At 37.4% G+C, this 72,089-nt stretch overlaps 1 protein-coding gene across 1 annotated transcript; it reads left to right on the forward strand.

The window, feature by feature from the left end:
• The first annotated feature begins 8,135 nt into the window (after positions 1-8,135).
• On the forward strand, positions 8,136-42,403 carry LOC147391118 (uncharacterized). Its single transcript, XM_086459006.1, has 5 exons — positions 8,136-10,707; positions 11,043-11,289; positions 11,736-13,807; positions 16,896-16,982; positions 42,329-42,403. The coding sequence occupies exons 1-5, from the start codon at positions 9,268-9,270 to the stop codon at positions 42,401-42,403; spliced, it is 3,921 nt and encodes a 1,306-aa protein (XP_086315132.1). The 5' UTR covers positions 8,136-9,267.
• Positions 42,404-72,089: the final 29,686 nt, after the last annotated feature.

Below are 72,089 nucleotides of genomic sequence, written 5' to 3' on the forward strand. Positions count from 1 at the left end.
GCTGATGATCTTTGTTGCCTTCGAGATGGCTATGATGTCATTGAGGCACAGGCAGTGAGGGCCGTAGAGATGGAGAATAGGTGGAAGGCCTCTCGGTTCGAGGTGGAGAAATAGGCGGCTTGTATTGAGGAGCAGGCGACTCGCATAAAGGGGCAAGTAGCCAGTATCTAGGAGTTAGAGTTGGAGATGACTTTGCGGGAGTCCCATTTTCAGGCTGAGATGGTAGGTTGTCTTTTCTTTATCCTTGTATAAATTGTAGCATAGTTCTTCCCTATTTTTGATTGGTTTTCTTATGATTTTTTTTTCAGGACTATCATCGATGTCAAGATGGAGCGAGCACCTCTGCCCGTCCTCCGACACCTCCTAGGGAATTTGCATTTTAGTTGTTCATTTCCATGTCTTGCATATATATCTGCATGTTCTCAACTTGCTTTATTTTTCTTTTCACCCTTCCCCTTGTACTGGATCCTTTATCCCGGGTGTTGATCTCATAATGACTACGGAGTAGGTGCTGCCCTAGACGCAAAGCTTTTCTTCAAGAATTTCGAAGGATGACTGTGGATGCACGGTCTACCTTTTTCTGGGGTGTCTGGTTCTGGTGCAGTGGCTGGATCTCCTTCTAGAGCGATCCTAGAGACTCAGAGTGCCCAGGATGATGCTGGACCCCTTTCGATATGATTTTTGATGTACCTTGTAAAATGTTTAAACACCCTGTATTAGTTTCAGTTGCACTATGTAAACATTTTGTATATATATACATGCATGTTTATCATTTATCGCATTTTTGTTTCATTATGATCATGCATGTGAATGATATAGACCTCAATAGGTCTCTAGGGGGTGATATCAATCGTCAGGGACTCTATAGGCCTTATGGGTGTATACGAGCTTGTAAGTGGGTAAAGGGTGCGATCGGGGTCCCAATGACCCCTTGTGAGTATTCTAGAGTGGCATGAGTTGTTTGTGGGCCCAGTGGCCCGGTGGTGAGTGAATCGTATAGGTAGATGATTGTAAGTCTCAAAAGCTCTACGGGTTGCGATGTGAGTGCCCGAGTTTTGAAAAGCCTCACCATGATCAAAGTAGGTTTCAAAAGATGTAGTTATCACCGGCCTGATATAAATTTCACATTTCGAGAAGAGTGCCCTAGTTATTTTCCCATATGATTGTGAGATGATCGTTACTGGGCCTTGGGTTCCCAAGGGGTTAGATAATTTAGGGCCCCCAGACTTAAAAGTTGTTTTGGTCCATGCTCCAAGCACGGACAGATTTGTTGAAATTGTATCTGTGTTCTCAGAATGGATAAATCATTTGGATTGTTGTCCATGTTTAAAGCACGGATAGTTCAATTTTGACTTTATCCGTGCTTTGAGCACGGATCTATCAACTTTTGCTTTATCTATGTTTGGATCACGGACTAGTACGATACCTTTTCTTCAAAGCCTGTTCTACTATTGTTAAGCCCTAACGTTCAAAATTTTCTTGATTTTTTACTTCCCTATATGCAGATTTTTGCTCTCATTCACCCCCAAGGTTTCTCCCCAAGCTCTATGGAGGTACTTTCCATTCTTCCCAATATGAAAAGGTATGACATTGTTGATCTTTTCTTGTCTAGATAGAGGGTATAGATAGTAATGAGAGGGTTCAATGATGTTTGAATAAGTTGGGGTTTACACTTTCCTTGCCAAAGGTCCCATTACAATAGAGCTTGATTGAGGCTATATTGGGTTGTTGGGTTCTTGAACTCAATCTTTTTTATTTGATGAACATGAGATGACTCCTACCATCGAGGAGCTTAAAATGTTATTGGGTCTCAAGATGTCGGGTGCGGTGGTTGTTCCGCCTTTGTGTGATGGTTATCAATGCGAGGCTTCTGACTTCTTAGGGATAAATCGCAAGTTTTTGAAGATCCCGAACGGTGGATTGATTTTAAAGACAATGTCTAGATCCTTCTTAATCGAGCATCTTACGGATCCTTCGAGGTCGTTGATTCACTTTAATACCTTCACTCTGATGGTGGTGAGTCAACTGTTGTTTTCGGGTGGCGAAGATATTATATAAAGCTCTCCCTCATTCATGTGATTCAACAAGTCCAAAAGGGACATCGGTTGACCCCCATGCTTTTGAGTGAGATGTTCCAATCCCACACGACTTGTTCATCTAGCTATTATCGAATTTTTCGAGGATGTACTCCACTCCTGCAGGTAAGTTCCAAACTTAGCATAGATTTACAATTTAATCTTTTTAGTTTTCAAAAGTTTACAATGCTCCTATTTTTGTAGCTTTGGTTTATGGATCACATCACGTACTAATGATGTCGAGACGAGTTGCTTCTTTAGTCTCTAGTGGTAAAGAGGAATGGTATGCCTTCATTTGTAACCTTGATGATGAGGAGGTGAGATGGGTTGGTGTTCCAACCTCAGGTATCTCCCATGATTGCATTTGATGGGTCCCGTTTCCTTGTTTTTGTTGGTCTCCATGAGATGACTCACTATGTACCACTTCGGATTCTTCGATAATTTGGCTATGATCAAGGTGTGCTTATCCTTGAGAATTTTGGCGAGCTGGTTGGTCCTTTATTAATAGTATTTCTGAATCGACTTGTGAGAATGGAATCGAGTTGAGGTTTTGAGTCGACCCGTCTTTGCAGCACTCCTATTCCCATCATGGTTACATTGGATTCGAGAACTCATCTCTAGAAGGCAATCATTGTCTAGAATATCTCGAGCACATCCTAGTGCCTCATCCTTTTTTGATTATCGAGATCGAGTGGAGGAGTCTCAAACTGATCATCATCAAATTCAAGCTATTTGGCTCAAATCCGAGAAGAAGATGTAGAAAGAGATTGCTCAACTAGCATTTGAACTTGCACGGTCAGGATTTAGTGATAACGGTGAAGTGGCTAGGCTTCGACCCGAAATTGCTGAGTTGAGGGACAGGCTTGCCTAGAGTCCTCATTTTGATGATTTTACAACATATTTGATGAGTCATGATGCTTCAGATACTGAAAGAGTGATAGTTGGCCAAGCTATCCGGATCCGTGCCTTGGAGGACTGCCTCGACTCTTTTTTCATTTATTACCATGACATTTGACGGGTTGTGTGTTGTATTCTTGCTTTTTGTCATTATCTGAATGTATACAAAATATTGAAAAATCTGATTTAAAGAAAATAGGTTTTGTACATACTTGGCCTCAGATATATTTATTGTTCTTGGAAACACGAAGTTTTGTTGAATGAGTCATAGATTTGTTGTCATTGGCCAAAATAGTAGTTTTTTTTTTTAATTTTATGAAATATTTTTATCAAATGAGTATGATAAATTCAGAGTTTGTAAAATCTTTGGTTGTGATGGTCTTGGGATTTTTGCCAGTCATAGAAGATATAAACCTCAATTACTCTTTTGGTTCCTGATGAATGTCTCGAAACACTGAATTATACGCACGTTTCCCGGACATTTATCTTGATTTTTATCCCTATTTCTCCGTATTAAAGTAATAATCATGATAAGTCTCGAAAAATAGTGTTGCGTGTTAATTAGGCTTAATTATACATAAATAAACTCATTTACTAGATAAATCTAATTATGTGTGTTTCTTGTGAAGAAAATCAACATTTTCGAATCAAAATCTCAAGGCAAAAGCATTTGGGCCTACTTTTGAATGGCCTAATCCTTTGGAATGCCAAATTCCTTAACTCATGTTCTCATTTTTTATCTTTTTATGCAAAGAAAAGTGGAGGCTATTTTTAGACTCTTCTATACATTTTTATTTATAAATAGAGCTTCAATCTTTAGAGAAACCCTCCCTCACTTTTGGCTCTCTTATCCAAGACTCCTTTAATCTAGCTTTTAGCCTCTTCTCTTATACTTTTGTATTTTTATCTTCTAGTTATTTTCTTTTTGGTTAAATAGTCTTGTAAGAAGTAGAAGAAGAAGAATTTGTAAGTTTCTCCATGAAATTAAAAAATGTTCTTTCATCTCTTATCTTCCCTCTCTTTCAATGACATTAAGCTAAGCTCCCCTCTATTAGAGAGTGGAAAAGTCTAGAGCAAGTTCTTGTGTTGTTTCTAGTTTCATGCATTTCTTTTATCGAAAATGCTTATGAGTTCTCTTTAAGATTTCTTGCACCTTTTATTCTTAATATAGATACTTTATGCTTAGATTAGATCAAGATAAAGTACACTTAAACTAGATAATTGGTAGTAGGAAGTTCATGGAATTCTACTTTGTTTATGTTATCTCATTTGATTTCATCTGCTAAACTTTTCGATTTAAAGAACTAACACCAAACCCTTACGATTGAGTTATGAAAAGGCTAGAGACTAAGAATTGCTCATCAACATGTTTTAGGTAGATCCATCTCCAATGGTGCTTTAATTCATAAGTTTACTTGCTTTTAATTTCATTTACTTTGATTAATTTTCTAACAACTTTAAATCTTTTTGATAAGTTCAAAAATAAAAGAAAAACAATTTTAATCCCATTTGGTTGAAACGAATTTTATCCTCTTAGCTTAACTCTACTCCCCCTTTCTCTTGGATTCGATCCCCTACTTGCCCCACAAGTAAGGTAAAAGAAAGATCAATATTAACTCCAATGGGAAGAACAACAATAGTCCCACTAGAATTTTGGCACCGCTACCGGGGAAAGGTAAAGGTAATAGTGGTAAGTTTTGATTTAAAATTTATTTATTTTATTTTTATTTTTTTATTTATTTCTTTTGGTTTCTTTTTGTAAGTTCAAGTGTTCTTGAGGATTTAAGAGAGAAGAAAGAAGAAAGAAAATTTTAAAAAAAGTAATTCCCATTTTTTTTTTCACCCCAGACAGCAGAACATAACTTGATTGTAACTTTCTGTTCCAATCTCCTATTTACTATTATAGTATATCGATTTGGGGTAGAATGAAATTTTCTATAAAATGTAATGAAGTCAGTAAGATTTTGATAAGTCAGAATCTATTTTTAAGTTTGTTTACTATCATTTCTACTAATATTTATATTTTGCTACTTGTAGGTGTATATATTTTTTTTCAATTTCCTTTAATATTTAGTTAGGTTCATTTTTCTATTTTAGAAACTCTTGTATAGAATTCCTTATAATTTTTTTTAATTATCCAAAAAGACTTGGATTGTAATAGACTAAGGAAGGACGACGGGTGGACAATACCGTCACGGTTCCTTAGGTTCGCACATCAAAATTAGAATTGGTAAGTCGACTCAAATTGTCTTCAACTTGTCTAGCAGTGGGGTAATCCCGAATACCCATGCCTTTTTATGCTAGTGGGTTACTCCTTGCCTTTGTGTGTTATTTTTTCAATTTGCACACATGTGAAATAGTTAATTAAGTAGTAAAGAGCACCCCTCTCCTAGAGATGGCATGATAAGATAAGGATTGGAAGTCATTACCAATTCTTTGCTCTAATTAGAATAATCAACTCACTAGTCATTCAATCAAATTAAATAAAATTAATCAAAAGTTGATGATGATTGAATTAGAATCTTAAAGAAACTATGTCCTTAAAACCCCAATCTTGATGTTGATCGAATTACAACCTTAAGAAAATTAAGTACTTGAAACCCCAATTTTGAGATGCCACAAAGGTTGATCACTCCTTTGATAAGTCGAAGATTCATGCACTCGATCAAGAACTCATAACGAACTCTTAAGGAACTCATAAAAAAGAACACATGAAAACTTAAGATATTTCTTCAATAAACTCATAAGAAAAACTCATAAAATGTAAATTGTTAATTATGTTCAAAATACAACATAAGGTGCCATTTTATAGACAGATTAGATCAAGATGGGGTTTAATTAGTCCTTTGAAAATAAAAGACCAAAACTAAGGACAATTAGAATATCAAACTCCCAATTAACCCTTGCATCTAATTTGTTCTTACAAATCACTCCCTTGCACAAAAAGATAGTTGACCATCCTTGTTGAAGCTTTAACATCTCCAAATTTGATCTTAGAATCTTCTAGAACAGTCTCCTTGTATTGTACTTCCACAATCAAGCCTTGTAATGCCTCTTCCATCCTCTTTGTCCTTGCCCTAGCCAATTCCTTGCAATAGTATTTTAGAAGACTTGGGAACATCAACCCGATCTCCATTATTCTCCCCCTCTTCGAAAAGATTCGTCCTCGAATCACCTACATCAAACAAAGATAAATTAGTTACATTAAAAATTGTACTAACATTACCATAGTCGGGTAGCAAATCTAGTTTGTAGGTGTTATCATTGATTCGCTCCAAAACTTGAAATGGTCCATCTTCTCTAGGTTGCAATGTTGGCTTCCTTTGTGTAAGAACCCTCTCATTATGCAAATGCACCCAAATCCAATCTCCAGGTAGGAAGACAACTTTCAAACGCCTCTTTTTGGGTTGTTTAACATATGGCTCATTCCTCTTGTGGCGCCCCGTCGAACACTAACACAAATCCCCATGTCAGATCTCGAGGTACTAGGTGGCACCTCGAAATTTCGGCATGGTCTCCTTTGTTTGTGTTAGCATTCCAAGGCGTATAACCTGCACCTGATAAACGACATACAATCCTGCATATATACACATAAAATAGAATACTAGCGGAAGCCTATATACGTCTACTAACGTACAAAATATTAGAGTGCGGAAGAATAACCAGAATATATGATTATATAATTATTTCTCACTCTAACAAAAGTCTTAACGCTCAGCACAAAATCTATAATACTTTTGGACAATTCGATACCACTAGGGGTATAACCCCAATACTCACCAAGTGACGGACTCTGGCTAATGGAGATCGAGTTGCTGTTTCCAAGTCTTCTCAAGAACCATTGCAAGGAATTGGCGGTCCGATGACTAGGGCAAGGACAAGGAAGATGGAAGAGGCATTGCAAGGCTTGATTGTGGAAGTCCAACACAAAGAGGCTATTCTAGAAGATTCTAAGGCTAATTTTGGAGATATCAAAGTTTCATCAAGGATGATCAACTATCTTTTTATGCAAGAGATCAATTTGGAAGTCAATTTGAATGCTAGGGTTAATTGGGAATTGTTATGTTCTAATTGTCCTTAGTTTTGAATTCTTTATTTCCTAAGGACTAATTAGACTTTCTTTATTTTTCCAAGGACTAATTAGAATTAATCTTGATCTAATTTGTCTATAAAAGGGCACCTCATTTTGTAATTAAGACACAATTGATAATTTACATCTTATGAGATTTTGAAGTTTATTCAAAGAAACTTTAGTTTTGTTTCATGTTTTCTTTATGGGTTCTTTATGAGTTCTTTATGAGTTTTCATTCGAGTTCTTGAAGAAAAGACATGACTCTTCGACTTATCAAGGAAGTGATCAATCCTTGTGGTGTCATTAGATTGAGGTTTCAAGGACTTAGTTTCCTTGGGGTTTTAGTCCGATCAACATTTTGAATTTGTTTTAAAACAATCTAGAACGTTCGAAGCCTTCGAATAAAAGGGTTCTTAGAAGAGATCATCAAGAGAAGGTCTTAATCCAAGAAGGTTCACATCATTTGGTATCAGAGCATCAAGATTGCTGGAAAATACATCAAGATTGAAGTAATCCTTCGAAGATTTGGTTCGGGTGACATTCGAATTGGAGATCAAACTTGGTATATCTTGCTTCCCAACAAAATTCATAGCAATTCAAAGCCAATGATGGCTAGAAACCAGGTTTTTTTTTTATTATTTTAAAACATCTTGATCGGTTCTTGTTGGAAATCATGAACATTCATTGAATTTCGTAGTTGTTCTTACATAGTTTGTTGTAAATTTTGCATTTTTTTCTTTGCGGTATTTTTCTTTGTGAGTTCTGAAATTTTTCTTGCTGAAATTATAAATTGTGATCGATCATCAACAATCAATCGAAGATATATAATCTACATGATCATCTTTGTTTCTAAAAGAATTCAAATTTTAATTTCGTGTGCAAGTTGAATTTTAATTTCGTGTGCAAATTGGACTGTTCTTGCTGGAAAAAAAAAAAAAAAAAGAAAAAAAAAATCTTTCATTCTTGTCTTTAATGTTCTTTCGTTGAACAACAAATAGTTAATGTTCTTCATGCTGATTGGTATTTGCTATTGATGTTATTTCTATCCACGCCAATCGCAGAAACCACAACAGCCTTGCTGAATCTTGTTTGAAATTTGTTTGAACGTTGTTGATAACCATCTGCTCTCATTTGTTGTTGTTCTTTAATGGTCTTACGACAAAACACCTCCAACGAACAACTACTGTTGCTGTTCTTTAAGATCTTCATAGTTTTACAACATTATCTTGCTGAAATTACAGCAAGTGTGTTACAGCCATTCCGCCATTAAAGAAGAACCAAGAATCATTAATGTTGCTGTAACTAACTCTTACAAACCAAAAAAAAAAAACGATGTGTTGGAATTCAGCAACACATTACATGATATAAATCATAAGTCTGTTCTTGCTGAATTCATCGTCAACCTTGACCATTTGCTGAATTCATCGTCAACCTTGACCATTTGCTGAATTCATCGTCAACCTTGACCATTACAGAACGTTCTTTAATTTGGGTGATAGATCTGTTCTTGCTGAATTCATCGTCATAAATCTGTTCTTACTGAATTCATCGTCATAAATCTGTTCTTGTTGAATTCATCGTCAACTTTGACCATTACAGAACGTTCTTTCAAAGAATTGATCTCTTACATGTTCACGAACAAGCATTTATTACTGTTCCTTAATGTTCTTTAATGTTCTTTAGCTGCATTTTTGATTTCATCGAATTTTGACGATTGATGTAGGAAATAACCTGCTGGAATTTTGATGTTTAGGCAGTAACTTGTTGTTGCTGTATGTGTTGTTCATCAGACTTTTATGATTAAAAAAAAAAAAAAAACACCAAAGAACGTGGTAGTTGATTGGATCACGGATTCCATCGTCAAGTTACTGTTTTGAGGACTGTCATTGTTAGTTTTTGAGCTTATTATTTGCTGTTGATTCAGATTTAAAAAAAAAAAAAAAAAAAAAAAGGAAATGGCTATTCGCTGTTTGTAGTTGCAGAAAATTGATAAATTGGAGCTGTTAACTTCAAACGGCCATAACTTTTGATCCGGATATCGGAACGACTATTAGTGCATATCAAATCGAAGCTCTTTTCGAGATCTATAAGTTGAACAAGGCATAGCCTTGTTCCACACCGTTTCGACCTTCAATTCCATCATTTTCATCACTTTCCGGGACTTACAAGATTGTTGCATATTTTTTTTTTTTTTCGTTTATTTTAACTTACAGGGTTTCAACCATGAGTAAGGAAGGGGGAGAACCACATGAGACCGACTTAAAATTATTCATCAAGGCCGTTCATGATCAATTTAAATTGTTGAATTCAAGGTTGGACAATATGGAATCCTCTAATGAATCTAAACCATATCGAAGACATGAGTTCGACGGAGAAGACGATATTCATTCCGAAGCGGAGAGAGTACATTATCGACGGGATAAGAAAGTAGATTTCAAAGAAGATAATAATTTGGGTAGCATAAAGATGACGATTCCGACCTTTCACGGAAAGAATGATCCTGAATTATATTTGGAGTGGGAAAGAAAAGTTGAACACGTTTTTGATTGTCATAATTATTCCGAGGATAAAAAAATAAAGCTAGCCGCAGTGGAATTTACAAACTATGCCAGTATATGGTGGGATCAATTGGTGATCAATAGGCGTAGAAATGGTGAGAGACCTATTCGATCATGGGATGAGATGAAGTCAGTGATGCGTAAAAGATTTATTCCTAGCCATTACTATCGAGATTTGTATATTAAATTGCAAGGGTTGGTTCAAGGTTCCATGAGTGTAGAGGATTATTATAAAGAAATGGAGATTGCCATGATTAGAGCAAGCATAGAGGAAGATAGAGAAGCAACCATGGCTAGATTCATTGCCGGATTGAACAAAGAGATTGCTGATGTGGTTGAGTTGCACCATTATGTGGAGATGGAAGAGTTACTGCACAAAGCCATTAAAGTGGAAAAGCAAATCAAGTCTAGAAGGTTCAGATCTGGATCATCTTCTAATAATCCGTGGAGACCAAATTGGAAGGACAACAAAATTCCTTTCAAACCAAAAGAAGACACAAAGTCAAAGCCTTTGGTTTCTATTCCTAAAGATAGACCTGAAACAAAACCTCTTATTAAGTCACGTCAGATTAAGTGTTTTAGGTGCCAAGGGTTTGGACATATTGCTTCTGAATGCCCAAACAAAAGGGTTATGGTTGTATTGGCAAACGGAGACATTGAAAGTGCTAGTTCAAGTGACAACGAGATGCCTCCATTAGAGGATTGTTCTGATGTTGAAGTAGAAGAGCCTGTGCATGGTGATTTACTTGTCACCAGGAGAGCTTTGAGTATACAGCCTAAGGATGAAGGAGATGAGGAGCAACGTGAGCATATTTTTCACACACGATGCCACGTGAAGGATAAAGTCTGTACATTGATTATTGATAGTGGGAGTTGTACCAATGTTGCTAGTACCTTGTTGGTAGAGAAGTTGAATTTGAAATGGCAGAAACATCCTAAACCGTATAAGCTTCAATGGTTGAATGATTGTGGAGAAGTGAAGGTCAACAAGCAAGTTCGGGTTCCTTTCTCAATAGGCAAGTATGTGGATGAGGTTATTTGTGATGTGGCACCGATGCATGCCGGTCATATATTACTCGGTCGACCGTGGCAATTTGATAGGAGAGTGTTGCATGATGGGTATAAAAATCGTTATTCTTTTGTAATGAACAATCGAAAAATTGTATTGGCCCCTCTCAAACCTTTACAAGCTTATGAAGACCAGGTTAGGATAGCAAGTGAGTGCAAAAAGAGAGAGAAACAAAAGTGTGAGCAAAAAGGAGAGCAAAGTGAGCAACCTGGAGAGAAGAATAAAGTACTGAGTGTACTTGCTGACAAATATGATGTTAAAAGTGTAATGATAGCAAGGCCACAAGTTCTAGTTCTTATGTACAAAGATGTTTATTTTCTACTGACGATCTTAACTCCTCTTTGCCTAGTGTTGTCTTGTCTTTATTACAGGATTTTGAGGATCTTTTCCCCGAGGAGATTCCACATGGTTTACCTCCTTTAAGAGGAATTGAGCACCAAATAGACTTCATACCTGGTTCTGCTATACCAAATAGACCTGCTTATAGAGCTAATCCCGAGGAAACAAAGGAGATACAGAGGCAAGTGGATGAACTGTTGCAGAAGGGATTTGTAAGGGAAAGTCTCAGCCCATGTTCGGTTCCTGTTCTCTTAGTACCAAAGAAAGATGGAACATGGCGCATGTGTGTGGATTGTCGAGCTATTAATAAGATAACGGTAAAATATAGGCATCCTATCCCTAGGTTAGATGATATGTTTGATGAATTGCATGGCTCTCATTTATTTTCTAAAATTGATCTAAAGAATGGGTATTATCAGATTCGCATGAAAGAGGGAGATGAATGGAAAACTGCATTTAAAACTAGATATGGGTTGTATGAATGGTTAGTAATGCCTTCGGTTTAACTAACGCACCTAGTACATTCATGAGATTAATGAACCATGTCTTGCGTGCTTTCATGGGAAAATTTGTGGTAGTTTACTTTGATGATATTTTAGTCTATAGCAAAAATGTTGATGACCATGTGAAGCATTTGCATGCTGTATTTAGTGTGTTAAGAGAACACCAATTATATGTTAATCTTAAGAAATGCACATTTTGTATGGAATCTGTTGTGTTTCTTGGATTTGTTGTTAGTTCGCAGGGAATTAGTGTTGATGAGGAAAAGGTAAGGGCAATAAAGGATTGGCCTACACCTAAGAATGCGAACGAGGTAAGAAGTTTCCATGGTTTAGCAAGTTTTTATCGAAGGTTTGTTAAGGATTTTAGTTCTATTGCTGCACCTTTGAATGAACTTGTTAAAAAGAATGTTGTTTTTAATTGGGTTAATGTGCATGATCAGGCTTTCCAAACTTTGAAAGATAAGTTAACTAATGCACCTTTGTTGTGTTTGCCAAACTTTGATAAAGCTTTTGAAATAGAGTGTGATGCATCCGGGATTGGAGTAGGAGCTGTTTTGATGCAGGATTCTAAGCCAATAGCTTATTTTAGTGAAAAGCTAAGTGGGGCAGCATTGAATTATCCTACTTATGACAAAGAGCTTTATGCACTAGTGAGAACTCTTCGAACATGGCAACATTATTTATGGCCAAGGGAATTTATCATTCATTCTGATCATGAGAGCTTGAAATTCCTGAAGACCCAAGGTAAGCTTAATAAAAGACATGCTAAATGGTTGGAGTTTATAGAAACATTTCCTTATGTAATTAAATATAAACGTGGGAAGGAAAATGTTGTGGCCGATGCATTATCAAGAAGGTACGTATTACTTACTTCATTGCAAACTAAACTACTTGGTTTTGAATTAATTAAAGATTTGTATGCCAATGATTCTGATTTCAGCCAAGTATGGAATGCATGTGCTAAGTGTGCATTCGGTGACTTTTATAGGCATGAAGGATTTCTTTTCAAGAAAGATAAATTGTGCGTGCCAAATTGTTCTGTTCGTGAATTACTTGTAAGGGAAAGTCACGGGGGAGGTTTAATGGGTCACTTTGGTGTCCTAAAAACTTTAGATATCTTACGTGAGCATTTTTATTGGCCCCATATAAAGCATGATGTTCAATCTGTTTGTGACAAGTGCATTACATGTAGGCAAGCAAAATCTAAAATTCGACCGCATGGCTTGTATACCCCTTTGCCTGTACCTAATCAGCCTTGGACTGATATTTCTATGGATTTTGTTTTAGGATTGCCAAGGACTCAAAATGGTAAAGATAGTATATTTGTTGTTGTTGATAGGTTTAGTAAGATGGCCCATTTTATTGCATGTACTAAAACCAATGACGCAACACATATTGCTGAATTGTTTTTTAAGGAGGTAGTTCGATTGCATGGGCTACCTAAATCAATTGTTAGTGACAGAGATGTTAAGTTCCTTAGTTATTTTTGGCGTACTTTATGGAGTAAATTAGGAACTAAACTTCTGTTTTCTACTGTTGCACATCCTCAAACGGATGGCCAAACTGAAGTAGTTAATAGAACACTTACTACCTTGTTGCGTGCTATCATTCAAAAAAATTTAAAACAATGGGAAAAGTGTTTACCACATATTGAGTTCGCATATAATAGGACTATTCATTCAACTACTTCATTTTCTCCATTTGAGATTGTTTATGGTTTTAATCCTTTAACGCCTGTGGATATTTTACCTTTGCCTACTAATGAACATGCTAATCTTGATGGTAAGAAAAAGGCAGATTTTGTGAAAGATTTACATGCCAAAGTTCGAGCTAACATTGACAGGAAGAATGAGCAATATGCTAAGCAAGCCAATAAGGGTCGTTTGAAAGTTATCTTCCACCCTGGAGATTGGGTTTGGGTGCACTTGCGTAAGGAGCGGTTTCCTACCCAAAGGAAATCAAAATTGCAACCTCGAGGAGATGGTCCATTTCAAGTCTTGGAACGGATCAATGATAACGCCTACAAAGTTGATTTGCCAAGTGATTATGGTAATGTTAGTGCAACTTTTAATGTTGCTGATTTATCCTTGTTTAATGTAGGTGATTCGAGGATGAATCTTTTCGAAGAGGGGGAGAATAATGGAGATCGAGTTGCTGTTTCCAAGTCTTCTCAAGAACCATTGCAAGGAATTGGCGGTCCGATGACTAGGGCAAGGACAAGGAAGATGGAAGAGGCATTGCAAGGCTTGATTGTGGAAGTCCAACACAAAGAGGCTATTCTAGAAGATTCTAAGGCTAATTTTGGAGATATCAAAGTTTCATCAAGGATGATCAACTATCTTTTTATGCAAGAGATCAATTTGGAAGATCAATTTGAATGCTAGGGTTAATTGGGAATTGTTATGTTCTAATTGTCCTTAGTTTTGAATTCTTTATTTCCTAAGGACTAATTAGACTTTCTTTATTTTTCCAAGGACTAATTAGAATTAATCTTGATCTAATTTGTCTATAAAAGGGCACCTCATTTTGTAATTAAGACACAATTGATAATTTACATCTTATGAGATTTTGAAGTTTATTCAAAGAAACTTTAGTTTTGTTTCATGTTTTCTTTATGGGTTCTTTATGAGTTCTTTATGAGTTTTCATTCGAGTTCTTGAAGAAAAGACATGACTCTTCGACTTATCAAGGAAGTGATCAATCCTTGTGGTGTCATTAGATTGAGGTTTCAAGGACTTAGTTTCCTTGGGGTTTTAGTCCGATCAACATTTTGAATTTGTTTTAAAACAATCTAGAACGTTCGAAGCCTTCGAATAAAAGGGTTCTTAGAAGAGATCATCAAGAGAAGGTCTTAATCCAAGAAGGTTCACATCACTGGCTGTCTATCTGACCCACCAGATGATTCTCACTCATGTTCTACACCTGCCTCGCTAAGCTTCGGATCTGAAATTAAAGAAATGGAGAAGGAAATGGTGAGTAACAATGATTACCCAGTAAGGAAGAAAATAATTTCTGCCAATAACCTCTCCTAACATGAACGAATAAACATACTGAATCATTTTAAAATATGCAAAGTTTTAAAGAAGAAAATACGATTAACTGGTACATATAGCCAGGGATGAGCAACTAAACATTTTAAAACTCACATTACATCGATCATCATTACTCACTATAACATTCTCTTTTTATACAAATCTAATTGATCAAATGGAAACATTAAACGTACTAGCAATATTAGTACAACTTCCACTATCAATAATCAATGTACACACTTTATCCTTCACGTGGCACCTTGTATGAAATATATGCTCACGTTGCTCCTCAGAGCTCAGAGCTGTATACTCAGAGCTCTCCTAGTAACAAGTAAATCACCATACACAGGTTCTTCCACTTCTTCATCATAAAAATTCTTTAATGGTGGCATCTCGTCGTCACTCGAGCTAGCACTTTCAATCTCTCCATTTGCCCGTACAACCATAACCCTTTTGTTTGGGCATTCAGAAGCAATATGTCCGAATCCTTAAAACCTAAAAGACCTAATTTCTCGTGACTTAGTAAAAGACTTTGTTTCGGGTTTATCATTAGGAATAGAAATTGAATTCTTCAACCTTGCTTCTTCTTTCGGTTTGAAATGAATTTGGTTGTCCTTCAAATTTGATCTCCACGGACTATTACAAGATTATCTAGATCTAAACCTTCTAGATGTGATTTGCTTTTCCACTTTAATGGCTTTGTGCAGTAACTCTTCCATCTCCACATAATGGTGCAACTCAACCACATCAACAATCTCCTTGTTCAACATGGCAATGAATCTAGCCATGGTTACTTCTCTATCTTCCTCTATATTTATTCTAATCATAGTAATTTCCATTTCTGTATAATAATCATCTACACTCATAGAACCTTGAACCAACCCTTGCAATTTTATGTACAAATCTCGATAGTAATGGCTAGGTATAAATCTTTTACACATCACTGACTTCATCTCATCCCATGATTGAATAGGTCGTTCACCATTTTTGCACCTATTGAACACCAATTGATCCCACCATGTACTGGCATAGTTTGTAAATTCCACGACAGCTAGCTTTATCTTTTATCCTCAAAATAATTATGGCAATCAAACACATGCTCAACCTTTCTTTCCCACTCTAGATATATTTTAGGATCATTCTTTCCTTGAAAAGTCGGAATCGTCATTTTTATGTTACCTAAATTGTTATCTCCTTTGAAGTCAACTTTTTTATCCCGACGTAATTTACTTTCTCCAATTTGGAATTAGCTTCTTCTTCTTCGTCAAACTCATGCCTTTTATATGATATAAATTCAATAAAGGTTTCCATGTTATCCAACCTTGTATTCAGCAATTTAAATTGATCATGAATGGCTTTGATGAATAATCTCATGTCGGTCTCTTGTGAATCTCCTCCTTCCTTACTCGTGATTTGAACATGTAAACTTAAATAAATGAAAGCAGCAAAAGACACAACAATCTTGTAAGTCCCGAAAGGGAATGAAAGCTATGGAATATGGGGTCAAAATGGTGTGGAACAGGACTATGCCTGTTTAACTTGTAGGAATCGAAAAGATATTCGATTTGATATGCACTAATAGTTGTTCTGATAGCCGGATCAAAAGTTATGGCAGTTTGAAGTTAGCAACTCCAATTTATCGATTTTCTATAACTACAAACAGCAACTAACAAATCCATTTTTCTTAAAAAAAAAAAAAAAAACAAAAGATAAATGTTGTGGCTGAATTTTTATTTTAAGTTTTTAAAGAAAACAAACTTAGATCAGAAATTTAATGGTTCTGTGGTGCAGTTTCAACAAGAGGCGTTGGGTGTAACGTTGTGTGAAAATTAAGAATTCTTCAAAAGAAAACAACGTTTACCAAAAGAATTCATCAAAAGAAATATGTTATTAAACATTTTTTTTTATCTGAAATTCTAGCAACAAAAAAAAAAAAAACATGTTAATGGCTGTTGTGGCTGAGGTTTCAACAATTAAAAAATAAATGTTGGGGATAATGTCGAAGTTGCTACGGAACTATCAATGCCAGCCAATTAGAAAAAACAGCAACTCAGCAAATTAGCACATCGGCAAATCAAAACAAGAAAACCATGTAACATTCTATATGTAATTTAGCAAGAAAACCATGTAACATTGTCACTTAATCTGATGTTACTAGTCTGAATTTCAGTAAGAAAGAAAATCGTTTAAAGAAATATATACATATAAATCAGAATTTTTTTTGAAAATAAACTCATGTCAAATGTTGAAAACAGACGTGGTGGCTGAGTTTCAGAAAGAAACGTTGGGGACAACAAGAAGAACCAGCAAACAAGAATTTTTGGCAATTTGTATTCTTCTGGAATGGCAGATGTATAATGGCACACCTGTTTCAACAACAACAACAAGTCGTGCTTCTGAATTTCCAGCAAGAAGTCATTGTGAATCAAATGTGAAGGTGATAGTTCAGCAAGAAAAAAAAATTACGTTGAGAACCAACAAGAAATGATAGATCGTTCAACGAAACTACAATTTATTACAGCCAAAACGATTGTTCATATATTTATTATGAGAAAAAAATGAAAAATCCAGCGAAAAATGTTCTCAATAAATGTTCTTTAATGAAAAACACAGCAAAGGATGATTCAAATAATGTTCTTTATTGAAAAAACACAGCAAACAACAATGGTGAAAACATAGCAACGTCATTGATGATGAACACAACAACGTTTTTATATAACTCTCTCAAGATCTCCAAATGTTTTATATATCCCACATCTCCACCAATTTTTTTTTTCAATGTAAGGTCATTAAGAACAGCATTCTACAAACGAAATTTTATGAATAACAAACAAATCTTCATGAACAACAAACAAATCGATCAAGACATTTCAAAAAAACCTAAGCATTCATTAAATTCCATGGTTGCCAATTCAGCATACAAACATAATGCAAAAAGATTTCAGCAAGAACGCTCATGGTTTCCAAAGGATAAATATATATAACAACAACAAAGAATGTTTCTCTTCAATCAAGAATGCATCAAGAATTTTGAAATCTAAAAAAATAAAAAAGCCTAGTTTTTCCAGCAATGCTTGGTTGTGAATTGGTGGGAATTTATAGTTGGGGAGCAAGATCTACCCGTTTTGTTCTCCAATCCAATTGTTACGCTACCCGAATCTTCGAAGAATTCCTTCAATAATGTTCTATTTTCCAGCAATCTTGATGCTCTGATACCAAATGATATGAATCATCTTGGATTAAAACCTCCTCTTGATGATCTCTTCTAGGAATCTTTTAATTCGAATGCTTTGAATTTTTATATATTTGTGATACCGAAGTATATGAATCCTCTTGGATTAAAACCTCCTCTTGATGATCTCTTCTAGGAATCTTTTAACTCAAAGGCTTCGAATTTTTTTATATTTGTGTAAAAACAAAAGTTGATGATGATCGAATTAGAACCTTAAGAAAACTATGTCCTCAAAACCCCAATCTTAATGATGATCGGATTAGAACCTTAAGGAAACAAAGTCCTTGAAACCCCAATCTTGAGACGCCACAAAGGTTGATCACTCCTTTGATAACTCGAAGATTTGTGCACTTGATCAAGAACTCATAAAGAACTCTTAAGGAACTCATAAAGAAGAACGCATGAAAACTTAAGATATTTCTTGAATAAACTCCAAAGAAAAACTCATAAAATGTAAATTGTAAATTGTGTTCAAAATACAACATAAGGTACCCTTTTATAGACAAATTAGATCAAGATAGGGTCTAATTAGTCCTTTGAAAATAAAAGACCAAAATTAAGGACAATTAGAATATCAAACTCCCAATTAACCCTTACATCCAATTTGTTCTTACAAATCACTCCCTTACACAAAAAGATAGTTGACCATCTTTGGTGAAGCTTCTAGAACGACCTCTTTGTATTGTACTTCGACAATCAAGCCTTGTCATGCTTGTAATGCCTCTTCTATCCTCTTTGTCCTTGTCCTAGTTAATTCCTTGTAATAGTTTTTTAGAAGACTTGGGAACATCAACCCGATCTCCATTACTCAGTCTATTAAAAAAGGAAGGTGATTTAAGAGTGCCCTTGCTTATGTATTGTGTGCCACCTCCAATCTGGAGATCCGAATGATTCAAAATTACTTCATAGAATCAAGTTGGAAGGCTAGTTACATTATTTCTACCCAGTTATAAGCTGTCTAGCTTTAGGTAACCTATCTAGGTCTAGTATTTTCTTTTCATGATTATTTAATCGACTATGTGATTTGCACGCTTGGTAGACGTTCACAGAGCAACGTAGTTGAACCACAAGTAGAATACGCAAGACACCATTAGTAGTTATGATGGACAATCGAGAGCGAACTCTCAATGAGCTTTTCGTTCTCGCTTCAGCATCTCCTCCTACATGCATTGTGTTACCATTGAATAATGCACTTCAATTCGAAATTAGGGTTGCCACCATCAATATACTCCTTAAGTTCCATGATTTAGAGTGTGAACAACCTTACACCAAACTTAATTGATTCTTGACTATATGTCAAACTTTTAGAAATTAGAATCTAGATGAGGAAAGTATCAAGCTTATTCTATTCCTGTTATCCCTGGAAGACCACGCAACTACGTGGTTGAATTACCTATCACCCAATTCCATAGCCACCTGGGATGTTCTTTTCGAGAAATTTATGGCTAAATTATACCCGATGGCCAAAATTGAGAAAATAAAGGACTTCATTAAAAGTTTTAGAGCCCGTCCTGATGATGAATTTTCCCAAACTTGGGAAAAGATTCAATGATTTATTGGTCAAGTGCCCATACCATGGCATTGACAAAATACAGTTGTTGCAAAGTTTTTATAAAGGATTAACAATGAATCAACGTACCTTAGTCGAGTCTATGCATAAGGGACATGAATCAAACTCCAACCAAACGTACGATTTCCTCATAGAGTTAGCTAAGAGTGCTCAAAATTGGAGCACTAACCAGGAAGAGTTTGATAGAGACGATCCGGTTAGGAAGACAGGCATGTATAAAATGAAGATAGACCCTGATCTAAAAAATGTCATGTCTAGTCTAGTGAGTGGGATGAACAATCTCACGAAAAAGTTAGATGCCTTTACCATCTTAGCTTCCAAACCTCACCTAGACCCTCGTACAATTTCGCAAATGACTGTCGAACCAAGTTCTTTGTGCGTTATATGCGACGGCAATGACCATTTGGTCGAGTATTGTCCCAACTTGCCTCATATCAAAATTGAACAAGCAAATGTGATTAATTAATGACTATTTTAGTCAAACGTATCACCCAGATAATAGATTCTATCTTAATTTCTCGTACAGATATAATGAACCTATTCAATCTAGTGGTCCGTCAAGTAACAATAGGAGTTTTCCTAGGCAATCTAGTTCTTCCACAAATCAAGCCATTGTTTCTCAAGTCCTTTATCAACCCAAAAATCTATAGATTGTAGAGCCATCAAACTAGATCCCATGACCAATTACCAGTAGCCTGCCCAACAATGGTCATCCCTAGAATCTAGCAACAACAATTCATCCAACTGCAAACCCATCAAAGTCAAATTCAGATTAATTAGGTCACTACGCAATCCATAGTTAAGATGGAAGTTTAGTTGGGACAGGAGAAATGTCAACTTCCTGGTTAGACTATCCCTAACCCTAGAGGTTAACCTTCGATTCCAAACGGATTGAAGGGTCAATACAAAGTAAGAAATAATTCTAGAGCTCCACAAGACTCAGTCCAGGCTGTCCACACCTTACGTTCAGGAAAGAAAAGTGGACAACAAGGTCCAACTTATTGACAAGGGAGAAAAAGTCCTAGAGAAGGACAAAGTTCAAAAAGAAGTCATAAAATCTCCAAAAGAAAAGGAGAAAGATTTGGAAAATTCTCCCAACATCTTGTCAATTCCAGAAGTTTTATTTCCCCATCGCCTTAGAGAGTCCAGAAAAGGTAAGCAGTTCGAGGGTGTCTTAAAAGCCTTCCAAAATGTGCATATCAATATCCTATTCTTAGATGCCATTAAGCAGATACCTTCTTATATGAAATTCCTAAAGGATTTAACCACAGCTAAAAGGAAAATACCATTTCTTTGGGAAGTCATCATGGCAACTCAATCTTCGTCGCTCATCCAACAAAAGATTACACTAAAATTTAAGGATCTTGGATGTCAGACAATTTCCATTCACATTAGAAATCAAGTGGTCGAGAAATGTCTCTTAGACTTAGGGGCTAGTGTGAACCTTTTTATCTTATTCGATTTATAAACAATTAGGTTTTAAGATTTTGAAATCCACCGATATCACGTTGAGTCTAGTCGATAGGTCCATACAAATTTCAAAGGGTATAATTGAGGACGTGATAGTTAAAGTCAAAGATTTTTATTTTCCTGTTGACTTTGTTGTCTTAGACACAGTACCAGTCATCAATTCGAACAATCATATTCATATCATCTTAGGACGTCCATTCTTAGTCATGTTTGATGCAGTCATTCATTGTAGAAATGGGATTATGACTTTAGAATTTAGGGATATGAAAGTGAAACTGAACGTTTTCCACAATTTTCAAGGAATTGATGTAGATGATGGTATGGAGGAAGTGAACATGATAGATATGCTAGTCAGTCAAATGGTTGGCTCACTTGGCCTTGACTTGGACGTAGAAGAGTCTATAAGCGAAGTCAATGCTTTGCTTGAATCCGTTCCACTCTTAGATTCTATACGATGGCACGTGAAAGTTGAAAGTCTTCCTGTGCACACATCTAATCTTGTTCCTTCCCATATCGAACCTTCAAAATTAGAATTCAAGTCGCTTCCAAAAACCTTAAGATATGTATTTCTTGACAAGAATCAAACCTTGCCTGTGATCATTTCCTCTCACCTCAATGAAGTCTAAAAGGGAAAGTTGTTAGTAGTATTAAGAAAATATCAAGAAGTTATTGGTTGGACCATAGCTGACATCAAGGTAATTAGTTTATCTGTGGTGATGCACCATATTCGTCTAGAGGATTTCGCTGAGCCTTACTTAGAACCTCAGAGACGACTAAATCTTGTCATGAAAGACGTGGTTCGGATAAAAGTGATGAAATTACTAGATACGAGTATCCCATCTCTGATAGTCGTTGGGTGAGTCCTATACAAGTAGTTCTTAAGAAGTCTGATATCACTGTGGTAGTAAACCAAGACAACAAATTAATCCCCACTAGAGTTCAAAATGAATGAAGAGTGTGTATCGATTATAGGAAACTCAATTGGATAACTCCTAAGGATCATTTCCCATTACTTTTCATTGATCAAATGTTAAAGCGTTTAGCATGACATTCTTACTATTGCTTCTTAGATGATTATTCCAGGTACAACCAGATGCCTGTTGTTCCAATCGATCAAGAGAAAATAACTTTCACCTGCCCCTTCGGAATTTTCGCGTATCGTCGCATGCCTTTTGGATTGTACAATGTACCCGCTACTTTTCAACGATGTATGATGAGTATATTTTTCGACATGCCAGAAAGATATCTCGAAGTGTTCATGGATGATTTTTTATTTTTTAGACCAAATTTTGAAGAATATTTCCATCACTTGACTTTGGTCCTTGAACGTTGCAAAGAGGTCAATCTAGTCCTCAATTAGAAAAAAATGTCATTTCATGGTAACATCAGAGATTGTGTTAGGGCACATTATTTCTGCTAAGGGGATTAAGATGGATATGGCGAATAAAGGTCTAATCGGAAAATCATCACCTCCTAGAATGATTAAAGAAATTAGGTCATTCCTAGGCCATGCGGGTTTCTATCGTAGATTCATTAAAGATTTTGGAAAAATCTCGAAGCTTTTATGTGAGTTATTGGGAGAGGATGTTCCTTTCGACTTTTCAAAGTCATGTTTCTCTGCGTTCAACAAGCTCAAATCCGAGTTAACCTCGACACCCATTATTCAACCTCCAAATTGGAGCATTCCATTTAAAGTTATATGTGACACTTCGAATTATGTAATAGGTGTTGTTTTGGGTCAACGAATCGAAAAACAACCTCATGTTATCCAATATGCTAGTAAAACCCTTAACGATGCTAAGTTTAACTACTCTACAACAGATAAGGAAATGCTAGCAATGGTTTATGCCGTTGAAAAATTTTGTCCTTACCTCATAGGATTTAAAGTTGTGATCTAGACAAACCACGCAGTATTGAAGTACCTTCTATCAAAGAAATATGCTAAAACAAGGCTAATCCATTGGATTTTACTTTTACAAGAGTTTGATCTCGAGATTCGAGACAAAAAAGGGGTAGAAAATGTCGTAGTTGATTACTAGTCTAGAATAGTTAATAAGCCATCCGAAGAGTCCTTACCCATCTCTGAATCTTTTCCCGATGAGCAACTTATGCAAATCTCTTAAGCCAACGTTCCATGGTATGCGGACATTGTCAACTACCTAGTTATAGGTCAATTCCAAGTCGAAATGACTAGCCGAGAGAAACTCCATCTTTTATCAAAAATAAAATGGTATTTCTGGGACGAGTCATACTTATTTAAGTATTGTCCTGATCAAATCATTAGACGTTGTATTCCAACCTGTGAGCAAGTCAATATCTTAGAGTTTTTTCATAATCATGCTTGCGGAAGACACTTTAGTGGTAAGAAGACCATTATGAAAATCTTATAGTACGGTTTTCTCTAACCTAGTATTTTTCGTGATTCCCACGAGTTTAGCAAATCTTGTGATAAATGTCAGAGATTAGGAAAAATCTTCAAGAGAAACGAAATGTCTCAAAATCCTATGTTGATTATCAAAATTTTTAACGCGTGGGGTATAGACTTCATGAGACCCTTTCCTATCTCCTAGGGTTATCAATACATCATAATTATCGTTGACTACGTGTCAAAATGGGTCGAAGCTGTGGCATGTAGAACTAACGATCACAAGGTTGTGATAAAATTCATCAAAGAGACGATCTTTTCAAGATTCGGTTATCTACGAGTTATCATAAGTGATGGTGGCTCGCATTTTTGCAACAAGATCTTTGCTGTGTTGATGAAGAAATATCTCATAACGCATAAGGTTGCCACACCTTACCACGCACAAACAAGTAGACAAGTGAAGATTTCTATTAGGGAAATAAAGATTATCTTAGAAAAAATAGTCAATCCTTCAAGAAAAGATTGCTCTTTGAGATTGAGCGATTCACTCTGGGCCTCTAGAACTGCATTCAAGACACCCATAGGGATGTCTTCCTACCAGTTAATTTTTGGCAAGGCCTGTCATCTCCTTGTAGAACTCAAGCATCGTGCGTATTGGACGATCAAGCGCCTCAACTTTCATGTTGATAAAGTTGGTGAGAAGCGAAAGTTTCAACTAGACGAGTTAGAAGAGATTAGAATTGACTCGTATTGTAGACACCCCAATTTGAACAGGTCCTCACTCGAAAGGGCCCAAAAATAATAATTTTTCAATAAACTTGGCTAACGGGCCTCGAAGGCCCGAAGCATTAAAATCTGACATTTTTACCAAAATCCAAGCTTCTAACACCTCTTAATGGGTTAGTAGATCCACCAAAAGGATTCGGCATGCTCCCTTCTACCCCGCTTCATTCAAAATATCGATTTTCCAACAAAATAGGTCAACGGACCTCTAAGGCCCAAAACGCTAAAAATGGCAGTTTTGATTTAATCGAAGCCCCTAAGACCACCCAATGGTCTAAAGGACCCACTAAAGGGATCGGACCAACCTATGTTATCCCAACCTTCACCGCTTCACGCTTACATCCAAAAAATCGATAAAATCCTTCAACGGGCCTAAAGGGCCCGATTTGCCAACACGTGACATTTTTTATCGAATCGACAATTACAAAAATCTAAAAAAAATTAATAAATTAAAAAAAAATGTGAGACTTGGGATGCCAACCCTTCATCCATCCTCTACCGCTCCGCCCCGAAATCCACAAACACCTTAAGCCCATGCAAGGCCCATAAACCATTAACCCTTTTCAAAGTCAATTTCCCATATTACCTAAATCATATGATAAACCCACCTTCAAAAATCCCATTCAAATCAAACCCCATCCAAGCCAAAATAACCTACAACCCTCTAAAAGCCCAAGCCCAATATATCCAAAAATCCACAAAACACTAACCATACCCAATCCTTTATCCAACCCACAACCCTAACCCATCAACCCTTACCCACATCAACCAATCACCCTCTCTACATCAAAAGATGACACAAGTCATCACCATCCTTCACTTCCATCATCTAATCACTTACCCCCATCACTATTCTCTAAACAACTCATCTAACCCACCTCACATCTCTCTTAAATCACCTCAACCCATACCCTAACATATCACCATTCTCTAACATCATCAACCACCCACACCTCAACCCATACCCTAATCCATCACCTTTCTCTAACATCATCAACCACCCACATCACCACCCATATCTATCCATCATCTTCCTTAAAACACTCTAATAAAATCACCTCAACCCATACTCCCCTCATCATCAACCAACTACCCATACCTCTCTCTTTAATCCAACCACCATCAACCAATCAACCAATCTCATCACCACACTATCTCATCTCATATGCCATATGGCATCATACCCTTTCTCCTCCCAAAAACCAATATACCCACCCCTTACACAATCCATTCTCCTAAATCTAAACACCTCACCTCTTCAACCAACCTAACACTCCTTCTCCAAACAACCCTCTTACATCCCCACTTCCCCCATCAACCATCACTCATCTCACCCTACCAAACACTCTACCCAAATGGATTTGGGTAGGATCCAAATCATTTGGATCAAAATCTCACCCATTTTCATCCTTTACACAAATACCCTCACTTTCATTCTAAATTTCAAACCTTCCACCCCTAAAACCTATGCCATTACCCTTCCTTTCAAACTTTCACCCCATTATACCCCCAAACCCCCTCCAAACATCTATAAATACCTCACCCCTCATCCCAAAAATGGTTACCAAGTCTCCCTAAGAAAAAAATCTACTCTCTCTACTTATCCCCACTACTCTCTCATATCATCTTCTAAAAAAGGAAAGTTTCACTCTCAACTCACTAAAGAGTCAAGAGAATTAAAAGAAAAAAAAAGAAGAAGAAAAGAGGATCAAGGATACAAGGTGGGTGCAACAAACCCCCCTCTCTCTCTCTCTATCTTCTCCTTCTCCCATTCCTAATATCCCCTTCTTCTTTTTTATTTTTATTTTAAATGAGTAGCCCATAAGGCAAATGATTCATTAGGATCATCTCCTTCAAAGAGATGATCTTATAATCAAGTCGAAAACGAATCCCTACTTAGGGTACAAATGCACCCACGTGGCACACTATTTTTCATTTTTTTTAGATCAAAATGACCAAGTTGTGTAGAGGTTACCGCCACTTGGCGTGGAGAAAAGGGTGCCTAATCCCTTCCCTTTTCTCTAACCAAACCGCTTATCCAAATCCCTAGGTTCGATTAGTTCTTTATCCATCGTGAGTCACTAATGCCAAAAATGTCATCTTTTTGGAAAATGTACATGAGATAACCATTCACACCCACTTACAACTTGAATGGTGGCGACTCCAAATCATAGTAGATGTGGTCGTCGTAATAACGAAATCCAAGTATCTACAGCTGGCGACTCCACTGGGGAGGAATGGCTCATCCCTCGTGCATAACTCGGTCATTTGAAAAAAAAAAAAATGATTTTTCTTTTACTAATGTTGTTTGTTGTTTGTTGTTTGTTGTGTGTGTATTGTTTTGCTTTTGTTTTCATTATTATGTTCTCGATGTAATATTTACTTACATTTTTGTTGCTTCATTATGATGTTTGTAAGGGGGTAGATGAAGAATAATGAATGAAAATGCACGTGTGCACTCGCGAGCATAGCCTCACTTCCTAGCCATCCCACCCTTAATATACTTAGCCCCGATGCTTAGTAGTTCCACGGCTTAAGATCGTTATTTCAAGTGTCGGGAATGAACACATCAAACCCGATCACCAACCAACGATGTGTATACTTCGGTATGCATCGAGGTTTGAAGATCGGGTAGCCATGAAGCCACCTATTAAACTCATGCATGTGCCCGGCTAGATGAGTTATGACACAAGTTTTTAATGTTACATTGACCCCCAAAGCAATATTGTATGCAATTATTGTGGTCGGGCCTTGAAGCCCAAGTTGTAAGCCCAAAAGTGGCAATTAGATCATAGGTTTGCTTTACTCTCCTTTTATATCCCTTAGGTAAAGGGGAGGGAATGCTTGTTGCATCATGTTAAAAAAAAAATAGTGAGTAAGGAACCAAAACAGTAACAAGAAGAGGCACAACAAAAATAGGAAATAAGAAACCAGTTTCTATGAAATACAGGAATTGGATTTCTTTCTGGTCCGTGTCCATGACACGGATGGATGTGGATGTACCTCATCCGTGTTCGGAATACGGTTGAGTCAAAGCGTGCCTCATCCGTGTTGTGAACACGGTTAAAACAATGACAACCTTACCCGTGTTTTGAGCACGGTTGAAAACAGTAAATGCCTTATCCGTGCCCAAAACACGGATGACAGAATGAAAATTACATCTGTGCCATTAACATGAACTAAAGTGAACTTGATCCTCCAAAATGAACTCGACAGTCCATTTTTGAAGGGGCTCACTTACTATTGATCAAACATTAATGACCCTTAAAAAAAAAAATCCCAAGTTTTGGACAATTTAAGCAAAATGGATCTTTGTTAGTCAATGTTTTCAAAAATAAAACAAAAAATAATAGTAATAATAATAAATAAAAATAAAAATAAAAATAAAAATAAAAAGGGGAAGGATTTGCGGATTTTCCAACTCAAAACAATTTTGTGAACCGGGCCCACGATCCAAACCATTTCCAATTGGGTTACGACCCAAATCCATTTCCAACTGGGTCCACGACCCAGATCCATTTCCAATTGGGTTACGACCCAGATCCATTTCCAATTGGGTTACGACCCAGATCCATTTCCAATTGGGTTACGACTCAGATCCATTTCCAACTGGGTTACGACCCAAATCCATTTCCAATTGGGTTACGACCCAGATCCATTCCCAATTGGGTTATGACCCAAATACATTTTCAACTGGGTTCACGACCCAGACCCAGATCCATTTCAACTGGGTCCACGACCCAGATCCATCCAAATGGGTCCACAGCCTAGATCTACTACAACTGGGTTCATGACCCATACCCATTTCAACTGGGTTCATGACCCAGACCACTACAACTGGGTCACAGACCTAGATCCGTTTCAACTGGGTCCACTTCCAAATGGGTCCATGATCCAGATCTATTTTAACTGAGTCCTCGACCTAGATCCACTTCAACTGGGTCCTCGACCCAGATCCACCACAAACTGGATCCATATCCAATTTCGAACCAAGTCCATGATCCAATAAAGATAACAACCAATCAATCAACTCAAATGAATTCAATCTTTTTCAAAAAATAAATAAATAAATAAATAAAATTTCAAAAAATACCAATTGCAGGCCTTGATCAAAGTCGGTGCCTAGAAAGATCTTACCCTATTGATACGAGGGGGATAGACTACGTCTATTCAGGGAACAAGGTGATTTAAGAGTGCCATTGTGCGCTGCCTCTTTCTTGGAGATCTGCCTAGCCGGCGATGATTTCGGAGAACTGACTTAGAGGCTACCAAGAACATGGTTATTCCAACTTGATTATCTCAAAAATTATCTTTGCGAAATATTTTTCCAGCTCCGTGCTGATGCCAACTCCGTGTTGACGCTGACTCCGGATCGATGCCAGCTCCATGCTGAGATAATTTCATTTATCAAAATATTTTTCCGACTCCGTGTCGATGCCAGCTCCGTGCTGATGAAATTCCTTTTTCAAAATATTTTTTCGACTCCATGTCGATGCCAGCTCCGTGTTGATGAAATTACTTTTTCAAAATGCTTTCCCGACCCCATGTCAATGCCAGCTCCGTGATGATGCCAACTCCGTGTTGATGCCGACTCCGTGTCGATGCCAACTCCGTGCTGAGATAATTCCGCTTTCAAAATATTTTTTCCGACTCCGTGTCGATGCCAGCTCCGAGCTGATGAAATTACCTTTCTTAAAATAATTTGCAGACTCCGTGTCGATGCCAGCTTTGTGCTGACGACATTACCTTTCCTAAAATATCTTACCGACTCCGTGTCAATGCCAACTCCGTGCTGATGCCAACTCCGTGTTGATGTCGACTCCGTGTCGATGCCAGGTCTGTGCTGATGTAATTCTTTTGTAAAAAATTTTATCAACTCCGTGTTGATGCCAGCTCCGCACCGAGAAATTACTTTTTCGCTAAAACTCATAATAAACAACTTTACCCGACTTAATAAAACATAATGCATCTTTATTCTTGTAAATAAGATAGTAACACTCGATCGTCTATACCCACAGGTGGCCAAGCGAAAGAAATACAAGCAGCTAGAAGTGCCTCCCTATTTTCTCAGATCGTCAACCGTCACCATGAGTTCTTCTGAACTAGCACAACCTCCAGTGACTGAAGCGTCAAGTATCAACCCGCAAATAACAGCACTATTAAAGATAATTGAGAGACAAGAAAAGATAGTAAGTACTGTGTTAGCCAATGCCAGCATCTTACAAACTCAAACGATACAGCAACACGCATCCGAGTCGAATCAAAAGTTACCCGAGCAACCTCTACAGGGGCCACATACCACAATGCCACCTGTAGTGCCTGAGTACCAGGGGCCTCCGCTCTATATTCCACAGAACTGACCACCCCCTGTGGTCATTCCCAACGATGAATGAGAGTACAGGGTTACGGAAGCTAAAAGTGCAATAGATGAAAATTTGGCTCAGCAGATTGAATATCTACAGGAAGAGATGAGGAAGATGAAGGGCCTCAATACTATGAGTGGAACCCGATTCAAGGATCTGTGCTTCTACCCTAATGCTCAATTACCAGCCAAGTTCAAGTGTCCAGAGTTTGAAAAATATAACAGAGTAGGGTGTCCGCTGTCGCATCTGAAGTTGTATTGTGGATCCATGTGCCAGTATGGCGAGGATGATAGGTTGTTGGTACAGTTGTTTCAGAGGAGCTTAACGGGGCTGGCACTCAAATGGTTTTCTGGATTGGATCACTCACTCATTAAGAACTGGCAAGACCTGGCCGAGATGTTCTGGCAAAATCACCGGTTCAATACTGATGTGGGGCTAGATCGAAATAACATGGCCAAAATGACAAGAAAGCAGAGGAAAACGGTAAAAGAGTATGCACAGAGATGGCAAGAGTCCGCCTCACAAGTAAGGCCCACAATGACAGAGCAAGAGATGAACACCACGTTTCTCTTGACACTAGGACACGCCTTCTATACTCATCTGGTGGGGCACACCACAGGCACATTCTCGAACCTGGTACAAGTGGCGGATCGGGTCCAGGACGGGATCCGAACCGGTCTGATCTTTGATTTCACGAGCCTAGGGGCAACAACAGGAATCCCTTCTCAGAGAAAGCCAGTGCCTCCAAGAAAGAAAAGGGAAGAAACACAGGTCAATAACGTACTGTCGAATCGACCCCTTTTCATCCCTTCACCAGTACCGAGATCACAAGCACCGACAACTTTATGGACACCAGCATCGCCAACATGGAACCCTCCACCTTAAAATCAATACAGGGCAAATCCTCCACCAGTTGCAGAGCAGGCACCACTATACGGGCAGAACCAGCAGGCACGACCCAACAAAGTAAACAGAGGGTTTACTAGGTTACCCATGACACTATCGGAATTACTGCCAATCTTACTTAGGGGTGAGTATCTTGCAAAACGTCCGCCAAATCCTGAGGCTACCAAAGGGCCAGGATACAACCCCAATTTGTTCTGTGAATTCCACATGGGTGCAGCAGGGCACTCTATAGACCAATGCTGGCAGCTCAAACATCAAGTACAAAACTTGATCGATAAAAAGGCTCTCATCCTAGACGGGCTTGCCAACCGACCTCAACAACAGAATATCAATCAAAATCCCCTACCTACTCACAATGAAGAGGGGAGTGGGCACAGGGTAAATGTCATCTGCGGAGGACTCGACTTCAATCATTCAGATTTGATAGCACCTATTGGGACAAAAATTAGGGTCCACCTAACCTAGGAATCCAAAGCGTCAACGGTTAACACAATCAACCGCTACACAACAAACGCATCCAAAAGTTCACTTCCACCACTCAGATTGGCCGACCTTACCATCCATCCCACTCATCAAAATACTACTACCCGATCACCTCTAGTTATACCTTATGGATCATCGAACCATCAAAATTCTACCTGACCTCCGCTTATTATACCATACACACTGCCAACTCCTCAAGGATCAACTCAACCACCCCTTTTCATACCACACACTTCATCTCCACGTCCACCGCTCGTCATTCCATATACCCCATCAGCTTACCACACAACTCCTCCTACTACCACTACCTCTAAATCATGACCACCACCCCTCATTCTTAATATGAAACCCGATCCACCCCCCATAACCATACATTCACCTAAACTATTCCCCTATAGCTCCGACCAGGCAGTTCCTTGGAGCTATGAGATCACTATCACCACAACCACTGGGGTCGAAACAATGAAGAAAGTAATGGTGGCTGATATCGACCGTATAACAAGGGCAGAGAAGTGCTAGAAATTGTTAGAAAATGGGATGAACATCAAGAAAGAAATAAAAGAGACTGCAAAAGAGGTAACCGACGAAGAAAAAAGGTAAGTAAAGGGAAAGGGTAAACTATATAAGGATGACAGGACGGAAGAGAAGGCAAAAATAACAGACAAAGAAGCTGCAGACTTCATTAAGCTTGTTCGAAAGAGCGAGCATAATATGGTAGACCAACTAAACAAATAGCCAGCTCAAATCAGTGTTTTGGGCCTAATGCAGAAATCAGAAGAACACCAAGAGGCATTATTGAGAGTTCTGGGGAAATCACATATACCTGCAACCACCTTACCGGCACAGTTGGAGCAAACGGTCAGCCTTATCATGGCCCCTAATCCTATTATTTTCACAGAGAATGAATTTATGCCTGAAGGAACGAGGCATGTCGAGCCACTAAACATTATGGTCATATGCAAGGGCATGATGGTCACCAGAGTACTGATTGATAATGGCTCAGCGCTTAATGTCTGTCCGCTTGAGACCTTTCGAAAACTCAACGTTGATTGGTCACACGTCAAGCCAAACAACAAGGTTGTCCGAGGCTTCGACAGCTCAAGAAGAAATTCCATGGGAGAGGTGGATTTATCGATCACAATAGGTCCTCACACCTTTGAAGTGACATTTTAAGTCATGGAGATACCGACAACCTTCAATTTATTACTGGACAGGCCATGGATCCATATAGCAGGGATTGTATCGTTTCATTGCACCAAAGAGTCAAATTCATTATGGGGCAGAGAATGATATCGGTACTGGCAGAAAATCTTATCCCAGCTGGGAGAGCTCCAGATGTGCCATTCATCGATATCGAAATGACAAAGGACAAGGCACTCTACCATTCATACCAATTCGCTGCTATCAATCACATCGAGAAAGGAAATGAGAAGATAAGGGCAAAGCTATCAAGAACAAATCTGATGATTGGTCGAGTTATGAAAATGGCAGGTTATCAACCCAAGCAATGGTTGGGACCGGGAGGAAGAGGGAGAGCTACACCGGTCGAAGCCAAAAAGCATACTCCTTATTTTGGTCTCGGGTTCAGGCCCACAAAAAGGGATATTACAGAAATAAATGACAAGAAAAAAGAGCTCCAACTAACGAGAAGGCAAAACCGCGAACCGAATGTCTGAAATCTAGGCAGGGTTCCACATATCAATGTTAGCTTCCCAAAATCACGTATCAGACCCGACAGTTTATTAGAACCACAACCAGCAAAAAAACCAAAAAAGGTTAAATTTCGCACCGGTGCACATTCAAGAAGACCAGTCGTTGAGTCCCAATCATCCTTCGTAGAAGGCATTGATGTTCTATTCAATGGGGATTCCAATGAAAGTCCATCAGAGACCGCTCCAAAATCCACCAAAGTGGAGATCACTACCAACCAAGAGAATTCACCATTTCCTACGGGCATTGACTGGGCATCAATCGTCATCCCACCGAGCTTAGGAGGAACTATGCCCCAATCTGACAACAACCAATCGGAGATCATGGTCATCTCCGAACCACCAACCAAATCATCTAACAAATCACTCGCTCATCTCATCCACCCCCTTAAAGAAGGGGAGACATTGCACAACTGGGAGGAAATCCCATTGACGCTTGAGGCTGTCGAGGCCTATAAAAAAATGCTGTTAGGCGACATCAATTTGCCTGAGAATCATAACGAGCCCTCGTTCTCGGGTAAAGACTGTTTTGGAGGCTCCCTATCGTTATTAATAAATTTGCATGATTGTTCTTCTTATTTCAAGTATCTAGAAAATCACAAAAAAACAAATATTTCTCAAAAACTAAAAAAAGCAAAAAGCTTTCAAAATCGTAAAAAAATAGATATTTTTCAAAAATAAAAAAAGGGTTTTCAAGGGATCTGTCTCCATCAAATGAGTACCCAGATAAAATAGAATTTGGAAGGGACGATTATAATTTCGATAGGGATAGAAGAAGAGTCTGAGGATGAAATGGAATACCCACCCAAAGAATTCAAAGATTTGGTAGAACGTCACGAGAAGGGTGTTCAGCTAAACATTGAGGATACAGATTCAATTAATCTTGGTACCAAAGATGACCCACGAGTTGTCAAGATCGGAGCCTTATTGACGTCACAACAGAAAAAAGAAATTGTTGAATTCCTATGGAAGTATCAGGACATTTTCGCATGGTCGTACAGGGATATGCCTGGGTTAGACACGGATCTGGTCGTCCACAAACTGCCAATTGCTACCGGAAGCAAGTCGATCAAACAATAACTAAGAAGATTGAAGCCAGAATGGGCCCTCAAGGTCATAAAATTACCATTTTGCCCTTGGAGAGGACTTTTTATGTTTCAAGTCGGTTTTTGATGTTCTAGGATGTTTTAGAATCGATTTTCGTAAAGAATTCAATGAGAATATTGGTTTTGTCATTTGTAAAATTTTTTGTGTAGAATGGTCGTGAACTTTGTGAGGGGCATTTTCATAATTTTGTCAAATTTTGTGAAAATTGGCGAAATAATTTATTTGATTTCGATTTGTTATTTTATGTGTTTGAATGAGTTTTCCTAAGCGTAACGTAGGCTCTAAGCTTGTCTTGATGTTAGGGGTATTTTGATAATTTGGTCATTTTTTAGTGATTTTTATCGTAAAGCTTCTTTTTGGCCTGCAAGATGATGATTTCTATGTTTCTGGGGTCATATTTTCCTAGCGTAGCGTGGTTTCTAAGGTCTTGTCAATTCGAGATACCTCATCCGGATTTCTGAAACATATCTGATAATAAAATCAAGCATCGGAATAAACATCCATCATTGGACACCGTTGCGATCGAGTTGACGAGTTAATTAATCAGGCGAGTGTAAAAATGGGGTGTCTACAAATGCCCCTCTTTGGCAGAGGGTTGAAGCAAACTAGATAGCAAATCTATTTTGGTAGATAGTGCGATATCTGAATGCCAAAGCTAGTGACAGTTCATTTTACAGCCTGATTTAGCAATTCGTTGGGGCTTTCGGATCCTTGAGGGTAAAACTCTCCCCAAACTAAAAAATTGTCCAGTCCTTGAGCGTGAGCTCTCACTGGCATTGTCAGATCCTTGAATTTTAGAAAAATCTCCTTGACTGATGTAACATTTGTGCAAGTGTGTGTACTTAAAATCTGAGATAAATTTCAAAGAGTTTGAGTAAAATCTGAGCATAAAATGAATATAAATTGAGCATAATTTGACCATAATCTTAGTATAAATTGAGCATAGACTGAGCATAAACTGAGCATAACTGAGCATAATCTGAGCATAATTGAGCATGGACCGAGCATAAATTAAGCATAACTGAACATAATCTGAGTATAATTTGAGCATAAACTGAACATAATTCTGAGAAAACCCTCGACGGTAACTGAGTAAAATCCAAGATAACCCTTGACGGTAACTGAGCAAAATCACAGATAACCCTTGGCGGCACCTGAGCAAAATCCAAGTTAACCTTTGGTGGCATCTGAGCAAAATCCAAGATAACCCTTGGCGGGATCTGAGCAAAATCCAAGATAACCCTTGGCTGCAACTGAGCAAAATCTAAGATAACCCTTGGCGACATCTAAGCAAAATCCAAGATAACCATTGGCGACAACGGAGCAAAACTGGCAGAGGAATGAATTTTGGAAAAGAATGAATGAATTTGGAGAAGACTGATTAAAATGAATCGGAGAACGAATAAATCTAGAAGATAATGAATCTAGAAAAGAATGATCGAATCCAAGAATGAATGGATATGAAAAAAAATCTGGGAACGAAAGAATGCCATATCTCCTACTCTAGGTAAATGAATTATTAGTTAATCTCTGGGCACAGTCAAATGTGAGATTCGAAGTGCTTTTGTTTGAACCTCAAGATTTTATCCAAAAGTTTTATGAATTTAAAACCTGAGTTTTTATTTCTTTTGAACCACAAGGGTTTTCAAAAAATTGTTATCAAAAGGGTAACCTTACGTTTGGGGTTCCCATTGTCTTTTAGGATTAACATTGCTCAAAAACAAAATGTCCCTGGTTTGATAACAAATATGGCATTGGAGATAATTGAATACATCATAAAAAAATTGCCCCTAGTATAAGGGAAACTACATATTTAGAGGAAAAAAAATGTCCATTGTATGAAGGTTTGAAATATTTGATTATCACAACCGGAATAAAGATCCAACTTTTAATTTTGATTAATTTTATAGAAGATTTTGAGTAAAGCTCAAGAAAACAAAATATTTCCTTTTGAGACTCATCACAAAATTCACCCTTCTCCCCTTTAGTTCACTTGGAGAAGTAGAAAATTTTCAGATCCATCATAGACAAGATACTTGTAGCTTTTGAGTCTCTGCCTAGTTTAAGCTAAGTGTTAAACTTGATTATTCTGACTTCAAATGTCTCAGCTTGAACTTCCTCAGATTTTCTTTTATTTTTCTTTGTTGCTCTAACTTTTCCCTAGATTGCCTTTTCAGGTTTTCGATCTAGTGAGCATGCTCTAGCTTTTGCCTAGATCACCTTTTCAGGTTTTTGATCTAGGGAGCTTACAATTTTGTATCTTTTCTTTGCTCTGATTGTTGCCAAGGTCGTCCTTTCAGTTTTTCAACCTTGCGAGCTTGCCTAATTTTTGCCTAAGTTGTCCTTTTGGGTCAACTTAGCAGGTTTTTTATCTTATTTTTTTCTTTTTCTTCCATTCTGAACTTTTGGAGTTTCTGTCTAATCATGCTTTACTACCTTCCTTAACTTTTTCGCACAGTACTTAAAAGGACTTTTATGGGTAGGCTTAGGACTAGGCATAAAAAGAAAGGAATTTTAAGGCTCAAAAACCAAATGCCCGTTGTATGGCATTTCCATTTAAATTGTTTTCTTTTTTCTTGAATTTTCTTCCCCATTTTGGATGGTATTTATTTTTCTTTTCAGATTTTTTCTTTGTCGGGAAATCTATTTTTTTTATTTTGATGTAGTCCGGCCTAAAGTAACTTCTCAGGTTACCTACGTACCTCAGAATTTTGGGATCAGACCAAAACGTAGTTCGAATCTTCCCTCCCCTAGGTTAGGTGATCTGGCTGAGAAAGAAAAATGCATAATTTTTCTTTTGAAAAAGGCATAACTTTTCTGTTTGAAAAGGCTGCAAAGGGGTTGAGAAAGGATATATTGAACTGGATAATAGGAAAATTGATTCGGCCAAAGATGACCTCCTTAAATGTAGTACCGTTTGATTTGGTAAAGGTTGGTTAGTTTTGGTAATTCGATTCTATCATGATCTTGAAGCCTGACAGGCTTTCCCGGTAATATTTCCTTAATGATGAATGGACCTCCCCAATTTGGTTTGAACTTCCCTCTAGGGTCAAAAATAGGAGCTCGATTCTCTTTGAGTACTAAATCCCCGACTTGTAAGTGATGGGCCTTAATCTTTTTGTCAAATGCACAAGCAAATCTTCTTTGATAAGCTTGCACGTGATGTAAAGCTCTTAGTCGTTTTTCTTCGATCAAATTTAATTCTTCATACCGTTGACGAACCCAATCTGCTTCTGACAACTGACTTTCCAATAAAATCCTAAGAGATGGGATTTCCATTTTAACTATCAAGACTGCTTCCATGCCATACACTAAGGAATAGGGAGTAGCTCCAGTAGAGGATCGAATTGAAGTTCGATATGCCCATAGAACAAATGGTAGTTTTTCTGACCAATCTTGATGTGATTGACACATTTTCCTACTGATAGTCTAAAGATTCTTATTGGCCGCTTGAACTGCTCCATTCGTCTGAGGACAATAAGATGATGATTTATGGTGCGAGATTTTAAACTTTGAACATAGAGTAATGTCTTAAACTTTGAAGTGCGATCCATTATCATAAATCAATTCCACTTCAACCGCTTCATAGTCTGAGGAAGGTAAGAGAATGATTTGTGAGGTTGGATCTTAAACTTTGAACATAGGGTGATGATCTCGACTTTGAAGTATGACCCACTATCAGATACTAATTCCAAAAGTATTTTGAATTGACTTATGACATTTGCTTTGATGAACTTCGCAACTTGAGATGCAGTGAGGACAACATCAATACGTTTTATAATATCTTCTTTGATCTCATTGGTATTTCCATTCTATCGAGCGAATACGTATTCACCCAAGCTACGTCCTAACATATCTTCATAGGACCACGCAAACCAGTCTTTTAAAATTTTTGAGTAAATTCATTATCCCCTCGTGTTCCTCTAGAGATAAGATGATTTCTATTTGAATCTCTTTAGGAATTATTTTCTGTTTCGAGATAAAAGACCTTTACTTTCTCGATTAAAGGTTGAGCCCGACTCTTATCTTCTTGTTCAGGAAAGAAATCTATCACATTATTAGTTAATTCGTTAATGTGCTCGAGGTATTCAAAAATTTCCTTTATCAGATCAATTTCAGATGGGGTGACAGACACCTCTGTAAACTCAATAAGCTAACTCGACTCAACAGGAATAGAGTAGACTCAATCTAAAGAATACATGACCTTACTGAAAAAAAGGGACTCGAGCTAACCCAAATGACTCATGAAAACTCAATACAAGTACCCACATGAGTTTAATTAGGATTGAGGATTGAGATATTGCTTACAATCGGTAGAATTGAAGCACTATGATCTTTAGGGAACAACTGGGCGATGTTGAAAAATTATGAGGTCATTTCTGACTGTTGACTTGATATTGACGTTTGTTCTAACTGACCGGACTTATAACCCTAGCTAGACGATGGACGATTGACCTTAGGTACAATGATAACCCTTAAACCTCATTGAAAGTGAATTTAATCAATTCCAGTATTACCCCCTTGATAACATTTTAAATGAACCTTGAAAATTCATGCAATGATTATTCAGAAGGAAAATAATTCTATTGCACTCTTGAAAATTATTGACAAATAATGTTTTCATTGAATAAAACTTTCACAAATCTGATTATTTTTTACAAGTCATTTTCTTTTTAGAAAAATACTTTTTAGTAATTTTTCAAAGTCCATGCAAAAAAGAAAATTTCCAAAGTTCATGTAAAAATGTATCTTTTGTAAATCATTTTCCTTTCTTCTCTTTTCTTTTGGAAAATATTTTTTCTAGAAAACACTTTTCTTCTGGAAAACATTTTTCTTCTTTTAAAATGGGTCAGAATCCGAATTTAGAAAATAATTTGATTTCCATTTTGATCTAAATGGCCCAACCCATTATGATTGTTGGATCGAGATGAACTGGGTCATTATGAATTATTGCAAGAAATGGATTCGTTATTGGGTCGGTGCACCCATTTTAATTTCCAAAAGAAATTTTTTTTATTCTTTAGGAAAATCATACATTCTGATCTCATACATCGTTCACATACATTAATGAATCACAAAGTCTCATTCAAATAATAACCCGGGAACACCCATGATAAGTTCAACTCGTGACCTATAGGGGAGGTTTCTAACTTTAAGCTTACTACGTGCAATACATTTTTAGCTTGCCACTCATGCCCAAGTACACCTATATACCTCTCGAGCGTACTCAATCAGACGGTACGTGGTGACTTGGTTTGATATACCGTATAGGTGATAATCTAAAACTTCAACTCACTTCTCTTAAGCCAATAACAGTCAGTTTGATCCCCAGTTGAGAGGTGGTGCACGATGCTGAGCAAGGGCCTACTTAAATACCTCTCGTCTAGAATAGACGTAGTCTATCCCCCTTGTACAGTAGGGTACAACGAGGCAGGATCTCGCTTAGGCACTGGTTTTGACTAAGAAGTACAATTGATATACTTGGAATATCTTTGATATACCTACGGGTACGAGTCAAGAGTTGTAGCTTTTATAAATGGTTTTGGCATCACACGAGGGGACTGGCCACGTACTAGTACTACGTTGGCAAATGGGACATGTGACTGTGCGGAATACAATAGGTCAAAGGGTCTGGTCACTCCTGCCTAGGTGCATCGATATACCTTTCAGAGTCACCTGATCAAACGGTACTGATGCCCCAGTTTGATATACCCTAAGGTACTTGACTAGAGTTGTGGTTTTCATAAATGACGTCGCATCTCCAAGGAAATCGGGCCACGCACTAGTGCCACGTTGGCTATAAGGGACATGCAACGTGCAATGCAATAAAACAAACGTGCTAGTGGTGTGTACAACAAAGGGCGGGGTGTGCCCAGGGCCTTTTTCAAGCAAATGGGCCCATGGTCTTGATCATATCATCATACATTGATACTACACATGAAAATTAATCAAGATATTCACAACGTATTACATCGTAATCAACACCGGCACATCACATATCTTAATCAAGATTATGGCAATGTTAGATAAGTAATCAACGTAAAGATCAATAATAAGATTTGATCGTTGAACTCAGCATACAATCCAAAAATATTTATTCATATGATCCAATCAAGGGTTAATCTAGACTATCCTAAAACAAATTAAGATTTCAAAGGATGTTAAATTAAAGATAGAATGATTGTTGTTGGATGAAAAGGCATAAATCCCTTTTTTTTTTTTTTTTTTTTTTTTAAAAAAAACAAATTGATTTTTCAAAGAAAAGAAAAAAAAATTCAAAGAATATACTAAAAAGATCAAAACAAAGTCCTAAAAAATGTGCAACCAATCAAGTGAGTTAATAATGGCATTCCACTTTTTCCTAATGCCACCCCAATTTTTATGTAAATCACCAAGTTAATTGCACACAATTGAGGTGTCATTAAGGGAGAGTGGTGTGCCAAAAAAAATCACTTGGCTAAAGAAGAGACTGTCACTAGTCTTTTACAAAAATTGGGATAAAATTGAGAGATATTATTGGCAAACCCATTGTTTACTGACAACACACCACTCATCTTCAAAAGTGAATAGTTGTTTACATTTAGATTGGTGCATTATAAGTAAACAATGGTATGTTAATAATAATTCTCTAAAACTCTTATCAAAGAGCACTCTAAAATTGAGTTTTTTTTTTTTTTTTGAACCCAATCGAATATCGTAATGTTAAAAGCTTTAAAACAGTGAACAACCAAACAATAGGCTAAAAAACAAAATGATTCCTTTGTGGTAAGTTGTTTTGGAGTCTCTAAATTTGGCTAAGAGGGAAACTCGAAGGATGGGGGAAGGATATATTGCTCTCTCTACCATTTGGTGAAATAACAAACACGGACTTTGTGCTCATGCTTGAGTAATCATCATCATCACTTGAGTCTCCCTTAATTTTACACCCTCTGCACCTTCAACAATTGCTTTAAACATTCCCTCAACAATATCATCTCCTCTCCGGGTTCGAAGTGGAAAAAAAACAAAACAAGACTGAAAAAGAAAAGAAAAAAAGAAAGAAAAAAAAAAACCGAAACCATGAACCAAATACTATGAACAAAGAAGATTCGATTGAGGACAAGGAAGGTGTTAAGTATCTTGTCCCTCCCATCCTAAGATGGTTACCAATTAGATGACCAACTGGTGTAATTAGGAAACTCTTTTTTAGTTTTAAAAGTAAATGAACTTATAAAGAAAAATTAAAAGGCAAAAGAACTATAGTCTAGTTTTATGAAATAAAAGATTTAATAAATGAATAAGCTAAAACAAAAATGTTACTTACTAAAATGTTTAGTGAGCTTGGGACTTTGATTAAAACCCATATGGATCTCATCATTTGGAGTCCCAAAGCTTCAAAAAAAATTTATGCACTCCTTAAGGAGACTTTATTTATTGGTTAGATCCTTTGATGAGATTCATGATTTGAACCACACCATATGAGAATCAAGCTTACATGCATAAGATTTTATCCTTTTTTGTATTATTTTTGTTGACTATAAAGGTTGAATATAGGTCTATAAGGACCTAAACTCTTGCTTGTGGTCATTTTAAAAGTGGATATGTGCAAAGTGCATACATGTGATAGACTTATCAAGACAAGATTACCTCTAAAGATAATTTACTCTAGTTTTATTGCTATCAAAGAGGTAGAACAAGAAAGCTATTATTCTAGAAAACTTAAAGTGTAAGTAAAGTAAAGAAAGTAAAAAATCTACACTATGAATTTAAATTGTATGGAATTAAAGAAAGGAAGTAAAACCTAATCTAATACTCTCAAGGAGCTTATTGAGAATTTATTAGGGGAGATTACCTCTGAAAGAGATTACTCTCTCTCCCCAAGCCTTTAAACTATAAATTTAAAGAACTACACTAAGAAGCAAGTAAGTAAGCTAAATAAGAAAAGTACTTGAAAGTAAAAAAGAGGGGAGAGAAAGAGAACAAGGGAAGTAAAATGAAGGAGTATGAGGGTTTAGCCCTACCTTGGTCTTCTTTTTGGTTTCTTCTTCTAGGGATTTTTAGAAAGATTTTGAGAGAATAGAAAGGCTTAGAGATATTTGGGAGAGTTTGAAAAGAATTTTAAATCACCAAATGAGCTTTTTCCTACTTCCCTTTTGCCTTGGAAGGGTCCTATTTATATGATTTTGGGAGACCCCTAGGGATAAACTTGTCCTAAATCATAAGACTCCCAATATTTTTAATAAAATTTCTAGAGAAAACCCAAATTACCTCTCTTCTCCTTGGACTTAATGGTTTTTCACTCAGCTATAAGTCTCACTAATCATGATGATAAAGAGGATAAGATTGTTAAAGGTCATAGTTTCGAGAGAATTCTTTGAGAAGGGTAAAAGGGTCCTAGGTCATTGGCTTTGGGTCAAATCTAGAGAATTAGGCTAGATGCTTCTCTGTCTGCTTCGCAGAACAGTTCTGAGGTGATTGCCCATTGAGTTCAAGCATCCATCCAAAAAGTGATTCGAAAACTCCTAGCAATGTCGTCAACCAGTTCTCCGGTTAGTGGACTCAGGCGCTTCCAGCCACATGACAGGTTATATGTCTTGCTTGAATGCATCCAGTCCTGTTCATTCTACTGTTCCCATAACCATTGCAAATGGATCCACTTTATATGCGTCCAAAATAGGATCTGTTTCTGTTCGTTCACCAAACGTGTGGTTCACTTTCCAAATCTTGTTTGTACCTAAACTCTCTATGAATTTGCTGTCTATTGGTTATAGGTTTATAATGATTGTTCAGTCTTATTTGTAGGTTGTGTGATTCAGGATCTGAAATACGGGAAGCTGATTGGGAAAGGCCGTAAGGAGAGGAGGCTGCTGGGCCGAAGCGCTAAAGGTTGAAAGAGAGTATTGTGTGCAGAGGGGGCTATGCTTGCTAACTAGCACATTACAATTTTTTAGCCTTCGTTTGCTACTAGTGCACTACGACTTTTCAGCCTATTTCTTTATAATATAGTTCTGGTAAAACCGAAAAGGATATTCATTTCAAAGGGCCTGTCGGCCACCGCTTGCGAAGACGGAGCTTGCACTGAAGCGGACCTATGGCTTGACCTCAGCTACACAACTAATAAGAATCATGGCGCTCTCCTATTTATCTCTATTAAGATCACCACCCTGCCTTCCCGAGCTACCGCTGCCTTTACCTATTACAAGTGGTATACCTAAATCCAGTATTCCAAGAGCCTGCCTAAGAGACACACTATTGACGTTGCGTTCGGGGCTATAAAAGGGAGTCCCTCACTACACTCACCTTAAAACACCTAAGGGATTACAAAAGGTCCCCCAGTGCTCCATTCTAAAGAGGGAACGAACTACAAACAGGGAACTAAAACCAAGGAACTCTTAAACAGCTAACCGCTTGAGAGGTGTTCTCAATACGTACATTAACAGGTCCTTAAGTCTTTATTCCGAATAGGCGGGGGAAAGAGATTATCAAAAACAAAGGAGATAGTCAACTGCCCCCCTAAGCCCCGGAGGGGGAAGGCTAACACAAAGAACCACACTAATGCCGTTACGTTCGGGCCTCTCCCCCGAGAGTCCCTTCACTACACTCACCTTAATGAACCGTAGGACGTATAAGGCATACTAGTGAGAGACTTTCCCAAGCAGCACAAACAGAAAGAGAAAAGCTTAAGGGACATTATAAGCACTACGTGAGCTCGGGACCGAGAGTCCACTCGCTCACTCCGCTTAAGCCGTTTCGCTCGGGCTTATCCACGAGAGGAAGGCTTTCATTGAAGCATATATGTTGATCTTTCTTAATGCTATAAATATAGAGCTAAATAGGACCTTATTAGTCCGAAGGTCAATGTTGGAGAGTGGAACGAAGGAGCAGAGAATGAATCACTCCAGCTGTAATATCGGACAAGTACGTTGTGGTTGGACCAGGATGAACGAAGCTTTAGTATATTAATTCAATGCCAACGAGAGCTGCTGCAGTGCCCGTGGCTCAACTTCCGTAGCTCCTTGTCAGGAAATTGGTCCCTGAATTCGAAGATTCCCCAATGATCGGGAGGATTTACCTTTCCATGGAGAACATCAATTAGGACCATTGAATCACTTTCTATGGAAATAGAGAGTAGGATATTAATAGATATGCAAAGTTCAAACCAGGCTATAAATTCTGCAATGGTGTTAGTCACATGTCCATAGTAACGACAAAAAGCAAAGACCATACCTTCAAAAGGCCTCCACCACCACCAAGACAAGCTTCCCTCTAGAAGCACCGTCGACATTGAATTTGAACCTTCTCAGAGGAGGTCTACTCCACAGCCATATATCGAAGAGTTTTCGGCTTAACGGAAGCGTTTAGTTTGCAATGCATTTTCACAGAATCTATAAGTGGCAAGGTAGGTCTGAATTTTTGCGTTATATATCTGTATGAGGATCACTAGTGGTTTTTTTACTCTCATTGTTTCGGTTTCAAAATGCTCTGTATCTTCCTCTTGATATGTTTTAAAGGGGCATTCAAGTGTATGACACCCTTTGAATCAATAGTAATCTGAACACCCAGAGTCAAATGAGAGTCCTCCTCGATTCACGACATTGATTGTGGACTGCAGCTTGAGTTGCTTTGTTCATTCTTGAAAAGTGGAGGTGACTGTCTCTTTTTCCGGGTGTCCAGGCGTGATAGCTAATAGTAAGTCATCTGCATATCTGGCATATTTTACGTGACGTCAATGATGATGAATTTTAAAATCAAGCTGGTGCAGAAAGATATGAATGAGGACTGGTGATAGCGAGCTGCCTTGTGGTATTCCTTTATCGATGGCTGAGTAGCTTTTTCCTTTTTTGTTTATCTTTGCGTTTTTAGGAATGAATGAACTAGACTGCAAAAGGGCTGGTCATCGATATATTGATGAAAGACCGAAAGAAGGCCCAAGTGATCGAGATTATCAAAGCAACTCACAATGTCTGCTTGAATGAGTTGTTCAACCTCTCCCCAGCTCTTAACATGTGCAAAGAAGGTTTGAGTTCCCATATCTTTCCTAAACCCATGAGAGCACTCTAAGAAAAAGCTATGAAATACTGAATGAAATATCTGGGAAATGGCATCCATCACATCAATTACATCGATCCTTATGTGGTTGTGTGATTGGGCGCATCTTCCCGGGTTTGCTTGGCTTTGGAATATACGATCTATCCTGTTGGTGGAAATGATGATTCCCTGATAGGCTTTCTTAACTTACTTAATATCATATCACCGACCTTCGATTCCTCAAGTTTGTAAACATAACCGGTGTCTTTCCATAAGGCGTCTACTCGTGTAACGACTTTTTCTATGAAATGCACAACAGTGTTAACATGATGATTTTTCATGGGCTTTTTCTGGAAAAGAAAGAATAGAAAGCTCGGTTTGAAATGCCTTTTGCCATAAACGGAACACTAACCTAATCGAGAAAGACAGAGCATTCGAGTTCAAAAGAAAGGCTGGTTATGTCCGTCTCCTTCTTTATGAACCGGGCTTGGACCATGTCTCCCGAACAATCTCAGTACATATGGCGCAAGACGATTCCACATATCGAGGTCAGAATGGGATCGGGTGTTTTCACGTCTCACCGTAGTGCCCGGTTTGTCTTGATTGGAGATTGATGAACAAGAAGGAATGACTCAACACTTTTTGACTCGCAAAAACTCCGCCCGACGACTCTAAAGCAACACGACTGAACTCGTTGGCTACTCTCTTTATTAGGGCTCGTTCTTTCTACCTACTGAATTCTCAGGCTAAAGCCGTTAGGACTCGTGTAGAAAACGTCACTCGCCTATATTTCGTTCTGTAAACTACACTCGCCATTAGGACGAGTGAAGTTTTCTACACTATAAAGGCAGAGAATGGAATTTGAGTCAGGTTTCATCATCAAAATGTTAGTCTGTAAGAGTATACAAAAGTTCATAAATAGGCGATTGCAGCCTCGCTCTGTGAGCCCTCGCCCCTTTCAGTCTACTAATAAGAAAGCTCGTGGAGTAAAGGAGCGAAGTTTACGTAGCGAGGCCTTATGACGAACGAAGTTTATGTAGCGAGTTCCTTGTGAGAGCAGTATACGTAGTAAGCAAGCTACCCATAATCTAAGGTGGGTGTAGTATACATAACGAGCCCTTTCTGGCCTCTTCTCCCGCAGGAAGCAAGCTACCCAGAATCTAAGGATTCAATCCAGCCACAGGTTCCCCTACGGCTACCTTGTTACGACTTCACCCCAGTCGAAGACCCCACCGTGGTATGCGCCAATAAGACCACCAAAAGCCTTTGTGGCACTAGTGGTACACACAAGGAATGGGTGATCATTGGTCCGATGCTTCGGGCGAAACCAATTCCCAGGGTGTGACGGGCGGTGTGTACAGGGCCCGGGTACATATTCACCGCGGCATGCTGATCCGCGATTACTAGCGATTCCAACTTCATGTTCCCGAGTTGCAGAGAACAATCCGAACTGAGGCAATCTTTCCGGATTCGCTCCGCCTTACAGCCTTGCTTCCCATTGTAATTGCCATTGTAGCACGTGTGTGGCCCAGCCCATAAGGGCCATGCGGACTTGACGTCATCCCCACCTTCCTCCAGTATATCACTGGCAGTCCCTCGTGAGTGCGGCACGCACCTTTTTGTTTGTTTCGGAGCTTGAAGGGTGTGACGGGCGGGGCGTACTATTACCACTACGTACCACACCACCGGGCGGCTCGCCTGAATGCCGAGTCTTCCTCCGCCGCCAACTCGACGTCGTCGTCACCTGCAAGATACAGTTAGAAAGTCCTATCGCAGAAGGCGCTCTATTGAGAGAGAGTTTAGTACCATCAGATAGAGTGTAGTTACGCTCGTCATGACATGTTGAAATTAATTGAGTTGGATGGAGTTGTTAGTTCCACATTTTGTCAATATTGAGAGTTAAGTAATGTGTCGGACCGATTTACAGTTCAAGACATGTGAAGACACTGATAAAGTCACTCAACCTCAAGCACATCGAGAAAATGCATAAAATGTGTATGCATAAAACTTAAAAGGTAATGAGACTACCTAGACCATTCCTTAATACCCAGATGATTGTTAAGTCGACCCATATTGGTAAATATCTCGACTTATTCATTCATCAAGCTTTTGGGAGCTCTAAATAGGCATAAAGGGTATTTTGATAATTTAACCACCCCTAAACCATCACCCACCTTGGTCAGTGTTTGGGGATATTATATAAGTAACATCTACTAAATCCCTAAATGTTTAATCACCAGACTTCCCAAGAGGACAATTTGGCCTGAAATGTCTAAAATGGTATTTTGATAATTTTACCCACTTAGACCATGGCCCACCCCTTGGTGAAAGTTTGGGGACCTTTTATTTAGTAATATCTAAAAAATCCCAGAATGGCTTGTTTAACGAAGCATCTAGGAACAAGATATAGCTAACAATGACCTAAAAGGGCATTTTGGTAATTTACCCAATGCTGCCAGGTAAAACTACTAGGGCCCCTGGCAGCAAGATCCATGTTTCACCAAGGCCACAGGGTGAGTTACTCCAATGGTCCAAAAATTCAAAAATTGACTATTGAAGCTCCTGGCGCCACAAGGAATTAACCCAACGCTACCGATGGGTATTTTTTATTTCTCAAATACCTTTAAAACTCAGCTCTTGAGTTCATTCCTTAGTTAGCTCAAACATAAGCTTTATCCTTACCTTGTTTGACCCCCTTGAGGTAAGGAGTTCAAAGTGATCAAGAAGAAATCCTCAAGTATATGAAGAATTGAATCAACAAATTAGAAGATCAATTAAGTTGAGTCAAGTCCTTGTAAGTTTGTTTTCATTTTTATTTGATGATCTTAAAGGTTCTTGATTTCTAGTCAAAATCAAATTCTTGTGAAGAGTTGAGGACTCTACTTAAAAGAATTAGGTTGTGGATTCCCTAGGGACAAAATCCACAAGTTTGAGGAAGAAGCATTTTTCTCAAACTATAAGTCTAGATTTATCCTAAAGAATAATCTGAGTTATACGGTTTTGAGGTGCACCATAAACATCATTTGTTAGTAGAACCCAAGACCATAGATTAGGGTACTTAGTAGTGGATGTAGGCAAGTTGTTAAACTACTATAAACCTTACGTGTCCTTTACTATGCTCCATTTTCAATAAATGACATGCATGGGAGGACTTGCATATCAAATGTTTGTTAAAATGTCTGCATCACATTTTTCAGTTGCATGTTTTGCTATGAATGATTTAAGTTGATATTGCGCATCTCTATGTATTTACTTACTTTATCATAATTTTGAGTAATGAATTTATTTTAATTTCTTGATCCCATCAATTGACTTACCTAGATAATCTAGGAGAATTAAAAAGATTTTTTATTTTACCTATTCACCCCCCCTTCTAGGTTTAAATATAGGAAAAAACCTGAAATTTCAATTGGTATCAGAGTGGGTTGCTCTAAAAAGGTTTAACAACCTTGAGTTGATCCTATTAGCTTTGTCTAAACTCGAGAAATAGAACTCCACTCGCTCATGTTCGATGGAGCTAAGTACGATTTTTAGAAAAATAAAATGATGATACACATTAATTTACTAAGTAGGGTGAGTAACATGATTGAGGAAGGTTGGGAACCTCCTGTTGACCCCATAAAAGTAAATGCTATTTGCACTACGATTCTGAGACCAACAAAGAATTGGTCCGAATAAAATAAAATCTAATGAAAATCAAATCGTCGACAAACTAACTGAAGTTGATGTTCCCAAGTCTTCTCAAGAACCGTTGCAAGGAATTGGTGGTTCGATGACTAGGACAAGGACAAAGAGGATGAAAGAGGCATTGCAAGGCTTGATTGTGGAAGTACAATACAAATAGGCCATTCTAGAAGATTCTAAAACTACATATGAAGATGTCAAAGCTTCACCAAGGATGGTCAACTATCTTTTTATGCAAGAGGCCATTTTGAAAAAATAATTTGGATGTAAGGGTTAATTGGGAATTTTATATTCTAATTGTCCTTAGTTTTGATCTTTTATTTTCTAAGGACTAATTAGACCCAATCTTCATCTAATTTGTCTATAAAAGGGCACCCCATGTTGTAATTTGGACACAATTTACAATTTTAATTTGAACAATTTGAAGTTTATTCAAGAAACTTATGCTTGTCTTCATGTGTTCTACTTTATGAGTTCTTGTTAGAGTTATTGATCAAGTGCATGAATCTTCGACTTATCAATGGAGTGATCCACCTTTGTGGTGTCTCAAGATTGGGATTGTAAGGACATAATTTTCTTAAGGTTCTAATCTGATCAACATCAGTTTGTTCCTAAGCAATTTAGAATGTTTCGAAGCCATCAAATTCAAGGGGTTCTCCAGGAGATTGTCTAGAGGAATCCATATCAATGGAGTACATCTAAAGGGGATCATATCATTTGGTATCAGAGCACAAAGATTGCTGGAAAACGGACTATCATTGAGGTTTTCTTCGAAGGTCTAGGTAGTGTGATATTCGAGTTGGAGATCACGGTTGGTTGGAAATCAGGTTTTTTTTTCTTCTTTTATTATTTGAAAGAAAAAAAATCATTCTTGTTGGGTTCTTGAACTGGAAAAAAAATCATGATCATTCATTAACTTTCAATTAAATTTTTCTTGCTGGAAAATTCAGCAAGTGTGTCTCTATGATTCTGCCATTAAAAAAGAACCCAAGAAATTGTTGAAACACAAATTACCAATCGTCTTGCATTTCAACAACAAATTACAAGTTATAAATTATAAGTCTGATTGTTGTTGAATTATAATTGTGGAACATTATTACATGATCACCCACGATTCAATCTTCTTGAATCCCTTTGAAGACTGTTTGCAATATTGAAATTTTTTTTTCCTAAAATAAGAACCTAGTTGTGGCTATTCGAATTTCAGCAAGAACACATTGGGGAGACATTTTTTTTCTTTGTTTTATTTTAATCTTTATAAAGAACGTTTGGACAGTCCTCTTTAGGACGTTTCTAAATTCTGAGATTGTTGTGGCTGACCTAAAATCTTTATAAAGACTGAACAACAAGAAAGATAGCGTTTTAAGTTGCTGCTTTTGTTGTTTTTTTTTTGTTTCATTAAATGCCAACGTAAAGTTGTCGTTAATGGTCGTTCATTGGAAAAAAAAGGACGAATAATCTGCTGGAATTTAAGAACAAATCTTTGTGTTCATCTCCATTAACGTTGTTGAGTTTTCACCATTGACGTTGCTGACGTTGCTGTGTTTTTTTTTATTTTTTATAAGGTTCATAAGGTTTTATAAAATAAAAAAATAAAAAATAAAAACTCTAGTTTCTTTTTGGAATAAGAACAATTTGTTGTTAAATTTTGGAATTGTAGAAAAAGAAATAAAAAAGATTGTTTGAAAGTTGTTTTCTTTTTTTTCTTTGTTTCTTTCTTTGACGTGTTACATTCAATGGAATTTTTTTTTGTTGCTATAAAAACATAAATTCTTTAAGAACATTTTCATGCTGTATAAACATAAATTCTTTAAGAACAATTTCATGCTGAATTAAGGGCCATAACGATTTCATGTTATCTTAAATTCTTTGATGTTCTTTAATCTTCACCCCAACGATACACCCAACGTCTCTTTCTGGATTCTTGATTGATTAAGTAACGATTTCTTGTCTTCTTTTAAATGCTGGATTTTAGGTTTGTTGAATTCTAGTTTCTGTCAAGAACCATAAAGAGAGAGACAATCATCGATAATAAAAAAAAAGATCGCTATTCGCTGTTTGTAGTTGCAGAAAATCGATGAAATTGGAGCTGCTAACTTCAAATGACCATAGCTTTTGATTCGGGTATTGGAACGACTATTAGTGCATATCAAATCAAAGCTCTTTTCGATTCCTACAAGTTAAATGGGGCAAAGCCCTGTTCACACCATTTCAACCCCAAAATTCATTGTTTTCATCACCTTCCGGGACTTCCAAGATTGTTGTGTCTCTTGTTGTTTTCGTTTAATCAAACCATGAGCAAGGAAGGAGGGGAACCACATGAGACCGATATGCGATTATTCATCAAGGCTATCCATGACCAATTCAAATTGCTGAATACAAGATTGGATAACATGGAATCTTCTTATGAATCTAAATCATATAGAAGACATGAGTTCGACAAAGAAAAAGAAGCTAATTTCGAAGTGGAGAGAGTAAATTATCGACGGGATAAGAAAGTTAATTTCAAAGGAGATAATAATCTGGGTAGCATAAAGATGACGATCCCGACCTTTCATGGAAAGAATGATCTTGAATTATATTTGGAATGGGAAAGAAAGGTTGAACACGTCTTTGATTGTAATAATTATTCCAAGGATAAAAAAAAAAAAGCTTGCCGCAATGGAATTTACAAACTATGCTAGTATATGGTGGGATCAATTGGTAATGAATAGGCACAGAAATGGTGAGAGGCTTATTCGGTCATGGGAAGAGATGAAATCAGTGATTCGTAAAAGATTTATACCTAGCCATTACTATAGTGATTTGTATATAAAATTGCAAAAGCTGGTTCAAGGTTCCATGAGTGTCGAGGATTATTTTAAGAAAATGGAAATTATCATGATTAGAGCAAACATAGAGGAAGATAGAGAAGCAACCATGGCTAGATTCATTGCTGATTGAACAAGGAGATTGCTGATGTGGTTGAGTTGCACTATTATGTGGAGATGGAAGAGTTACTGCACAAAGCCATTAAAGTGAAAAAGCAAATCAAGTCTAGAAAGTTCAGATCTGGATCATCTTCTAATAGTCTGTGGAGACCAAATTGGAAGGACAACAAAATTCCTTTAAAACTAAAAGAAAAAGCAAAGTCGAAGAATTCAATTTCCATTCCTAAAGATAAATTTGAAACAAACCCTCTTATTAAGTCACGTCAGATTAAGTATTTTAAGTGCCAAGGAGTTGTACACATTACTTTTGAATGTCCAAACAAAAGGGTTATGGTTGTATTGGCAAATTGAGACATTGAAAGTGCTAGCTCAAGTGACAACGAGATGCCCCCATTAGATAATTGTTCTGATAATGAAATAAAAGAACCTGTGCATGATGATTTGCTTGTTACTAGAAGAGCTCTGAGTATACAGCCTAAGGATGAAGGAGATGAGGAGCAACGTGAAGAATAAAGTGTGTACATTGATTATTGATAGTGGAAGTTGTACTAATGTTGCTAGTACCTTGTTGGTAGAGAAGTTGAATTTGAAATGGAAGAAACATCCTAAACCATACAAGTTACAATGGTTGAATGACTGTGGTGAAATGAAAGTAAACAAACAAGTTCAGGTGCCTTTTTCAATTGAAAAGTATGAGAATGAGGTTCTTTGTGATGTGGTGTCGATGCATGCTGATCATATATTGCTTGGTCGACCGTGGCAGTTTGATAGGAAAGTTTCGCATGATGGGTATAAAAATCGATATTCTTTTATAATGAACAACCGAAAAGTTGTATTGGCCCCTTTCAAATCTTTGCAAGCTTATGAGGACCAGGTTAGGATAGCATGTGAGTGTAAAAAAAGAGAAAAACAAAGGTGTGAACAAAAATTAGAGCAAAGTGAGCAACATGGAAAGGAAAATCAAAGATTGAGTATACTTGCTGAAAAACATGAGGTTAAAAGTGTAATGTTGGCAAGGCAACAAGTACTTGTAATTTTGTACAAGGATGTTTATTTTTCTACTAATGACCTTAACTCCTCTTTGCCTAGTGTTGTGGTGACTTTATTGGAAGACTTTGAGGACTTTTTTCCCTAAGAGATTCCTCATGGATTACCTCCTTTAAGAGGGATTGCGCACCAAATAGACTTCATACTTGGTTCCGCCATATCAAATAGACCTGCTTATATAACTAATCCCGAGGAAACGAAGGAGATACAGAGGCAAGTACATGAACTATTGCAGAAGGGATTTGTAAGGGAGAATCTCAGTCCGTGTTTAGTTCCTGTCCTTTTAGTACCAAAGAAAGATGGAACATGACGCATGTGTGTGGATTGTCGAGCTATTAACAAGATAACGGTAAAATATAGACATCCTATTCTTAGATTAGATGATATGTTTGATGAATTGCATGGTTATCATTTGTTTTCTAAATTTGATTTAAAGAATGGGTATTATTAGATTCGTATGAAAGAGGAAGATGAATGGAAAACATCATTTAAAACTAGATATGGATTGTATGAATGGTTAGTAATGCCTTTCGGCTTAACTAATGCACCTAGTACATTCATGAGGTTAATGAACCATGTTTCGCGTGCTTTCATGGGAAAATTTGTAGTAGTTTTACTTTGATGATATTTTAGTCTATAGCAAAAATGTGGATGAACATGTGGAGCATTTGCATGCCGTGTTTAGTGTATTGAGAGAGCCCAATTATATGTTAATCTTAAGAAATGCACAATTTGTATGGAATCTGTTGTATTTCTTGGGTTTGTTGTTAGTACGCAGGGTATTAGTATTGATGAGGAAAAGGTAAAGGCAATAAAGGATTGGCCTACACCTAAGAATGCGAATGAGGTAAAAAGTTTCCATGGCTTAGCAAGTTTTTATCGAAGGTTTGTTAAGGGATTTAGTTCTATTGCTGCACCTCTAAATGAACATGTTAAAAAGAATGTTATTTTTAATTGGGTTGATGTACATAATCAGGCTTTCCAAGCTTTGAAAGATAAGCTAACTAATGCACCTTTGCTGTGTTTGCCTAATTTTGATAAAGCTTTTGAGATTGAGTGTGATCCGTCCGAGATTGGGATTGGAGTTGTTTTGATGCAGGATTACCTATTTTATTGAAAAACTAAGTGGGATAGCACTGAATTATCCTACTTATGACAAAGAGATGCATTAGTGAGAACTTTTCGAACATGACAACATTATTTATGGCCAAGGGAATTTATCATTCATTTTGATCATAAGAGTTTGAAGTTCCTGAATACCCAAGATAAGCTTAATAAAAGACATGCTAAGTGGTTGGAGTTCATAGAAACGTTTCCTTATTTCATCAAATACAAACGTGGGAAGGAAAACGTTGTGGCCGATGCATTGTCTAGAAGGTACGTATTACTTACTTCATTGCAAACTAAACTACTTGTTTTTGAATTGCTTAAGGAATTGTATGCCAATGATTCTGATTTCAACCAAGTATGGAATGCATGTGATAAGTGTGCATTTGGTGATTTTTATAGGCATGAGGGTTTTTTATTCAAGAAAGATAAATTATGTGTGCCTATTTGTTCTTTTCGTGAGTTACTTGTGAGAGAAAGTCATGGGGGAGGTTTAATGGGTCACTTTGGTGTCTTAAAAACTTTAGACGTATTACGTGAGCATTTTTATTGGCCTCATATGAAACATGATATACAATCTGTTTGTGACAAGTGCATTACATGTATACAAGCAAAGTCTAAAATTAGACCATATAGCTTGTATACCCCTTTGCCTGTACCCAACTAGCCTTGGATTGATATATCTATGGATTTTGTTTTAGGTTTACCAAGGACTTTAAGTGGTAAGGATAGCATATTTGTTGTTGTTGATAAATTTAGTAAAATGGCCTATTTTATTGCATGTACTAAAACCAACGACGCAACACATATTGCTGATTTGTTCTTTAAAGAAGTAATTCGATTGCATGGGTTGCCTAAATCAATTGTTAGTCATAGAGATGCTAAGTTCCTAAGTTATTTTTTGCGCATTTTATGGAAGAAATTAGGACCTAAACTTCTATTTTCTATAGTTGCGCATCCTCAAACGGATGATCAAACTGAAGTAGTTAATAGGACACTTATTACTTTGTTGCGTGCTATCATTCAGAAAAAATCAAAATAATGGGAGAAGTGTTTACCACATATTGAGTTTCCATATAATATGACTGTTCATTATATTACTTCACTTTCTCCTTTTGAAATTGTTTATGATTTTAATCCTTTAACACCTGTGGATATTTTACCTTTGCCTACTAATGAACATGTTAATCTTGATGGTAAGAAAAAGACAGATTTTATTAAAGATTTCATGTCAGAGTTTGAGTCAACATTGACAGGAAGAATGAGCAATATGTTAAGCAAGCCAATAAGGGTCGATTAAAAATTGTTTTCCTACCTGGAGATTAGGTTTGGGTGCACTTACATAAGGAGAGGTTTCTTACACAAGGGAAATTAAAATTGCAGCCTAGAGGAGATGGCCCTCCAAGTCTTGGAGCGGATTAATGATAATGCCTACAAACTGGATTTGCCAAGTGATTGATAATATAAGTGCAACTTTTAATGTTGCTGATTTATCTTTGTTTGATGTAGGTGATTCGAGGGTGAATCTTTTCGAAGAGGAGGAGAATAATGGAAATCAAGTTGCCGACAAACTAACTCAAGTTGATGTTCCCAAGTTTTCTCAAGAACCATTACAAGGAATTGGTAGTCCGATGACTAGGACAAGGACAAAGAGGATGAAAGAGGCATTGCAAGGCTTGATTGTGGAAGTACAATACAAAGAGGCCATTCTAGAAGATTTCAAAGCTTCACCAGGGATGGTCAACTATCTTTTTATACAAGACACCGTTTTGGAAGAACAATTTGGATGCAAGGGTTAATTGGGAATTTTATATTCTAATTGTCCTTAGTTTTGATCTTTTATTTCCTAAGGACTAATTAGACCCAATTTTCATCTAATTTGTCTATAAAAGGGCATTTCATGTTGTAATTTGTACATAATTTATTATTTAATTCTAAGAATTTGAAGTTTATTCAAGAAGCTTATGCTTGTCTTCATGTGTTCTTCTTTATGAGTTCTTGTTGGAGTTCTTGATTGAGTGCATGAATCTTCGACTTATCAAAGGAGTGATCAACCTTTGTGGTGTCTCAAGATTGGGGTTTTAAGGACATAATTTCCTTAAGGGTTATAATCTGATCAACATCAATTTATTCCTAAGCAATTTAGAACATTTTGAGGCCAACAATATTCAAGGGTTTCTCGAGGAGATTGTCTAGAGGAAACCAGATCAATGGAGTACATCTAAAGGGGGATCATATCAAAATCAACAATAGCCATAACTTCAAAGCTCTTAATGCCATAACTAGTGTCATTTCTGATGATGAATATCAAAGGATATAAATGTGTATGTTGGTCAAATAAGCTTGAAAAATCTTAGAAGCCGCACACAAGGAAACTAGTATTGTGAAGAAATCTAAATTCCAACTCCTTAGAGTTTAATTTGAAAATATTAAAATGGAAGAGAGTGAGATTGTCCAAGAATTCACTGCATGGTTAAGTGACATATGAAATTCCATGTTTTATGTAAGGGAGTCAGTCCCACAAGATAGAATTTGTTCAAAAATCCGTAGATCCCTACCCAAAAGGTTCGCCTTTAAAGTCACCTCGGTTGAGGAATATTAAGATGTGGAGACTATAACTGTTGAGGAACTTATGGGTTCCCTCACCACTTTTATGCTCCATCTCAAAGGTCTTCCCTCTAAAGGGAAGACGTCGGCTCTTAAGACCTCCTCATCTAAGACATCCTCTACATGGTCATCCCGTCTCCTTGTTGAATCCTCCTCTTAAGATTATAATAAATTACTAATGAGGAAGAAGATGATAATGACCTTGATGAAGAGGACTTAGCCTTGCTTACCTCAAGATTTCATAAATTCTTTAAGAGGAAATGTTCAAATAGCATCTGTAAAAAGAGTCAACCTATGGAAAGACAACCTACAATAGGAAAATTCTCGTCCAAATATAAGGAAAACACAGAGTTCTACAACTGTAGCAAAAAAAGGCCATTATTCTAACGTATGCCCCTCTAAGCCAAAATCTAAAGGTCCTCAAAGGCCGAAGTCTAAGGGAAATACTATGACTGTAAAAATCACGTGGGATGACGACTCAGATGAATCGGGAGGTGAGGAACAAAGATCCTTAGATTCTAAAGACTATAATATCATAGAGTTATATTAGGGACGATCAAGGCAATGCAGCAAGGTTACTTTCAGAAGGTTGTCAAGGTAAATCGATAATCTATCACGAGTTGGAAGCAATCCAAAAGGGGCAGATTATGGCCATGAAGCGAATATTGAAAATATTGAGGTTGCTGCTGAATTCTCAATAGTTATTGGATGCATCCAAGGTTCTTTTCAAAGCCCATGGTATGTGCGTAGGCTAGTGGAAGAAATTCAAAGACTAAGAACCCTGTTTAAGACATGTACTTTCTCTTTTTGCTTTAGGGAAACAAATAAAATGGCTGATTTTTTGGCTTTCCATTGTAATGAAGTGATGTTGATTGAATTTTCCCCGCCCCTAACTAGAGAGATTAATAAGTTAGTTAGTGAGGATGTGATATGATCCCCTTTAGATGATCTCCAAAGATATGGATTCCTCTAAATGGTTTCCTCCAGAAACCCTTAAATTTGATGGCTTTGAAACAATCTAAATTGCTTAGGAACAAATTGATGTTGATCATATTAGAACCTTAAGGAAACTATGTCCTTAAAACCCCAATCTTGAGATGTCACAAAAGTTGATCACTCCTTTAATAAGTCGAAGATTCATGCACTCGAATATGAACTCATAAAGAACTCTTAAAGAACTCATAAAAGAAAAAAGATGAAGACAAGCATAATCTTCTTGAATAAACTTCAAAATCTTAGAATTAGAATTGTGTTCAAAATACAACATGAGGTGCCCTTTTATAAACTAATTAGATCAAGATTGGGTCTAATTAGTCCTTTGAAAATAAAAGACCAAAACTAAAGACAATTAAAATATCAAATTCCCAATTAACCCTTGCATCCAATTTGTTCTTACAAATCACTCCCTTGCACAAAAAGATAGTTGACCATCCTTGGTGAAGTTTTGACATCTCCAAAGTTGATCTTAGTATCTTCTAGAACGGCCTCCTTGTATTGTACTTCCACAATCAAGCCTTGTAATGCCTCTTCCATCATCTTTTTCTTAACCCTAGCCAATTCCTTGCAATAATTCTTGAGAATACTTAGGAACATCAACTCAACCTCCATTATTCTCCCCCTCTTTTAAAAGATTCGTCCTCGAATCACCTATATCAGTAACATTAAAAATTGCACTAATATTATCATAGTCACTTGACAAATCTACTTTGTAGGCATTATCATTGATTCGCTCCAAAACTTGAAATGGTCCATCTCCTCTAGGTTGCAATTTTGACTTTCTTTGTGTAGGGAACCTCTCATTACGCAAGTACATCCAAACCCAATCTCTAGGTTGGAAGACAACTTTCAAATGCCCTTTTTTGGCTTGCTTAGCATATTGCTCATTCCTCCTGTCAATGTTGGCCCGCACTCTGGTATGTAAATCTTTCATAAAATCTATTTTTTTCTTACCATCAAGATTAGCATGCTCAGTAGTAAGCAAAGGTAAAATATCCATAGGCGTTAAAGAATTAAAACCATAAACAATTTCAAAATGAGAAAATGAGATAGTAGAATGAACAATCCTATTATATGCAAACTCAATATGTGGTAATAAAAGTTTAGTTCCTAATTTATTCCATAAAGTATGCAAAAAATAACTTAAGAATTTAACATCTCTATCACAAACAGTTGACTTAGGCAACCCATGCAATCGCATTACTTCCTTAAAGAACAAATTAGCAATATGTGTTGCGTCGTTGATTTTAAAACATGCAATAAAATGGGCCATTTTGCTAAATCTATCATCAACAACAAATATACTATTCTTGTACAGAAGTACTAATACTTGTTTTCTTGCCATCATTGCATTCTTAACCTCATGTTTTCCAGCAAGTACACTTATTATATTATTTCCCTCTCCACATTGTTCAATTTTCTCTCTTTTTTGCTCACACCTTTGATTTGCTCTCATTTTGAACTCTCTTGATATCCTAACTTGATCCTCATAAGCTTGCAAAGGTTTGAGAGGGGCCAATACAACCTTTTGGTTGTTCATTTTAAAAGAATATCGATTTTTGTACCCATCATACGACTTTCCTATCAAACTGCCACGATCAGCCAAGTAATATATGACCAGCATGCATCAGTATCACATCACAAAGAACCTCATCCTCATACTTTCCAATTGAAAAAGGTACCTGAACTTTTTTTTTACTTTCACTTCTCCACAATCATTCAACCATTGCGACGTGTATGGTTTAGGATGTTTCTTCCACTTCAAATTCAGCTTCTCTACCAACAAAGTACTAGAAACATTAGTACAAATCCCACTATCATTGATCAACATACATACTTTATCCTTCACGTGGCACCTTGTGTGAAATATATGCTCACGTTGCTCCTCATCTCCTTCATCTTTAGGCTGTATACTCAAGCCTCTCCTAGTAATAAGTAAATCACCATGCACAGGTTCTTCTACTTCATCATCAGAATAATTCTCTAATGGTGGCATCTCGTTGTCACTTGAGCTAGCACTTTCAATGTCTCCATTTGCTAATACAACCATGACCCTTTTGTTTAGGCATTCAGAAGAAATGTGTCCAAATCCTTGGCACCTAAAACAGTTAATTTGACGTGACTTAATAAGAGGCTTTGTTTTAGATTTATCTTTAAGAACAGAAAACCAAATTGTTCGACTTTGATTCTTCTTTTGGTTTGAAAGGAATTTTGTTGTCCTTCTAATTTGGTCTCCATAGACTATTAAAAAATGATCCAGATCTGAACCTTATAGACTTGATTTGCTTTTTCAATTTAATGGCTTTGTGCAGTAACTTTTCCATCTCCACGTAATGGTGCAACTGAATCACATCAGCAATCTCCTTGTTCAATCCGGCAATGAATCTAGCCATGGTTACTTCTCTATCTTCCTCTATGTTTGCTCTAATCATGAAAATCTCCATTTCTCTATAATAATCCTCTACACTCGGGGAATCTTGAACCAACCCTTGTAATTTTATATACAAATCTTGATAATAATTGCTAGGTATAAATCTTTTACGCATCACCAACTTCATCTCTTCCCATGACCGTATAGGCCTCTCACCAATTCTGCGCCTATTGATCACCAATTGATCCCACTATATACTTGCATAGTTCGCAAATTCTACAACAGTGAGCTTTATTTTCTTATCCTCAGAATAATTATGGCAATCAAACACATGCTCAACATTTCTTTCCCATTCTAAATATATTTCAGGATCATTCTTTACTTGAAAAATCAAAATCATCCTTTTTATGCTACCCATATTGTTATCTCTTTTGAAATTAACTTTCTTATCTCGTTGATAATTTACTCTCTCCACTTCGGAATTAGCCTCTTCTTCATCGTCGAACTCATTTCTTCTATTTGATTTAGATTCAGAAGAAGATTCTATATTATCCAACCGTGTATTCAACAATTTGAATTGGTCATGAACAGCCTTGATGAATAATTTCATGTCGGTCTTGTGCAAATCTCCTCCTTCCTTACTCATGTTTTCAATACGATGCCCTTTTTTTTTCTTTTTTTTTTAAATGAACCACGCAAAGCCAAATCAGGATTTAATGTCGAAATTGCTGTAAAATTACCAATGCTAGCAAAATAGAACAATTTTTAAAGTGAACCAAGAATTCAATTCAGCAAGTAAGGTCGAGTTCATGCAATAATAAAAACAAATAAAACATGGGAAACAGCCCTTTCAATAAAAATGTTGTATGTTTAATAGAAGCGTTTTTGTTTCGACAAGGTCGTGATACATAGCAAGTCCAATATATATGTATAAATATATATACGTTGTGGCTGAAATTCAGGAAAAGAAATCAACGTTTTGAACTGATATTCAACAACAGAAAATAACGTTTTGAATGTAACACGTCAAAGATAGGACACATTCAACAATTGCAATACACAAGTTGCTGTGGTGTTTCAGCGTTTGGGCATTTTCTGTTGTTAGTATTTCAGGCAAACACGTCAATTTAGTGGCTATCTAGTGTGAGCTACAACGTCAATGGTGAGGTCATACAAGACTAAAACACAATTTAAACGAAACCAAAGAGAGCTTCTTGGACCACATTTCGGTTTCGTTTCAGATGTGGATTTGGAACCAATGAGAAATATATGTCTTGTGAAGTCGTTTGTTGGAAAGATTATTTTTTTTCTTTTAAAAAGAGTGGCTGTTGTGGCAATCGCAGAGAAACCTCAAACAAATACAGCAACAAAAGGTGTAATTAAAGAACAACAACTTCAATGATTCTTGTGTTCTTGTTTCTGAATCCAATTGCAAAAGAAAATATTTGGAAGATATGTGCTTCTCTTCTAAAATTTCAGCAAGAATCCATGGAGTGTAAAGATGACGTTGTGGTCTTTATAAAGAATGTTATAAATCAATTCTCTTTAGAAAAAAAAAATGTTGTACTTTATAATGGTTGAATGCTGAAAACGTTGTGAATGAATCTTAGCAAGAAAGAACGTGTGAAAGAAATGTTTCAACAATTTTTTTAAAGAATTTTCAAAACCTTCGAAACATAAGTTTTCTAAAATCTCTATGTTTGAAGCTGATGGCACACGTGACAAATCCGAAAATAAGTGAATTACAATATGTTAAAAGCAAATTCCAGCAAATGATTCTACTGGTTTTATATATATATATATATATATATATATATATATATATATATATCTTCTGATCAGATCGAATATTCAACAAGAATTCAGCAACGTGATTTGTTTGAATGGTAATCCAATGTTCAAAGGAAATGTGTTTCTTTAAAGAAATTTTCTTTTTTTTTATGAATTTTTAAACAAATACAAACAACTCAAACATTTTATTTCAGAAAACTCAAGTATATCAAGAACAAGAACACATGAAAATATTTGAATTTTCCTTTGTTGTCTCCTTTAATGGCAGAAAAGATAGTTGCCCACTGACTGAATTTACAGCAAGAAATCCAGTAAGAACAAATCAGCAATATCAAACAGAAACAAAAAAAAAAACGTGGCGGTTATTATTTTAGCAAGACAGAAAAAAAAAAAAAAAAAAAAAAAAACAAATATCACGTTGTGGCGGAATTCGAAGATGACAAACCAGCAGATGTTTTGTTCCTTAAGGTTCTAATCCAATCAACATCAATTTGTTCCTAAGAAATTTAGAATGTTTCGAAGCCATCAAATCCAAGGGGTTCTCGAGGAGATTGTCTAGAGGAATCCATATCAATGGAGTACATCTAAAAGGGATCATATCATTTGGTATCAGAGCACAAAGATTGCTGGAAAACGGACTATCATTGAGGTTTTCTTCGAAGGTCTAGGTAGTGTGATATTCGAGTTGGAAATCAAACGGTTGGCTCGAAATCAGGTTTTGTTTTCTTCTTTTATTATTTGAAAGAAAAAAAAATCATTCTTGTTGCGTTCTTGAATTGGAAAAAAAAACCATGATCATTCATTAACTTTCAATTAAATTTTTCTTGTTGGAAAATTCAGTAAGTGTGTCTCTATGATTCCGCCATTAAAGAAGAACCCAAGAGATTGTTGAAACACAAATTACCAATCGTCTTGCATTTCAACAACAAATTACAAGTTATAAATTACAAGTCTGATTATTGTTGAATTATAATTGTGGAACGTTATTACATGATCACCCACGATTTGATCTTCTTGAATCCCTTTGAAGACTGTTTGCAATACTGAATTTTTTTTTCCTAAAATAAGAACCTAGTTGTGGCTGTTCGGATTTCAGCAAGAACACATTGGGGAGACATTTTTTTTTCTTGGTTTTATTTTAATCTTTATAAAGAACGTTGTGACAGTCCTCTTTAGAAGGACGTTTCTGAATTCTGAGATTGTTGTGGCTGACCTGAAATCTTTATAAAGACTGAACAATAAGAAGGATAGCATTTTAAGTTCCTGCTTTTGTTGTTTTTCTTTTTTTTTTGTTTCGTTAAATTTCAATGTAAAGTTGTCGTTAATGGTCGTTCATTGAAAAAAAATGGACGAATCATCTACTGGAATTTAAGAACAAATCTTTGTGTTCATTTCCATTGACGTTGCTTAGTTTTCACCATTGACGTTGCTGTGTTTTTTTTATTTTTTATAAGGTTCATAAGGCTTTGTAAAATAAAAAAAATAAAAAATAAAAACTCTAGTTTCTTTTTGGAATAAGAACAATTTGTTGTTAAATTTTGGAATTGTAGAAAAAGAAAAAATCAGGATCCAATTCTTCCATTTGAGCGAGAATCAGAGCCTTCATTTTTACTATTCTTTGTGTTAAATCCTTGGCTTTCTCTTCCCCTAAGTAGCCTGGGTTGACCCCATTATACCCTTGTTGTATTAAGCGAGGGGTGACTTGATCGATAGATTTCCACCAAAGACATAATTCTCATCCTCGGCTTCATCATCAGCCTCCGGAGGGATTGGATAATCAAGAGTCGATGGTGAATCCAAAAGGAAATTTTGAATCAACGGTTTGTTAGGCAGGCCCTGAGATCCTGGGTGGGCTCAGAGTCAGATCTAGATCTAGAGCTTTACTCCTAGATCTATTGCATTAAGCCCTTCCAACAACTCACTCATGTTGCCATTAGGCATTACCTCAATGTTGGAACTGAAAATCTCAGCATAGCTGCCAATAAAAAACATTTCTGGGGCTTTAATGGTCAGAATCTTATGGACGGCTCTAATGGACTCTGCCTTATTGATCCGAAGTCACTCTGATCACCTCCCTCCACGTGCCGGCATGGTACCTGCCAAAATCACTCTGACACTCAAGTTAGAAAAATAGAATAATAGTATAAAATGCTCGTAAGACCTCCAATCCCCCCAAAAGATCCTCTTACCAATGCTTATTGTGCTACTTATATATCCTGGTTACGAATTAGGGTTTTCCCCTTTTTAGGCGACGATCTTAGGATATCCCCTGATTCTGTGGATCCTTTTACAGAACGAGGATCTTCTGGATTGATCATACTATATTGTAGAGATCTCCTCTAAGATCTCTGGGATTGACATGTGCATATCAGACTTACGGTTATTCTTTGACTAGGTCTGCCCTACTTGGCAAACCAGGTCTAACTCAGTGTTGTGCTGCCTTTCTAGGCTAACTAGGGAGATCTCTACTTTGACCTGTCCTGCTTGAAGGACAACACCTGTATGCTGACTTGCACCTGGTACCACTTAATCGGCTTAGACATGTGTACAACTTAGATAACTATGCAATTATTTTCCTTTATAATTACCCCCTCTCTATGAAATTTCCTCGTCTTGATTCTCCATAATTACTTTTATTTTTCCCAAATCGATGAATTTAATGCAACGTCGTTTTAAATCACTTTTGATGGATAAGATGGATCACTCCTCATCTGTGTCCGTCCGTAAACCCCATTTTCATCTGTATTATCCCCAAATTGTGATGCTTAATCTGGGCTCAGGTATCTTCTCAGGCGTGTTTGTACTCTGTTATCTTCTCTTATAAGTAGGAGACCTAATGCTCGATCTCCTTCTTACTATGCTATAATTCTGTGACTTCATCTTTTTGTACTCTATGAAAAACTTTCAGCCTCTTTCTTTCTACTCTGCTACTACTTTTACCTCTCTTAGACCGAGGTAATCTTCTTTACTTGTCAATTTTTTTTACATATTTACTTTATCAATGGCTACTAATGCAACCCAACTTCGGTAGAGTCTCTGCATTCCTGCCTCTGTGTCTCTTCAGGTCAGCAAAGACCCCCACAACCCCAGTGAATGCCGTCAGGGAGAAATCTTGGTCTATGCCGGCCAAATTAAGGCTGGCCTCAGTTTTCCTTCTTCCTTCCTTAGAGAAGTACTAAGTAAGATAAACCAGGCCCCATGCCAAATGTCTGGCAACTTCTAACATTTAGTGGAAATTGTGGAGAAGATGAGTACAACCCTCAATAAGTTCTTCTTCAGATACAATCTAAAGGCTATCCCCAATGCCCGGGGTATTACTCGTTGTCCTCCAAGAGTATAGTAGTGGCACTGGTTCCTTTTCTCCCTAGTTCCGATGAAGGGTGTTACAAGGATCCCTGGCATTCCTCATGAGGGATTTAGGGTCCTTCAAACCTTTTAAGGTAAGACTAACTTGATGTTGTTGGCTTTATCTCACTCTTTTACTCTGTTTGTGACTTATTTTGCTTCTAACTCTTACTTTTTTTTCTTTAAAGATTCTTCTTCCCTTACTGCTACTGAGGCTAAGAAGGAGTAGCGCAGAGCATCCAAAGATTGGCAGTTAATACCAATGGACCTCCAAACCAAAGTTGTTGAGGATGTGGCAATGGAAGACTTCTCTTCTGTTTTACTGCGACCATCTGCATGATGCGACCATCTACATGACGAGTCTCCTTTGATCTGGCTGAGCCGATCTTAAAAGATGTTGATCCATTCCCCTCATCTCTGCTCCCCTTCAGCCTCCTCCACGACAAGGGGCCTATTTGGTCAAGTTTCCTTTGCCCAAGCCAAACAAGACTTGAAAAATCTTGATCTATTCCTGGCTTATATTTCTTACCCTCATTCATCTATAATTCTGCCAGGGTCTTCTAACGTCATGAACATCGACTTCTTGGAATTCCCTTTCTAATATTCCCCTGCCATCACGGTTGCTCTTCCCATTGATCCAGCCAAGAAGAAGAAGCTAAAGAGTCTAGCTTCTCAAGGCTCCTCTGTCACTAGAGATGCTGGACAGTTGACTATAGTACCTAAGGGGTTGGCTGCCCTTGCTTCTATCTCTACTTTTACTTTTGTTACGGTTACTATTGATGCTACTACTGTAGTTGTAACTATCCCTATTGAGCTTCTTGAGGAGATTCAGGTCCAAGCAGGACAAAGTTTTGCCACCCCCAAAAAGCACAATTCTCTGCTCCTAACCTACAACTGCAAAAAAGGCACAGGCTAGTTAGGAAAGTTTTGAGGGATCTTTCTTCCCCAGAGGAGTCTGAACAAAAGGGTGTCCACCACCTAAAGGCTCCTTTGAAGGAAGCTGCATTCCCATGGAGGAGTTGTGAGACCCCCCCTCCGAGGTGGAAATGATTACAATGACTTTCGACCTCCCCTCCATCATGTCCACAATAAAAGCTACGGGGTAAAGAACCCAATTGTAGCTGCTTCTCTACCTTCCCAGTCCATTCCTCCCAAGGACTGTGATGTTGCAAACTGAGCTAACGTCAACTTGGGCTTTAGTCGGTTTGCTCACGACCTCTATCAGGTAAGTTTTTGTTTTTCTCACTCTATTATTTATTTCCAGGCTTTTACTCGTTTAACTGCTCTACTCTTCTTGCAGGCCAACATCTATGGAACCGTGGCTTTCCTAAAATGGCGTGACGCTGAGGACTAGGCGACTGTCTTGGTTAAGGAACACGAAGAAAAAAGTAAATTGGCTCTAGGCTAAGCTGGCTTCTTCTAGCCAATTTTTCAAAGAGGCTAAAAAGGAGATGGAGGTTAATCTAGCCTAGTTTTCCCAGGCCATCCTAGCCTTGGAGGCCTCTAATAGGAAGTTGACAGATTTCCAGGGTATTTTTCAATTGGAACTGGCCAACTACAAAAAGATAGTATAGAGGAGAAACGAAGAGTTAGTCGATCTCCGAAGAAAAAATATAGCAATAGAAGCTTGAGCTAGGCTCCCTAAGAATAGGTGTTGAATCGGCCAAAATAGCTCAAGCTAAGGAAAATGAAGTTGAGAACAAGAAATTGTTGGGGCAACTATAAGCCCAATACTCTCAATTGGTAGGGAAGCCTCGACTAAGGCCTACCACAAAGGCTTTGAGGCTATTCGACTTCAATATGAGCGAGAGGAGGAAGAAGGGGATGATGAGGGCGATATGGACGACGCTCCTCTTATTTCTCCTGTCAGGAACATGTCTTGGACTGGACTCATGGAGGCTGGACTTACCATAGAATTAGTCCCTACCGAAACGACTGATTCTTCTGCCTAGACTAGTGATTTGCCCCTTGCTTTACCTTCTGACCTACCTCATATCCCAATCATTGACGTTGATCAGGATGAGGTGGCCAACCCTCCAGATACCGCTGCTGTAGTTGATCCTCCTAGCCTTACTGCTCGGACTTCGCCTTCTACCAGTCAGCCTTCTGTCACTGAATGAAGATCTGATCTTTGCTTTTGTTACTACTTTTTGTATTATCCCAACTTTGGGATCTCTCTCTTGTATTTTTTCCTTGTCTATTAATGAAAAAAATTTGTTTTTGCACAACTATTGTTTTGTCTGAAACTTTTCCTCTTCTTATTGTTTACGCTGCACAAATAATCTGCTAGTCTCTTTCTAACTTAGCATAAATTTCAACATTACGCTATGCTTAAGAATTCCAACTAATCTGCTCTTTCGCTCCATTTTCCTTACTTAAGCTAACTCAAGCCAATTGCTTATCCGCCTCTAAAGCGAACTGTATTTGCAGTGTTTGCACTTGTGCGATCCATAGCTGAACTATTGCATTGCTCATTTTACTCATTCCTTTACTATAGTCCACAACTGAATTGTTGCACTTTTCATGCTTTCCACCTCTTGCCATTATGCAATCTATAGCTAAACTACTATACTGCTCATATTTACTACATCTTCCCCCCAAGTTCTATCTTAAGTAAGTTTTACTTAGGTGGAACCTTCTAGTAGACGAATGTACTATACTTTGGGGGGCTATACTTTTGAGTTGCTGTCCTTGAAGAAGGCTCTAAATCTGTTGAATCTATCTTCTCCCATAGCGGTTATATTTGGTGTTAACTTACTCATGCCAGAGTAGGGCCCCGACCAGCTTCTTCTTCGTCGATTAAAGCAAAGAAAACCTACGTAAACCCGGATCTAGGTGGGATCCGTCTTCAGTGCTCTTGAACTCATGATAGAGTAGGACCCCGACCAATTTCTTACTCTGCCAATTAAGGTATAGAAGACCCACGTAGGTCCGGATCTAGGCATGATCCACATTAGTATTTTTATTACTCGTATCAGAGTTGGGCCCTGGCAAACTTCTTACTCTACTAGTTAAGGCAGAGAAGACCCACATAGGCCCGGATTCAAGTGGGATCCAACTTAAATGCTCTTGAAACTCGTGACAGAGTAGGACCTCGACCAGCTTCTTACTCTACCAATTAAGGTAGAGAAGACTCACATAGATCCGAATCCAAACGGGATCCACATTAGTGCTTTTGTTACTTGTGTTAGAGTAAGGCCCCGACCAGCTTCTTACTATACCAATTAAGGCAAAATAGACCCACGTAGTCCTGAATCTAGGGGGGATCCCTCTCCAACACTAATTCTTGCGCATAAGTTACTAACGATCAAAAAATATCATTTATTGATAATACCATTTCAAGTTAAATGCATTCCACAGTTTGGACAGCTCTTGACCAGACATCGTTACCAAGTAATAGACTCCCTTCTGACCTATCCTTGCTACTCTATATGGCCCTTCCTAGTTACAGCCCAACTTGCCACTATTCTGTTCTTTTGTATTCTAGAATACCCTACGTAGCACTAAATCTCCTTCGTTAAATTGCCTGTGGTAGACTTTCTTATTGAAGTAGCTTTGTAACTTCTTGTGATAATGCTCTAGCCGCCGTTTCTCGTTTCTCTTCCAACAAGTCTAGTTTTGCAATTATCTACTGGTTGTTTTGGTCAGTCTGCATTATTCTGGATCTTATTGTAAAAGTTATTTTTTATAGGGATCATTGCTTCCATGTCATATGCCATAGCGAACGACGATGTCCCTTTAGAGGTTCTGGTAGTTGTCATGTAAGCACATAACATTCCATGCAAGACTATTTTCCACCTCCCCTTTGTTTCTCCCAGCCTCTTCTTTAGAGTATTTATTAACACCTTATTGGTAGCCTCTGCTTGTCAGTTACCTTGGGGATACTACAGCATGGAAAATAATGTGTTATCCTGTGCTATTTACAAAAATCCTTGATCTGCTCTCCTGTATATTGTCTCCCATTATTTGAGACTAAGGTGCGCAACAGACCAAATCTACAAATAACTTGAAGCGGAAGGTGTGGCAACACCTGAAGCGGACAGACCAATTCGAACACATGAATGCTGAACACCAGCAGGATCAATGTAATATGAGAGAAAGGTGTAGCACCAATTGACGTTTTGAACGATGTACGATGAGTGAAGAGGGGTATTTTCTTACTTACTTAATTGAATTTAATAGGAAGGTAGCTTTTTTCTTGTAGCTGAGCTAGTACTCTTCTAGTAGCTAAACAAGTATGAGCTAGAGCTAGTTATTTGTTCCAGTCTCTTAGCAAGCAGTAGTTCTAGTAGCGGAACTACTACTTCCAGTAGTTGAGCTAGTATGAGTTACTTATTATAGTAGCGGAACAAGTCTGAGTTGAGTTACTTGTTTTAGTAGCTTAACTAGTATGAGCTATGAGTTCTAGTACCAGAGCTAGTCTGAGTTATGAGTTCTCGTCTCTTAGGAAGCAGTAGTTCTTGTTCTATTCTAGTAGCTGTATGAGCTGTTTAGTTGTTCTTTGTCTTATCTGCACTTTAGCCTATTAACTATTAGCTGTAGTTAGCCTTTTGTAGCTGCTGGAACAAATAATATGTGACCCCAGAAAAGTGGTTAGCTGCAGTGTTCGTGTTCCCCTTATCCTGGGGAGGGTAGTCGGCCTTTCCGCTGTTTTTTCATGTTTTTCCGAGTGTTTTTGTTCAAAAGAGCATCTGATTCGACGCAAAATGTCTCATCTTTTATTAGGTGAACATCATTTTTTTCGGGCCAAAATGTCTTTGGCGCTAGTTGCTCTATCATAAGTTTGTTCTATAGGCTGCAATTTCCAAGCTCCTCTTGCTGCATCCTCTCTCTCTTCCCTATGAGTTACCGAAAAGTTTCACCTACGTAGCCCCTGTAGACCTCCCTTAAAAGGTACTTTTTGGCGATGGTTTCTTGTAGATGTTCTCCCTTTTTTTCCTGATGAGATAATATTGACTCAATCAGGTTCGATCAAGTCTATTGGTAGCCACCGGTGACCGTCCTTAAAAAGTCACTTTTTTGTGGGTCTTGTAGATGTTATCCATTTGATCATGATTCCTGATGGCCCTAAAGCGAGTGTAACCGATCGATTGTATTAGCGAGGATCGGCCTTCTACAGCGTTTTGTTTCCCAGTCTCTTTCTCTTTCTATCAGTTAGGGTGAAAGCTCGCTTCAGCAGTCGACGATCGAGTGGAATCAGCTGTTGTGGATTCTGTTTCTTCTGAATACGAGTTTGATTATGGAGCTTTTCCTTTTTTCCTTTCCTCACTCTTGAAGCCTTCAAGCCATTGGATTCAGTAGAGCTCCAGGCGGAAAAGCCTACTTGCGCAACTACAACTATAAATGAGTAGGCTAATACAGCTAAAGTTGGGCAAAACCATACCGCGCTTTCCCTAAAGGACTGTTCCCTTTCAGTGGGACTGGGGCCATACGCGATAAGGGCACACAACTGGCATCTCAAAAGGCATCGAAGCAGTTGATCTAGTTGAATAAGTGGATCTAGTTGACTTTGACGCTGTGGATTCTGTTGTTGATGAAGCAGATTCAGTTTCTTCCGTTGAATCATCGCTTTACGCTGATCTTGACTCGCGTGACGCTCTATTTCATCTATCAGTAACAGGATCTGCAAGCAAGAGAGGAAGAAGTAAGCTATGCTGCTGTTGAGTGGGGCCCCTTTCTCCTTGACGTAACAGGGGAGGGAGCAGCTAAGTAAGCATCTGATCGAGTGGACTTTGAATCCGTATCTTGCTATGAAGTCGGAACTGACGTAACTACAAGAAACTAAGCAGTTATTGATCCACCACCATCAGAAGGAGAGCTCGTTTCAGCAGTAGATCTAGTTTCAACCGAGGGTCAATGTAATATGAGCTGCTGTCAAGGAAGGTTCAGTTTATTCAGTTGATTCTGAATTTACTAGCTTAACTTGAGATGCCGCCCAAACCTTTATCCGCGTGATAATGGTTCTACATAGATGGGGGAGCCAGCCCTATAATTTCATTCCATCTTTACATGATAGGAAGGGGATGCACAAAGTTTATCTTTTTTGCTTGTTGAATAAGGAAGCTTCCTCACCTCGTAACTCGTTTGCGTTTCCTACTTTTAGCGATAGTTTTGTCCATTGGGCTGAGGTGTTGCTGGATTATGTTTTATGGATGGGTACATTGGATATAATCAAATAAAGATGGCCTCCTCTACTAATAGAACGAAAACGCCATTTGCCATTCCCTACCGACTACACTACATTAGACATCAATAAGAGCGCGCTCCTTGAGAAACTAAGCAAATGGAGGGACCAACAAACAGAAGATTAAATGAGAACTATTATGTTTTCTTCAAAAGATGGTAGCTTCCAAGCTTACCTCTTGGTTGTCATCGCTTGATGACTTCCTTTTCCACTAAGTTCTTGCTTAAGGATTTTAGCGTACGATCTGGGTTGTTTCCCCTCACCTCCTACGGCATTTTATACATTGTCTCCTTCTCAATTAAAGAATTGGAATAGAGAAGCCTAACTACACTACACCTAACGGTACTACACTATCTATCAATAGAAACTCTACATAGAAAAAATTGAAATAACCGGTTTTCATGCCAAAAAGACTGGGATTCCTACTAAATTGGTGAGGCTATCCCATATATAAAATTTCCAAATTGGTCATCAATGCACTATAAGCACAAAATATCACCAAACTGGATACCATTCCATCGTAGGCAAAAATAATTTTCAAACGAGTGAACATTACACACATGAATAATTTTTGAATTGGTAAAAGTCACAACAAGTGTAACCAATTATCGAATTGATTCAATTTTGTAACGTACATATATAGTTACCGAATTGGTAAAAACTCCTAACATGCATGATTGCCAAATTAATCTGAGTTTCTCACATGCTCAAATAACCTCCAAATTAACAATTCTCGAAACATGTATCAATTATTTCGGAATCAACTAATTTCCAAATTACTCCTATTCCAAACATGGTGAATAATTTTCAAATGGGTAAAAATTCGACCCCAAGCATGAATAATTATTAAATCGATAAACATATCATATACATAAAATATTCTCGAATTGGTAAAAATACTCATATGCATAACTAAGTTCCAAATAAGCCAAGTATCACCATGAGCATGAATTATTAAACATAAACATGAATGTTATCAATGCGATCGAATCATTATGAATTTTCAAGAGTAATTTTTTTTTTTAACTTTTGCCACATAACATGCAACATATTTTGATAAAAACTAAAAAAACCACTTGATAGTCGGAGTAGAAGAAAAATTAAAGAAATCCCATTCGACTCGATCGGTTCTCAAAAACCATTTGTGCAGTATTGAACGAATATAACGTGAAAATAAACCCCCCATGTGAAAGTTATGAAAAAAATCTAAATTTCAAAAAATACCAGAGAATAAAAAGAAAAAACTAATAATAAAAATGAAAAAAATAAAACAATCGAAAGGATTCTCTTCAAATAAGTATAAGAGGGGGGAAAAGGAATAAAAAAAAATAACAAGAAAATAATAATAAAAAGATAGAAAAATAAAGCTCACCTCGAATAGTGAAGTGGTGGTCTCGGTAACCCCTTCAAACTAGGTAGAGCTCGTAAAAGTGGTAGACAGAGATGAAAAACGTTGTTATTGGGCATTAAGAGAAGAAGGGAAGACT

This window comes from Akebia trifoliata, chromosome 11 (genome assembly GCF_017979445.1).
Source record: "Akebia trifoliata isolate Shusen 1 chromosome 11, ASM1797944v1, whole genome shotgun sequence".
Classification (NCBI taxonomy): domain Eukaryota; kingdom Viridiplantae; phylum Streptophyta; class Magnoliopsida; order Ranunculales; family Lardizabalaceae; genus Akebia; species Akebia trifoliata.

Coding starts and splice junctions, on each gene's coding strand:
- LOC147391118 (XM_086459006.1), top strand. CDS start 9,268: ATGAGTAAGGAAGGGGGAGAACCACATGAGACCGACTTAAAATTATTC. Junction 11,290..11,735: donor AAAGAAAGATGGAACATGGC/GCATGTGTGTGG, acceptor TTGTGTTTCTTG/GATTTGTTGTTAGTTCGCAG. Junction 16,983..42,328: donor ATTGTGAATCAAATGTGAAG/GTGATAGTTCAG, acceptor TGTGTGATTCAG/GATCTGAAATACGGGAAGCT.